The sequence below is a fragment of the Halichoerus grypus genome, chromosome 6 (genome assembly GCF_964656455.1).
Source record: "Halichoerus grypus chromosome 6, mHalGry1.hap1.1, whole genome shotgun sequence".
NCBI lineage: Eukaryota > Metazoa > Chordata > Mammalia > Carnivora > Phocidae > Halichoerus > Halichoerus grypus.
In genome coordinates, this window is record NC_135717.1 from 1,814,431 (window position 1) to 1,882,783 (window position 68,353).

A 68,353-nucleotide genomic window follows, 5' to 3' on the forward strand; every position below is an offset into this window, starting at 1 on the left:
TCTCCGCGCCAGCCTGTGACAGCCGGGGAGGCCCCCGAGCTCAGGGTCAACCCGGGTGACGGAGGCTGGGGGAGGGTCTTGAAGTTGGCCCAGTTTGAACCCAGAATGACTGAGGAAAACTGCACAAGCATCTGAGTGTCCCCAGGGGTTGTCTTTGGGCGCATCGGAGTTCAGGTGACTGTAGATTTGCACCTGCGACATCAAGGTCACTCTATGATCTTGGAGATTATATAAAGGGAGTGATAAAAACGTCCTCTGCTGCCCCGTGCTTTCTCGGAGGTAAGTCCTCTTTAATGATTGGGTGCATGCTCTTCCCAGTTTTCCCCTGAAATAGCCCCAATTCAGAAGTGTCTCAGCTTAGGTCCCCACAATGGCAGAGACTATCACAAGCCTAGGGCGCAGGTGGCTTCTTCGGGAGGTGACACTAGGGGGCAGGAGGGAGGAAAAGCCACCAAGCGCGGGCACCACCAGCGAGCTGCTGCCGGCAGCGGGAGGTGGAGTCGGCCAGGACCCTGGGCTTACAAGCAAGCCTGTGGAATCGACCCCTGAGCACCAGGGGACGGGATCCGGGGGGCACTGGCCCTGCATTAGGCTGTGTTCACAAGTGGCCCGAGCATTCTCGCCCCACCCTCTGCAGTAGAGGGGCCCCCAGGGCAGAGAATGGAAACTCTGGTGCAAAACTCAGAACAAAGTGCATTTCGGCACTGCCCACAGGCTGCAGCTGAAGGCCAAGGCGAGGCCTGGGGGCCAAAGGCATCCGGGACAGAGAAATCCTTTGCACACACACTCCCTCATGCACTCACGTGCACACACACACACACACACACACACACACACCCATACCCATGCACCGGTCTCCCGCCTCCCTCCCTGCTGTTGCTCCCACCGTCCTCTCTGCTTGGAAGCCCTCCCCAACCCCCCGCCAGCTTCTGGTCCTCACCCAGGAGGCCTCCTCTCCTTGCCTGCTGGGCCAGGGACTCAGAGCCTCCTCTGTCACGGCACACACGCGCCATGTGACAACTGTCTCTGCAAGTGTCCCCACCACTGCAGCTTCGGCACCTCAGACTGCGCCCTGTCTTCCATCTGTGTCCTCCCTGGCCCGGAGCAGGGGCCTGGGCATGGCTGCGGAATGAAGGGGAGAGTGAGTGAGCGCGTGTGGGCAGGCCCTGCGCTCAGAGCTGGAGGTGCAGGGCCGGGGCCCGGCCTGGGACATGTGTGTGTGCTGGGAGGCCGGGCCCTCTGCAGCCTGGCGTGCTGGGAGGCGTGCAGAGGGGTACGCATGCAGAGCGGCCATCCGGGGCTTCGCGGTGCCCGTGCTGGGACCCAGCTGAGGCACGGGAACACAGGCACTGGAACACACGACTGTCAAATGGGGGGGGCGGTACAAACTTTCCCAGCCCCTAGCCTCGCTGCAGGCCTCTGGGGCTGTCGTCGGCCTGTGGCCCGGGGACGTGGAGCACCGCCGTGGCTACTCATGACTAGGTGGCTGAGCTGGGCTTTGAACCCAGGGTGTGTGGCCTCTTCCCTTGTCACCCCTGGAAGCCAGGCCGGATATGCCGGGCAATAGGGAGCCACAGCATGTTCACGAGCAAGGAAGAAACCTGAGCGTGTCTCACTGTCGCACGGAGCCTGGCTCTTCGCATGCACCTGCTGGGCGGTGGTGGGCTGAATGCTGATGGACGAGGAACGGGAATGTTAGAGAGTCCTTTAACGTTTGCAAACCGGGCAGACCCCGTGGGTGCTGTGGATGCGATACACACTCACCTGCGTGTGCTGGGTGGGAAAGCCGTGGACGGAAACCCTAGAAACGGGTCACAGTGAGGGGCTTGGGGCATGTGGGCAGCAGACCCCTTTTCACTGCATCCATTTTCTACCCATTTGGATTTTTACCGTGTTCCTGTATGACTCAATGTGAAAAAAAGAAAAGGAATTATTTTAAAAATAGCCATGGTTCCGTTACATGCTGGTGTGGGCAGCTCTCTGAAATACACCAACTGAAAAAAAAATAGAGGCTCAGAACAGTATGTATGATATGCTTTTATGTCTATATGATGACAATTATATAACGTAGGCAAATGTGGTGCTTGTGAATTATTTCTCGAAGAATTCGCCAGACACGAAGAGAGAAACCGGTGCTGCATCTGCAAGGCCCAAGCCACTGATGAGAGGGCGGGTGGGGCTGGGAGGAAGGGCTAGGACTCAGCCCTCGGAAAGGATTCTTTGTTCTACGGACAGATTCTCCCCAAGTTTCTGGGGCTGCTGCATCCCCGGTTGAGCCCTGGTCAGCACTGCGTGCGTGCTGCATGAGGGGCAGGCCAGCCCCGGTCCGGTCCACGGGGCCCCTCCCAGGAAGGGAGGGAGCCTTGTGCCACCCTTGACTTTGTTAAAGCTCTTCCTGGAAGGTTTGCTCTGAGGCTCAGAGGGTCAGCTTTCTCCTCTGCCTGTGACCCGAGGTCCAGGTGGTGCAAAGGTACCAGGCAGGTCAGGGAGGGAAACGGAATCCAGGGGGGCCCAAGGCGGGGGGCCGAATGGAGCCCCAGCCGACACTAAGTGCTGGGGACGCAGCCGCCACTGGGCAGACACATACCGGCCCTTGCGGAGCCCACGTTCTAGAGAAGGTGGGGGCAGAGAATGAACAGGAAGCCCTCTGATGAAAACAAGCTACAGGGACGGAGCGCTGGGCGGGCTACTTTAGAGAGGCTGGCCAAGCAAGGCCTGCTGGAGGAAGTACAGCCCAGGTGGGAAGCAGAGCAAGGGCAAAGGCCCTGGGGCAGACGGGTGGTGTTGGCTCTGATAATGCAGTAAACATCAGAAGCTCTGAGCGAGACTCAGGAGGTGCTATGGCCTCAATGTTTGTGTCCCCCCAAAATTCCTATTTTGAAATCCTGACCCTCAACGATGATGGTATTAGGAGGTGGGGCCTCCGGGAGGCGCTTGGGTCATGAGGGAGGGGCCCTCATGAATGGGACCAGTGCCCTCCCCAGCCCCTCCGCCATGTGAGGACACAACAAGAAGGTGCTGGCCACGGACCGGGAGGAGGACCTTCCCCAGAATGTGGCCATGCGGCCCCTTGATCATGGACTTCCAGCCTGCAGGACCGTGAGCAATAAATGTGTGTTGTTTCTAAGCGTCCCAGTCAGTGGGATCTTGTTATAGTAGCCCGAATGGACTGAGATAGGAGAGCAGCAAAGGAGGGCTCCGGGCAGAGGTGTGGGTATTCCAGCAACTTTAATACGAGAACCAGCGTGTCCTATGGAGGACTGGAGCTTTGACAGAGGACATGTGAAGACTTCTGAATTGCCCCCGCCTGCCTGCAGGGCGGATGCTGTCCCATAACCTCACCTGGGGTCCTGGCATCCTCTACAGGATAGAGGCTGAACCTGCAACGGAGGGGACTCTGCTGGAAACATCCTGTGTTTGGTGCCGTGTCTTTCCGAGGCTTTGCTGCAAGAGGAGAGGAACGTGGGGGAGCAGATTCCAGAATCCGGCCTGGAGAGAGATGGGCAAGGAAGAAGCCCCTGCTGGGGAATGGTGGTGGGTTTTCCTGCAGAGGACGACGCAAAGTCTGGGCAGCCCAGAGGAGTGAGCTTGCAGGTGTGCAAGCAGGGACAAGCCCCCAAGCACACTGGTGACCGAAGCCATCAGGTGGCAGGATGTTTAACCCCTCTTGCGCTTCCTCCTGAGAACGGGTCACGCATTCCCCAAGCTGGCTTGTCCTTTCTGAGTCTGTATGGATTAGCCTGTGTGTGGATCATGAGGGCTTGGGTACGACTCAGCTAGTGGCTTCTCCTCCCTCCAGCGTCCCCAGGCTTCCTGTCCATCCCCCAGGGCAGCCCTTAGCAGGTGGGCCTGGGGGGGCTGTGTCTCACTCCATGAGCCAGAGCCAGGGGCCCCTCACCTTGGCCCTCCAGGGGCCCCCTTTCCTTCCCTCTGGGTGTTCCTGCTGCCCCTCGACTGAAAGGGAGGCTCGGTGGCATCTGTCCCCTACTGGCTGTTCCAGCAACCAGGAGGGTGAAGCGGAAGGCGGTGGAGAGGGTTTGCCAGGACTGGGTTTGGGGTGAGGTGCATCGGGCTCGGCCAGACCTCTGGGGTGCTGGCAGTCACTTCTGATGCTCCCATCTCCAGCCAGCACCCCTTTTCCCTGAGTTCAAGAAGTGAGCATCCTTCTGTCTCCCTGACAGCTATGTGTTTCTTGCCCAGCACGCACAACACCAAGTTCACAAGGCTTGTGCCCCTGGACTGTTCTCCAGCGTTTGCTCCCTCTCTTGGGGGCACACCCTTGACTCCTCTGTCCCCTCCCCCCATCAGCCAGTCCTAAGCCTGCCCTCTCCATTCCATCCCTGGTCCTCTCCCCACACCACCACCATGCAGTGGGACCCCGCAGGGCCTCCGGGCTGGTCTCCCCGCACAGATGCTGTCAGGGGCCAGCTCTCTGCACGCACCGTCTCTCAGGCATAACCACTGCAGGAGGTGAGGGTTATCATTTCCAGCATTATCCAGGTAAGGACGTGGGGGCTCTCAGAGAAGCTAGAAGACCCGCCGAGGTGGCACAGGTGCTGGGAGATGGCCCCGCCACCCGGTAAGACATGGGAAAGCAACACTGCGGTGAACCCGGGGTGGGGCAGTCTGCTCTCCGGGATTTTTCCTCTCGCCTGCAAAGATATCCTTGCACCTCCGCTTTGTTTTTTCATTTCTCACTGATGCTCGCACCGATCCGGCGCCCAGCGAGCACCCAGAATCTCCATGCTGCTTCTATCACAGGCAGATGACACTTCCTGGCCCAAGCCACAGCCACTTCTCTCTTTTTCCTGTGGCGATGCTGGTTATGAAACCAGAAATAGTTGTCGGCGGCATGGGACATCGCGGTAACTCAGACCAAAACACGGAGACTGAGCCAGGCTGTGTCAGCCTGGGCAGGCTGCAACCTTTGCACTGGGGCCCAGGGCCCCGGAAGGCGGGCCACAGCCAACCAAGTTGCTGTGGAGACACAGACAGACAGACAGCTGGGGTCCGCCAGCTTGAAGGCGCCCAGGGCCTAGAGGAGGGGGAGCTGAACATCACCTCCAGGGCGGAGCTGGCCTGCTCACAGGCCCCTCCTAGCAGATGCCCCCCACTCCCACCCCAGGGCCGGGCCCAGGTGGCCGCTGGAGGGCAGGGCAGCTCTGGCTCTGGAGCCCCGACTTGGCTTCTGGTCCTCACTCTGCCACTTGCACCGCTGTGTGTCTTTGGCTAGTCGCTTCACCTCTCTGAGCCCCTGCTACCTTATCCACAGCAGGTAAGTAAGAATGGAGGTGCAGAGCTAAGGTTAAGAGCTGGGTTTGGGGTTGGTTTGCTTTTTTCAATCGAGGTGAAACTGACATAAGACAAAAAGCAACCATTTTAAAGTGAACTCTCACGGTGCTCAGCAACCCCGACCTCCATCTGTTTCCGGCGCACTTCATCATCTCCAAACGGGACCTGGCCGCATTCTGCTCTTGCTCCCTCCTCCCCTCCCCCTCCAGGGAAGGGCTGGTTCCGTCTCAGCACCAGGTCCTGTCAGCTGAGACCCTCACCCCGTTTCCGGAGCCTGAATCCTGGCTCTCACCAAATGGCCTGGGAGCTTTGTTCAAATTCCCAGCGAGGCTTTGCCAGTAAGAGATGGTGGCTCCTGGGCATCTGAATCTCTGTTCAATCCAAGCAAACCTTTCACCAACCCTCCCAGATGCGGGGCAACTCCTGGGGAAATTCCTCAAAATCCGCAACATGCTTTATCCTCGCAAAAGGTCTGAGAAGGCTGACCGTAATTAAACATTTTAACTTTTATTTCCTGGGCCCACTCTTATTTGACCGGGGGACACTATTATCTTATTGCAGGGGCGCCCATAACCCCCTCTGTAGGCGGCTGTTTCCAGGCATAGTTGGGGAATTGCTGGCCTAGAGGAAATATTAATCGAGCACCTCTGAATGCAGGGCCCCTGGTTAAATGATTTCATCTTCATCATGCACCACTTCTTCATAATTAGGAAAACCTTGGCTGGGAGAAAATTACATTTAAGAAGATTTTTTAAATGAAGATATTTAACTTGCACGTCACAACATTTATCCTTTTGTATGGGAAGTTTACGGAAGTTTCGACAAACTTAGCCATGTAACCACCAGCACCGCAATCAAGATTAGAACGGTGTCATCAGCCCTAAAGCCTCCCCCTGCCCCAGTGTAGTCACCCCTCCCCCAACCCCAAGCCCCAGAAAAGCCCCAGAAAGCACTGTCGCTATAGTTTTGCCTAGTCCAGAATGTCATCTTAAGTGGAATCACGGGGTATGAGCTGTTCTGAGGTCGGCCACCTGATCGTTTGCTGGTCGAAGGAGTTTTGGGTTGTTTCCAGTTTTAGGCAATTATGAATAAGCCACTAAAAACACTCATGTGCAGCTTTTCGTGCAAATAGAAATCTTCATCTTTCTTAGGTAAACACCTAGGAGTGGGTTTGCTGGCTTGCGCGGTAGACTTATGTTTTCACTTTTTACAAAACTGCCAAACTCTTTTCCAAGGGGCCGGGCCATTTTGCCTTCCTCCCAGCCATGTAGCCCCAGTTGCTCGGCATCTTCATCAGTGCTGGGGATTGTCACATCTTAAAATTTTATTTTAACCATTCTCATAAATATTTAAAAGGGAATAACTTTTTTTTTTTTAGATTTTTATTTATTTGAGAGAGAGAATGAGATAGAGAGAACATGAGAGGGGGGAGGGTCAGAGGGAGAAGCAGACTCCCTGCGGAGCAGGGAGCCCGTTGTGGGACTCGATCCCGGGACTCCAGCATCATGACCTGAGCTGAAGGCAGTTGCCCAACCAACTGAGCCACCCAGGCGCCCAGGGAATAACATTTTAAAACGGTTTATTATTATATAGTTTTTGATAAATACTTATGGGCTAAATTGTGTCCTCACCAAAGAAGGACATGTTGGAGTACTAACTGCTAGAACCTCAAACGTGACCTTATTTGAAGATAGGACCTTGAAGAAGGAAATCAAGTTAAAATGAGGTCATTAGGGTGGGCCCTCATCCAGTGTGACTGTGCCCTTACAAAAGAGGAAGTGTGGACACAGAGACAGAGGGAAGTAATGTGAAGAGACACAGAGAGGATGGCCAAGAAGCCCAAGAGAGAGGCCTGGGACAGACTGCCCCTCGCAGCCTCAGAAGGAAGCAGCCCCTCCGACTTCCAGCCTCCAGAACTGAGAGAGATTCGATGTCTGGGGATTAAGCCTCCTGGCCTGTGGTGCTTTGTTTTGACAGCCTGAGCAAATTAAGACATATACAAAACAAAACAGGTGAAATAAATATCTTAAATTTTGAATCCTGCTAGTAAAATGACCTATCCATCACCCACCATTAACTTAAGAACTAGAATGTAACCACTACCTTCTCATCTCCCTGTGTGCACCTGCCCCATGTGCACCTGCCCCTGTGCCATCCCGCCCTGTGTGCACCTGCCCCGTGCCATCCCGCCCTGTATGCCCCTGCCCCATGCCATCCTGGGAGCCCTGTGCCATCCCGCCCTGTATGCCCCTGCCCCATGCCATCCTGGGAGCCCTGTGCCATCCCGCCCTGTGTGCACCTGCCCCATGCCATCCTGGGAGCCCTGTGCCATCCCGCCCTGTGTGCACCTGCCCCATGCCATCCCACCCTGTATGCCCCTGCCCCGTGCCATCCTGGGAGCCCTGTGCCATCCCGCCCTGTGTGCACCTGCCCCCTGCCAGCGCTGCCTGCCTGCTGGAGAGGACCTCTTCCCAGGGAGTGGAATGAAGGGGACTTAGGGAAACTGGAGGCTGTGGAGAGAGACCTGCTGCTTTGATGTGTTAGCTGAGGAGGTGATAGCTGGAGGGGCTGAAGGGTACTGTTTTCTTGTTTTTAAGCTGGGAGAGGCCTGACGGCGGTTAACAGCAACACGACGATCCAATGGAAAGGAGCAGCTGGTGGACTTTGTTAGCTCTCTCCCCCGCTAGAAGAGAGGCTCCGGGGGGGCAGGGCCTTGCTGTGTCTCAGGACCCAGCAGGTGGGGACTCCGTGCTGACTGGCCGCTGGGCAAGGAGTGAGGACAGAGCCTCCCCTCGGAAGGCAGGCCGCGGTCCCCAGCGAGGAACCGCAGGAACCCTCACGGACTGGAAAAGTCTGTGGATGGCTGGCGGAGATGGCTGCACAAATGTGAACGTGCGTGCAACACGGTTATGTGGCGAATTTCGTCATATGCGTATTTTACCCCCATTGAAGAAAACCCAAGGGTCATCTCGCGGAGCGCTTGGCGACCTGCCTGCAAGGTGAAGGCACCACCCTCCGGACGGACCTGGGACAACCTCGGAGCGGTTTGGTCACCCGCCCCAGGCCCCGGCCGAGGAGCGTCGCGATCCTCTGCTAGCGGTCGGGGGGTCGCGAACGAGCGGCGCAAACAGCAGGCGCTCCGTAAGCGCAGGTTAGCGGGACCGCGCCGGGCTCCAAGCCGCGTCCCGCGCACGCCTCGCGGCAGAGCCGCTGGAGGCGGAGCCAACGCCGCGGCCCGCAGAACTGGATTGGCAGCTGGGGAAGGGGGCGGGCTGCCGGTGCCGGGGGGCGGGGCCGATCGCGGGTCGTAAATACGGCGCCACATGGCACTGGTTGGGGAGGGCGGGGTGCGGAGGGCGCAGGCGCGTTGAGGGCGGGCGCCCCTCGGCCTCCGTGGCCCCTCCGTGGGCCGCGATTTCTCGCGAGACGTGAAGCGGGAGGCGGGGCTCCGGGCTCCGGGGGCGGGGCCGGCGGAGGAGGGGCGGCCTCGGGAGGGTCGGCGGACGGCGAGGCGGCGGCGGCGGCGGCGGCGACGAGGTGAGGTGAGGTGAGCGGAGGCGCGCGAAGCGCGGGCGGTGAGGCGGCGTGCGGGACGGGGCGGCGGGCGGGTCCGGTTCCCGCCCTCAGCCCGCCGGCAGGTCCGCGGCGGCCCCGGGCCGAGCTCCCGTGCCGGCCGCTGTGTGACCTTGGCCCGGCTCGCACCCTCTCTGAGCGCCGGAGGGCGGCGGCGGCGGTGGGGCGCCCCGCAGGCGCACTCCCGGTCCCCTTGTGGGCGCCGCGGGAGCGTGCACGCCAGCTCGTTGGTGCTCGGAGCCGGGCCCCACGCCGCAGTGCTCCGAGGGCCGTGCGCTGGGACCCGGGCCCGGCGGGCGCCCCCCCCACCCCACCGCCGCGCTCCTGGGGGGCTGCGGGCACCTCCCGCCGGCCTGCGCTGCGCGGCCCCGCCCCGGGGGACCCCAGGGCGGCCGCTGCGGGGCCGCGAGGCCTGAGGGGTACCCCTCCAGGGAGCCTCTGCTCAGAAGAGCAGGGTGCTTCTCCCGCGCACGGAAGCGCGTGCGCTGGCCACTGACACGGGGACCTCATCTCCGCCGGGCTCCTGGCGCGGGCATCCTGGCGGGCCGTCGGCGCAAGCCAAGCTTCCGCCGGCGCGGAGCACAGCAAGCCACAGTGTGTCCGCGACTTATTAAATTATTTACCCTGTGCTCGCACTCGGACCGGCCCGGGAGGCCCGGGATGAACGGGGCATGCGGACGCCCCTCTCAGGGTGCTGCCCCCCAAAGTGTAGGTGCGGGCGGCGGGGAGCCGGCTCAGCGCCTGCGCAGGACACAGGCAGCCCTGTCTCCGGGAGCACCTGGCGTGGGGCGTGTGGGTCGGGGCTGCGGTCTTGGGGGAGAAGGAGAGCGCACGGGGATGTCAGGACATGGTTTTAAATGGCAGTGGAGTTGAATACACTGTGTGGGATGAAGGTGTCACCAGGGCGGGTTTGGTACACTTGCGCGTTGCGGTCTGCGCCCCGCGTAGCGTTAGCCCGCACCTGGCACCTGGCTACGGGAAGGCGGCGCTCCTGCGGGTGGAACGCCTCTGCGTGGAATTGCTCGGTGGTTCGTTGTCTTGCTAAGTAGTTTGCAGGACTTCGGGTTGGTGTTTGCAGGCCCGCGGTACTGCTCGCTGTTCTGCGTGCGGGCTTCCTCAGCTCAGCGAGCACTGAGCCTCTCACTTGCAAGATGTCAAGTTGGGCTAGCTGCCGGTGATGAGGTTAGGCTGACTAATACAGCACGACTGGTGCATCTAGGCAATTATTTACAAAGTGTGAAGACGGGGGAAGAGTGAAGTTTATTTCCTGCTGTTGGAGTTTCCCATGGCGGAGATGTCGGATGAATTTGGGGGACTTGAAGGAGGAGCGAAGGTTGGAGAGAACGTTCCAGGTGGAGGCAGCAGGGCGTATGGAGACATGGAAGGGAATGGGGTGTTTGGGGGGGCAGCAAGTCCCTGGATTCATTGCGAGAGGGGGTTTGGGAATTGGGGTGGAAGCTAAGGTTTCTTATCAAAGGGCGCTGAATGCTGTTCTAGAGTTTGGGCTGCTCTCCTGATCTTCAGTGAGGGGTGGTCAAGGTTTTGGGTGGGATGTGATAGGTCCATGTTTAAGAAAAGTAGCACTAGGGACAACAGGGAAAGCGGGTTCAGGGTGTGGGGAGCTGGAGACTGAATTGGGTGCCGTTGTAGGGGGAATGGCTTCAGGACGGAAGCCGGGAGAGTGGTGGGGGTCATCAGATTAGAGCAAGTAAGAGAACCCACAGCATGTGGCGCTCTGTGGGGTGTGGTGAAGGGGAAAGAAAAAACGCTAGAGTAATCAAGGTTTCTGACTCGGCTGCTTGAAGGACAGAGCTGGCGCCTGTGATGAAAAGTGCTAGAGTGGATGTGGGTTTTAGGCTTGCAGAATTCATGGTGTTTGTGGGCCATCCTGGATGAGACACCCTCTCATAGAGTGTCTGGGGCAGAAGCCTGGGGAATACTAGCCAGGAAGGGATAGGTGCTGGAAGAGAAGTGCGTCTGATGGGCCTGCAGTTTATGGCCATGACTGCGTATTAGCACAGCTGGGGGTGATTGTCTTCTAGAAAGGTCTCCAGGCTCAAGTGTGGCTGTGGAGGAGAGACCAGTTAATGATACTGCTGAAGCAGATGCAGCCAGTTTTTCATTTAAAAAAACCACAACTTAACATCTTACTTTCGATTTTTTAATTGTCTCTTTCTCTTCAGAAGCTAGCCGTTGGTTTCACACCTACTTAGTGTGTGTGTGGCTGCGGCCAGGGCTGCTGGTTCTTCAGCCACTTGCCAGTAGATGGGCCTCATGATAGCTGACACAGCAGCTCTGTCCTTCCTGCAGTTAATCAAGGTGGCGGTTTCTGTAACTGTTTAGAGGACTTGACAAATATTTCAGAGAGGAGCGGGAAATACCAGGCATAGTTGGGTAGGGGGAGAGGGGCGACTGCTACGCCTAACACAGGGAGATGCGGTGAGTGGGGTTGGTGGCTCCCAGAACACCACCGGCCGGCACTCAGGCAGGGGAGTGGAAGAGTCTGGGGAGTGTGAGTAGCTCAAAAGAAAGGACCTAAAAATAGTGACACCAGGAGGTCCCCAGTAAGGAGGCTCAGGTGGATCCCTCACTAATAAAGCTCATAATTCACAACCTCCCCCCACGGTTCAAAGCTTCCAAGTTCTTTCGGTGCCCTGCCTCTTAAATAGGAACAGATAACCAAGGACATGTGAAGACATCTCTAATTCGGAAGGTGAAGACCCTAGCGCACACTTGTGGGCCGTGGAGGGTGTGCAGGAGGAGGACTGAACAAGCCGACCGTCGCTGACATGCACACGCAGAGAAGACGAACCACTGCATGCGAGAGACAAGAGCGGGCTGCTCTATAAAAAAAAAAAAAAAAAAGTGGAATACTTGAAGAACCAAAAAGAGAACTCTTTGGATATAAAAAAACATAATGGCAGAAATAAAAAGCCCAGTTGGTGGGTGAAAGATACAGTTGAGGAGCTGGGGAAGATGAACCTAAAAGCAAAGATGGGAGGTGAGAGAAAAAAGAAAAGGGAAAGATCAGATCAGGAGGCTGACAGCTGAATATTCCGTTTCAGTAAGAAAGAAAATAGGACGAGGCCGTCCACAAAATAATGCAAGAGAATTTCCTAGAATCAAAACTTTGTGTGGAAGGGGCCTCCCAGGCGGCCAGCTCTGTGGGTGAGAAGGCAGGTGTCCTTCGCTCTCCCTGTCTGCTCAGCTCCCAGTGTGGGTCCTCGCAGTGTGGGGAGCAGGTGTGCACAATGAGGGATGCCGAGTTTCCACAGTAACGAGTGAGAGTTTGGGAAACAAGGGATTTATTTGGAAATGCCTGTGAGGCCATTGGTTTCAGAATTTGGGTAGTGAGAGTGCGGTTGGAGAGAGACGTGCACACCCACTCCATGGCACGTTGTTGTGAAATCTCAGAACTCTGGGACAAGGAAGATTATGCTAGCTTCTAGAAAAAGAATAAAAGCAGGCCACCAGCAGGTCATCACAGAACAGAGCAGAACGCCTTGGGGACCTGTCCATAGCACCACTGGAAGGTGGAAAGCAAGAGAGCATGGCTTTCAGAATTCCGAAGGAAACTATCTTCCACCTCGAACTCTATACTCAGGCAAAGGAGGGTAGAATAAAGATATTTTCAGACATGCTCCAAAAGTTCACATCCCATGTACTTTAAGGAAACGACTGACAGACATGCTCTACCGAAATGAGGTGGTGAGTCTGGAAGGACAGAGCCGGAGGAGATGGGGTTTTCCTGAGAGGAGGTAGGGAGGCCAGTGTGCTCACCTGTCTGGGGCAGATCCCCCTGGGGAGAGTTCTCGGGGAAGGTGAACTTGACAGGGCACCTGATGCGCTGGGACATCTGGAGAGGAGATGTAGACAGCTGGCCAGCCTGGGGCTGGATTAGTGATGAGTCCATGGAACACAAAGCAAATGAGAGCACAAGACTGTTATTAGCTCCAGGGAAAATAGACCATTGTGCAGGAAAAGAGAAATAATTACGGTGTACCGCAAGGCTCGGCTGTGAACAGCCTTTGCACGATGATGATAATTGATGTAAACATTGAATATTGCTCTAATTGAAACGATGATGCGCCTGTCGGGAGACGGTGTGGGGTTGAGCGGGGCATGGGTATGTGAGGGCCCGGGGGAGGGAGGAGACACTGTGCTTCCACCTGCCCCGAGGGGAGGCCCCTCCCTGAAGCCAATCCAGTGGTGGCTCAGGAGCCTGCTCCTCAGAGCTGGCGGGGAGCACCCAAGATTCGGCCAGCAGGGTGGAGGTGGATGACGGGGAACGGACAGGGGCTGCTGTGGTTTGTGGTAAACTCCCTAGCACGATTTCATCCTTTAACAGATACACGTGTGTGCCTAACGTTGGTAAAGATAGACAGTCACGCTGCGCTCCCGGCTCTACTGGATGAGGAGGCCCGAATCTCGCCCATGCTGGGTGCTGGGCTTGCTCACTTCATGGGCCCTTTTCCTCATCCCAGAGAGTTGACTTGTTCTTCATTTCCTCTTCATTGTTGTCATTGTTCTCTGTATCCTGTCTCCTGGCTTTCTTGTGGGTGCTGCTTTCTTGAGCTATTTTATTTTTCTTTTAACTTATTATAAAGGGATTTTAAAGCATATTGAAAAGTAGAAAGAGCACTATTGTGAACTCTTCATTCCCTGTCACCGCATTTCAGAAATTATAAAATCAGAGTCAGTTGTGTTTATCTGTTTTCTGTTAGCCTAACAGCTCTTTACTGAGTACCTTCTAAGCCTTGAGGCCACCTGCCTCCTCAAGTTTATATTTTAGTGCAGACAGTGAGCAAGTAAGCCCAAGCACGTGCAATATTGGGGGTGATGACACATGCCGCAGAGACACAGCAGGTCTGGATGATGGGGAGTGCAGGGTGGGGTGTGACCAGGGCCGGCCTCGCCGATGAGGTGAGCTCTGAGCAGAGATCAGGAGCAAGTGCAGGGTTGAGCCACCGGATTCCCCAGGTGTGCACGTCTAGGCAGAGGAGAGTGGATGTGGGCCAGGCAGTGGGAGTCGAGGAATAGCAAGGAGGCCACTGCGGCTGGAGTGGGGCCACTGAGGGGGCAGTGGAAGAGATGAGAGTGAGGGGTCCCATCAGGTAGGACTGTAAGGACTGGAAATGGGAAGCTGTCAGACTCCAGTGATTGGAGGGTTTTGAGCAGAGGAGTGGCATGGTCTGACTTGTCACGGAATAACCACGGCTGCTGTGTTGAACGTGGGTTGTATGGGCTCGAGCGCAGAGAACAGGTTGGAGACATCTGCAGTCATGCAGGTGAGAGCTGAGGCCAGCTGGACCAGGGTGCAGGGGCCAGGTGGGCACTAGAGGGACTGGAGGAGGCTAGAGTCTGGTTATATTTCGGAGGTAAAGTTCCAGGCAGGTTCTTAAACTAATTGTGGTGAAATTTATCATCATTTTTTCCCTTGAAATAATTTATTTGAATTATCTTAACTCTGAGAAATGAGTGCTCACTTGGACTCCAGAGTCAAATACCATGCAGGAAATACTTGAGTCTTGTGAGGAAGGTAGAAGGTGCAAGAGATACGATCCCTGTCTTCTAAGAACTTGAGGTTTGGGAATACGGGACTGGCATGTGCGCCCTAAGAGCCTGTCTACATGGAGGTATCACTGGGGCTTAGGGACCAGGGGCCAAGAGACCAGTGTGAGCAGATAGCCCTCCGTGCCCTGAGTCCAGCTCCGGGGGAAGTTACTTTACTTCAAAGGCCAACTTTGGGTTCAATTTTCATTCAGGTCTCCTGCCTTCCGCCTCCCTGAAACCTTCTGTTTCATCAATGTGACCATTTATTACTTCTTTTTATGTGGATACCCTGTCAGATGTAGTTCTCAGGCTTAACGGAATACAAACAGATGAACCCCAGTGCTGGTGGCGTCAGGTGAAAATATGTTTTATCGTGGGGGTTTTAATCCAGCTCCAAAGAGCAGACACAGTGCAGAGAGTAAATGTTGAGACCACTCGCAAGACTTTCCAAATTTCTGTTGACTACAGTGATGGGAACTGCAGTGCTTTCTTTGCTTTATATAATGTGTTTGCAAAGCTGAAAAAGAAGTGGGTAGTTTCTGGTCTTTTTGCCCGTCTCATAAATAAATAAAACTGGAAACATTCTTGGACTTCTTAATGAAGTCTGTCACTTAATTTAATGCTCAGAAGTTGGTTATTTGCACAAGAAGAAGCAAATTCTCTCAGAAATAATAAAAATTTGAGTGTCTACCAAAACCCAACCAGTTGTGTATGGAGTATCTATTGTGGAGGCTGCTGGGGGTAGTGGTTGGGAAGGTGGGGTCTTAAACCAGCTGCCTGGGCTCAAATGCCGGCTCTCAATAGGTGCTAGCTCTGTGGACTTGGGCAAGTTGCCTGAATGTTTTACCCCAATTTTATCACAATTAGTATGAAGATTAAATAAATTAATATACGTAAGACCTCACGATATCACTTTTGAAAACATAGTAGCCATTGTTGTAATTATGATAAAATCAGTTGAAAGAGTAGAGACTTCTTGGCTGATAATCGACTATTGGTAGAAACTATGAGTAATAAAAAAAAATAACATTATATTAATAGAATACAAATATTTGAGGGCCCGATAAAGATGGGAAAATAAATAAGGCCAGTGGCCTAGTCCAAAGAGAGTGGCTTAATATTTTACAGAATAGTTCATATGTTATCATGTTCATATTCTCAGTAGCTCTGGTTAGCAGAAGGACCTCGGTCGGTGTTTTGTGGGCAAGGAGCTGAGACTCAGACTTGAGGTGATGTCTCAGGCCACTCAGCAGAGACTGGACTGGGCCCCAGAACACCTTCCCTCTTCCTCCTGACCTGTAAATGTCTGTAGGACTTCCGGGGCTGGTGTTTTCATCCTGTATTGTGGAAACTGGTGAAGGCTAGTTCATGGTGTTCATGTTGGAAAGGTTTAGCTTCTGGAGATGGACTTAATAAGGCTGCTGACATTTTTTTTCTTGAAATAAAATATATTGAGGCATAATTTACACACAGTAAAATGCATACATTTTAAGTGTACAGTTTGACAAATGTGGGCAAATATGCCCCCCTGTGTAACTACCACTGCCGTCAATACAGTAGGACATCTCCATTGCCCAGTTTCCTCCTGTCCCTTGACACGCTATGATTTTTGTCCCTGTTTTTGCCTTTTGAAAACTTCCTGTAAGTGAAATCACGTGGAATGTACTCTTCTGTGTCTGGGTTCTTTTGTTCAGCGTAATATCCGAGAGATTCATCCGTGTCGTTGCATGTAGTGTTTCATGAATCAGTGGCTCATTCTCCTTTATTTCTGGGTAGTTTTCCACTGAACGAGTCCACCACACTTTGTGTATTCATTCACTTGTTGAAGGACCTCTGGGTTGTTTTCAGTTTGTAGCTGTTTTGGACAAAGCTGCAATGAGCATTCTTGTACACATCTTCGTGCGGACATTTACTGCATTCATGGATCAGGTCTGTGGTGCAGTTTATCTAAAGGCAGCACCACACCCAAGGTCATCTAGGGTCTCTCCTGTGATCTTCTAGGAGTTTTATAGTTTTGCAGTGTACCTTTAGGTCCGTGCTCCACTTGGAGTTAATTTTTGTGAAGGCTGTAAGGTCTGTGTCATCCTTTACGTGTTTATTTATCTTTGCCTGTGGATGTCCAGTTGTCCAGCACTCGTAACTGAGGCAGGCTGTCTTTGCTCCATTGGGTTGCTTTTGCTGCGGATCAGCTGACTCTATTTATGGGGGTCTGTTTCTGGGCTCTCTGTTCTTTTCCATGGATCTTTTTCTCTGTTCTCTTCCAATACCACATACTCTTGATTACTGTGGCTTTATGGTAAGTCTTGAGGTCGGGTAGTCAGTCCTCCAACTTTGTTGTTCTTTAGTATTGTGTTGTCTATTCTGGGTCTTTTCCCTCACATATAAACTTTAGAAACTGTTGATAATAACAAAATAACTTCCTGGGATTTTGGTTGGGATTGCATTGAATCTATAGATTAAGTTGGGAAGAACTGATACCTTGGCAAACGTTGAGTCTTTCTGTTCACACACAGGGAATATCTCTCCATACATATTATATGTATTTTGTCAGATTTATACCTAAATATTTTATTTTGGGGAGTTCTAATATAAATGGAATTGTGTATTTAATTTCCAATTCCACCTGTTCATTGCTGATATACAGGAAACTAGTTGACTTTTGTGTATTTGTATTCTGCAAACCTGCTGTATCGCTTGAGCCCTTAAGATTTTGTAAGTGAAAAATCATCAGTAACCTAAGATTTGTATATCATATTTTGATGATCAGTTTGGTTGGTCTTTAAATACAGTCCCTAGGCATTATTGTAGTGTATCTACTTTTATGGTTCTTGTAGAACCTTCTAGGAACTGAAAAATCTGCTTGATGTTTTTTAATACTAACTTTTCTGACTTTTATTTTTTATTTATTTATTTTTAAAGATTTTATTTATTTATTTGACAGAGAGAGAGCACAAGCAGGCAGAGTGGCAGGCAGAGGCAGAGGGAGAAACAGGCTCTCCGCTGAGCAGGGAGCCGGATGTGGGGCTCGATCCCAAGACCCCAGGATCATGACCCGAGCCGAAAGCAGCCGCTTAACGGACTGAGCCACCCAGGCGCCCCAAACTTTTCTGACTTTTAAAAAGTCTTACCATAAAAAAAGAATCTGGTCTGTATGCAAAAAGAGTTGATACCAGTTTTATTCATAATGGTCAAAAAGGGAACTAGCCCCAAAGTCCATCAGTTGGTAAATGGATAAACAAACAGTGGTATATCCATACAATGGAATATTACTCGGCCCTAAAAAAGGAACTTCCACGAACATGAGCAACAACCCGGACAGATCTAAGAAGCATCTTGCAAAGTGAAGAGCCTGCATCCTACATGGTTTCATGTAGGTACATTGTAAGAAAGGCAGAACCAAGCAGAGAAAACAGATTAGTAGTTGCCCAGAGCTAGGCGCTGGGGAAGGAGGAGGGAACTTTTGAGAGTGAGGGAAATGTTCTGGATCTTAACTGTAGTGTATCTTAATAGTGTACATTTGCCAACTTCTCAGACTCTACGGTTAAAAAGACTGAGTTTTACTGTACGTAAATTAGACTTCAATAAACCTGATTAAAAAAGAAAAGGAGAAGCAGAGGTGCCAACATGATTTAATCAGGAAAGAAGGGTCTTTTAAACACATGGTGCTGGAACAGCTGGGTATCTATATGGGGAAAAAATTAATCTCAACCCCTCCCTCTGGAATACTCATACTGGATAGTGACTGAAATTCTCTGCATTTGACATTCCTTTTCACCGCGGCGAATAACTTTATATCCATTTAACACTTTTTTTTAAAGATTTATTTATTGATTTTTAGAGAGAGAGTACACACGAGTTGGGGGAGGGGCAGAGGGAGAGAGAGAGAATCTCTAGCAGACTCCATGCTGAGCACGGAGCCTGACTGGGGCTCGATCCCATGACCCTGAGATCATGACTTGAGCCGAAACCAAGAGTCAGATGCTGAACCGACTGAGCCACCCAGGCGCCCTCTGTTTCTCAACACTTTGTTCAGTTCTCACTGGTTTGACCACTTCTGTCTGTAATGTGTAGTAAACACACATTACCCACCCCCCAGTACAAGTGACAAAGCAAATATATGTATTAGGGTTCTCCAGAGAACAGAATCCATAGGGTGTGTGTAAAGAGATTTATTTTAAGGAATTGGCTCATGTGATTATGGAGGCCGAGAAGTTCAGACCCCGGGGGGGCAGATGGTATGTTCCAGTCCAAGTCCAAGCCTGAGACTTCTGTCCTAGCTCAAAGACAGGCAGAGAGGAAATTCTCTTCAAGTTATTGTTCTGTTCAGGCCTTCAGTAGATTGAGTGAGGCCCACCCACGCTGGGGAGTGCCGTCTGCCTGACTCAGTCTGTGGAATCAAATGTCGGTCTCATCCAGAAACAGCCTCACAGACACACCCTGAATACTGCGCGACCAGTGAAGGGGACGCAGGATCAACCGGCATGTACCTCCTGACCTTTTTGTCCTGTGGTCGTCAGTTCTGCTACGGAAATGTGGAAAGTGCCCTGACGCAGGTCCTCCCGTGGGTCTGGCCATGTGGCCTGCTCTTCCCAATAAGGATGACACACTCCAGAACGTGAGGGAGCTCAGCCCCCCGCGGTCTGCCGCAGACCACCCTATCGTCCCCCTGATTTTTGCCCACTGCGGGTGTGAAGGCCCCTTCAGACCAGCAGCCTCCCGTGGGCAGCCGGTGTGGGGCTCCTGCCACCATGTAGGTGTGACGAGGAATGTTTAGCAACCCCACCCCGAGCTAAGAAACAACTCTTTCTGCACAGCCACCTTGTTTTGGGGTTAAACCTAACCTGAAGCCTGATTGTTCACAAGGGCATTGACGGAGCCCTTGCAGAAAACCAGCCCCCAAGGGCGAAGCTTTTGGGTGAGACTTTGCTGTCCATCCTCTTGCTGGTGGCAGAAGCCTGAGACTGACTCGCAGCAAGCCCCCTGTGGATCGTTTCCTCAGCGGAGCCTCTTCGTGCCCTGCTGCTTCAGAAGCTGGAAGGCTTCTTGTTGACCGCTTTTTGAAGTTGTGGGAGATTCATGTTTGGAAATAATGCCCTTATTTTTTGAATGACTACTACTTTGGGGTCAGTGTTGTTCCCTGACTTGCTTCTGCGTCCGAAGGGCTCCCCCCACTGTGCCGCCGCTGTCCCCAGAAGGCAGCCGGGTGTTCCCCCAGAGCCCTCCCTGGCTCCCGCTGCCTCCGCGCCTGGGCCAGAAATGCGCAGGTCCCACTCCATTTTAAAAAGTGAAGCTTGGTGGTGGTGCTGTGTGGTGGTCTTTCTGTCTCTGCTCTCTCTCTCTCTCCAACCCTGAGGAACTGTGGAGTCTGCTTGAAGCAGCACGGTCCCTTCCTTTCTCGGCACTGCTCACACGGGCCCTCCAACACACTCACCCCGCCTTGTCTCCACAATTGCTGTGGGTGTGGCTTGTTTGAGGTTAGAGAGGGCAGCACCTGGGACTGCCCTAGTTCCCGGACGTTAAACACGACCCGTGCCCTCAGCCTCATCGGCAAGCGCTGCCTCAGCTTGGTGTTGGGGTGCTCAGCGCCTCAGTTTGGAAAGGCCTAGAAGGGCTTGCCCCCGAAGCCAGTCTGGTTCTGGGGCAGGACTCCAGGGCGAGACAAGGCTCCCAGGACCGGTCTCACCGGTGAAGAGCCAGACGTGTGGGGTTTGGGGTGTCCCAAAGGGAAGCCTTGTCTTGTTTACCTGCACCCATCCCCCTGCATGATTCTAAAACTTGAACATTTGTGTTAAATTGCAGATAAAGCCAGCCCATTGAGCTTTTGTGCAGGGTGGGAGGTTAAGCTGTGGCTCTAGGCTTACAGCCTTTGTTACTTACGGCTCTCTCCCCCACTAAAGGAACCCTTGTCTTTGTACATTTTATTTACTTTTATTCATGTGTTTATTTTTTACACACTGTCCTGCATTTTGCTTTATTTATTAACGATACCTCTAGTCAGTTCCTCCAAGTCCCCTGTTGTAGCTCTAATTCATTCTTTTCCAATTTTTCTATTGTGGTAAAATACATGTAACATAAATTTTATCATCGTAGTAACCATTTTTAAGCGTATAGTTCACGTAGCATGGAGCACATTCACATGGGCAACCATCACCACCCTCCGTCTCTAGAATTCATTTCATCTTTCCAAATGGATCCTCTGTCCCCATTGAACACTGACCCCCCATCCCCTCCCAGGCCCTGGTAACCTCCAGCCTGTCTCTGGGAACGTGACTCCTCTAGGGACCTCGGATGAGCAGAATCATACGGCATCTGTCCTTTGTGACTCAGCAGCAGGTCCTTTAGGTTCATCCACGTCGTCACAGCTGCCAGAATTTCCTTCCTTTTGGAGGCTGTGCGATATTCCATTGTACGTGTGTGTGCGCCACACTTTGTTACCCATTCATCCTTCCGTGCACACTGGGGTGCACACGGGAGTGCACACGAGGGCGCTTCCACCTGTTGCCTGGTGCGAATCATTCTGCCGTGAACATGGCTGTACAAATACCGCTTTGAGACCCTGCTTTCAGTTCTTTTGGATATAGACCCAGAAGTAGAATTGTTGGATCGTATGGTCATTTTATATGGTAATTCGATTTTTAATATTTTGAGGAGCCTCCATACTGTTTTCCGCAGTGGCTGCACCAGTTTGCATTCCCATTAATAGGGCCAGAGGGTTCCAGTTTCTCTACATCCTGGCCAGTGCTTATGTTCTGGTTTGGTTTTTGTTTTGTTGAAGATTTTATTTGTTTTTTAAGTAAGCTCTACACCCAGTGTGGGGCTCGAACTCATAACCCCGAGATCAGGAGTTGCACACTCCACTGACTGAGCCAGCCAGGCGCCCTGTATTGTTTTGTTTTGTTTTTGATTGGAGCCATCCGAATGGGTGTGAGGTGGTATTTCACCGTGATCTTGATTTGCATTTCCCTGATGATGAGTGATGTGGAACATCTTTTCACGGGCTCATGGGCCATTTGCATGTCTTCAGGGAAATGTCTCTTCAAGTTGTTTGCCTTTTCTTGAATTGGGTTGTTTGATGTTCTTTTCTTTTGAGTATCGTGAGTTCTCCATTTATTCTGGATATTAAGCCCTCATTAGATACATGATTTGCAAACATTTTCTCCCTTTCTGTGGGACTCTTCCCTGTGGATAGTGCCCTTTGATGCACAAAAGTTTCTAATTTGCATGAAGTCCGATTGGTTGATTTTTTTTTCTTTTGTTGTTAATGCCTTGATTTTTTATTGCTGTGTATCTTTTGTAAAAGGAAAAATGTTTTTTTCTCATAGTAAAAACCAATCAGTGCTCAGTGTAAACAAAAACAAATGTAAATACAGAAAGCCAGGAAGCAGTAAGTCAGAACCACCCAGACGGCTGCTGCCCAGGGATGTTTGCTGACGCTGTCTTGGGGCTGGGTGGTGGTGGGGGAGCCCACATGCTTACCTGCTGGCCAGCCCCTAAGCCGGAACTCTCCCTGCAACGAGCCACAGGCCCACTGAGTGGTCTAGTCTGCATGATGCAAGTTATGAGTCTCCTTATAAATAAGTTAGTTGACTCGCTGTTTACAACATAAGCCATAGATTCACTGTGAGGATGAGAAGAGTCCCCTGGGGGGCCACCCGCGTGACCTGCTGCTGGCCCAGGGCCAGGCGGTGAAAAATTCAGGACCTGAACAGGGCTCCTCACTCCTCACTTCACCGTGCCCAGTCATACTCAAGGAGGTATTTATGGACTAAGAATAAAACTTTAGGCATTGAGTGTATTAAAGACTAAAAGATGATAGCGTTTGGTGCTAATATGCCAAATAAGGAAAAAATTAGAGCAACTTCAAACGTCTTCTGGTTAAGAGAAGACGGGCTTTCTTTGAACTTAGAGAACCACGTTTGGGACAGGTAATGAAGAAACGTCAGATGCGTCTGCTTCACCTCTGCTGGGTTACAGACTCACCGACGGGAGCGTCGAGGACTAGCTGCAGGCTGACTGCTGCTCGCTCGGCTGTGACCTCTGCCCCCAGGACTAGTGCCTCCGCATCTGTGGGGTCAGAGAGGCCAGGAAGCGCGCCGTGTGGGACAGAGACGCACCTGTCGGCACCGGAACTTGTAAGGAAGCACGATGCTTCTAAGCCCCTTCTGTTCACCAGATTGAACTTAGACCAAGAAGAAACTTGCACGTGTGACTTCAGTCCCTGGGGGGAGATGGGAAACTATGGTGGGGGGATGCGCGTGCGCTGGGTCTTACCGGGGCTGCCGTATATAAACGCTTCCTACAACGGAGTACCATCCAGATCCAGAAAAGAAGGAGCTGTTGATCTGTGTGACCACGTGGACGAGTCTCAGAGCTCACCCGGTGTGACTCCATTTATAGAACACTCTAGAAAATGCCAACTAACTTATAGGGACAGAAAACAGATGAGTGGCTGGAGGGGAGGGTGAGCTCTGGGGGCCGATGGAGGTGTCACTCTCTACCGTGGTGATGGGGTCGCGGGTGCACACACGCAGCCAAACGCGTCAGACTGTACCCGTGAAGCGTGGAGTCGGGGCAGTCGCTCGTGGGCCAGCCTCGCCCAGCGGTTCAGAGGAACGAGGACGTCCAACGGCAGAGCCGCGGGAGCGTGAGCTGGGCTGGACTTCGGGAGTGAGGCTTGAATCCAGATGTTGACGTGACACCTCTGGGCCTCGGGTTCCTCAGCTGTAAGGGGGTCGTGCTGCCCGCCCTGAGGCCGTGTGCAGAGAGCCTGAGGGAGCGCCAGTGGGTGGCGTGCTCCTCCAGGCGCCTCGCACTCGGTGGTAAGAGCCCTTTAAGGGCAGCTCCTATTAAAAAGGTATCACATGTACGTATCATATGATCCATGTCTTTTCCTTGCAATTAAACTGAGGTCGTGTGAAACGATTAGTAAAGAGAGTCTGTTTTCACAAACTGCTGTAGACCCTGGCATTTGTCAGGTGCATGTACTACTTCTTGGCTCAAAAATAAGCAGACGTATTTGTATATCATGTGTTGTATTTTTGGATTATTCATTATAACCAGATAAGTCCCTTACCCTGTTCTTGGCATTCTCAATACACAAATGACGGCACGGCCCTGATGCGTGGTGCCTCTGCCCGCGGACGGGACTCGGGGACTCTGCCCCACCTCCGCGGCGCTTGTGAGTCTTGCTCTTAAAACTGGAAGCCGAGCTCTCGGTCACGTGACATCTTCAGTCACCTTTTCCCTTTGCTGCTTTCTCAGCCTTCGGCAAGACTTTTTTCTTTTTTATATGGTTTCATCTTCTCTAGAAACTGTGCAGCCTTTTACATCCTCCAGAGGGGATGGTCTCGAAAACGTCAGTGGCCCGCCCTCAAAGGGAGCTCGCTGACCTCTGGCAGCAGCTGTGTGAGAGACGAGCACCCCTAATTCTGATGGTTCTCACGGCGTGGCGACTGCCTCCCTCCCGTGTGATACGTACGTGAGGCAGTGTGCTGCCCTGGGCTGCGGCAGCGTGGGGTCGGCCAGGTTTCTCCGTGCCCAGGCTGGGCTGCCTTTTCTGTAGGGGTGCACTGAGAGCGCTGGGGGCTCAGGAAGGACTGATGAAGGTGGCAGTGACCAGAATGTCTTTTTTTCTCTGTCACTTGCCTGTTTCAGCACCTTTCATATAAAACCCACACCGCCCTTTGCATGCCGACCTTTGTACCGTGAACATGTATTACCTTCTCCATTAAAAAAACAAAATGAACTGAGCATAAACAAAACCCACATGGGTGGAGATTGCTTCCATATTTCGGCCTCATGAAGTTTTAGGTTCATGTAGTGAAAATGCATCAGGTCCCAGGTATATAGTCGAACACATACAGGAATACAGACTTGGAGAGGTTTGGACAGGGAGAAGTCAGGGAGCATGTGCAGTGGGGGACTGTCTCTGGAGTACCCCTAAGACGTGCTCCGTCTGTGTCTGCTCAGACGTCCTCTGATACTGACAGAGCTCCCAGTATGTCTTAAAAATGGACATTCTGGGTTTGGGCCGCTTTATGGTAGTGCATCCATTCTCTCAGATCCGTGTCTGAGTTTTGTCTTCTGAAGCCACACAGGATAAGCCTGCTCCCCTCCCACGGGACAGCCCTCCAGCTAGTGGAGGCCCTGTTGCAAATCTCTCCGACAGAGCGGCCCCCATTCCTGCACCTGCTCCCCTTCCGCAGGTGCTGTGGGGGAAGAGAACCTGAGAGCCGTCAGAAGCCGGAGGAGAGGCAAGGACCCCACTTACTCTTAACAGGTGGATTAAGACACATGCCCATTGAACGCTTCTACCGAGAGGAGATGAAGGCCAGAATAGAGGGGTACAGATCTTGAACTTTTCCAGAAACCTCAAACTGTAAGGTCACACTCACTGAACACAGGTATGATAATTTGTCTTTTACCCTCCACCCTCTGAAAGGGGCTGTAAGACGGTCCAGGTGTAAAACATAGACCTCAGAAGAGAGCGGTGAAGGTGAATGATCTCACTGGAGGGGACTAGCATCTTCCGAGCCCCATGAGCGTGGCCAGCGGTATTCCTTAGAGCTGCTGTGCCAAGACCGCGCTGGGCTCGGGGGCCACGTGTGGTGGGTCTGTACCTGCAGGCATGCGTGTTCATGCAAATTAGTGCCACGTTTACTTTTCTGTCCACCTCATCTTTTTTGCCTTGTGTCCAGCTCCAGGGTCTCTGTCCTGTATCGCTGATTCTTTTTTCCTGGGAGGACAGCTTGACGTTCATCCCAATCTCAGTGTCCAGCTCTGATTTTCAACCCATCTTTCCAGCTTATTTGTTCATGTTTCTGAATCTAGTTTCTACTCTCAGTTGCTGGCAGGGTGGGCCAGCTCTGCTGGTGGCTTGGGGGACTGCCCTCTGGGGGAGAGGTAAGCAGAGTCACACACTGGGGGATCTGGCAAGGGACCAGGGGGTACGCTGACCCTAGCAGGTGGCCCTCAGTGGCTAACCTATGTTCATTAATATTGACAAATGTTTTCCATCCTGGAAATGTTCCATCCCAGTGATGATGGCCCGGTGCGGAGGGGCAGGCTCAGCTCCCCTCACCCCCCGGGATCTCCTGTTGTAAGGGGAGGGGAGTCCAAGTGTGACTACCCTGCTTTGCACCATCTTCTTCTGCCTGTTGGTGCCCAATAGGGGAGGTCGACTCACTGCCCGGCCCTGCTGAACTGTGAGGGTGGGGGTGGTTTTTCCACTGATGTCTGGCCTAAGTAGAGCAGGTGTTTCCAAAAAGATGTTTCTGTTGTTAGGTCACTGTAAGGTTAGGAACGGTTCTCAAGACCCTTCTCAGTCCTCACACCAATAGTAAATGGGGAGTGGGGTCCCAAGACCACCCTCAGGTTGGATAATTCACTGGAAGGACCCGAGGAGCTCACGGAAAGGTGTTGTACTCTCCGTTACTAACGGTTCATCGCAGCAAAGGATTCAGATCACAAGCCAAGGGAAGAGGCGCGGGGGGAGGAGTTGTCCCCTCTCAGCGGAGGTCTGGACAGGGCCGATGCCAGCTTCCATTGGTTTGTGACGGCGTGCGTGGAGTACTCCCCGCAAGCCTTCATGTCCACAGTCTCTCCTGGGCCTTTGTCATCGAACAGGTAGACCCCCCACATGGCTGACCTCAGCCTCCAGCCCCTCTGGAGGTCCGGCTGACACTCGGACCCAAAGCCCCTCGAGCCCCCAATCACACTGTTAGCCTCAGGCCCCCAGGAAACAAAGACACTCCTGTCAGGCAGAGCCCCCCCCCCCCCCCCCCGCCAGGAGCTGCGGGCAGGAGGGGCCTCTCTGGGCAGGGTTCAGTCCTTTACTGCACCACTCTTGCCCGTCCTTTGCCTGGGCTCCAGAGGCTGTTCTTGGAGCTTTTTTCCTGTGCCTGATGGCTCTTCAGGGTTGGAGGCAGTGCTCTCTGGGAGGTGGGACAGGCTCGTCCCCTGTTGTTCCTCTAGTAGCCAGGTCCCTGGGCTGTCCTTTCTGAGCCTTCCTGTGCCTGTTGGTTGTGTCACATCTCTAGTTGTTGCGTTGTGAGCGGGCAGATCTGTAATGGAGCGGAACCACGGGAGGCCCTGGGCGTGACTGCACGTCCTCTCATCCCCGGGCTAGCGTCCCCCCGGGGTTATCTGCCACCTCACCAGCGTTCTCTGTCCCAGCACTCGATCGGACACATCTTCCCTGTGGTGTCCCTAGCACTTCGCCAAGTACCTGGGACAGAGTTGGTGCTCAGCATATCTGTCAAACAGGACGGGCTCCTCTGGCATTTCTGGTATTGACCTTGACTGTGGTCAAGGACAGCCTTCAGTGGAAGTTGTAAGGGAGCCACAAATCCGTTGTCCGGCCTGCATCTCCCCATGCACAAGGGTGGCCGCCTGCCCCTGAGCCGGTGGGCCTGCCGGAGGGCCTGCTGGTCGACCTCGCCGGGGCGCAGTCCCAGCACCTGCTGGACATTCACAGCTGCCAGTCTGCACCTGCCCCCCCTTCGCCCTCCCACCACCCTTTTGTTTTTTGAAGATCAGGCAGCCTTTCCCCATCTCAGCCGTGGCTCTGCCACTGTCTGGCTCCTCTGTGGGGACACCAACAGTGCTCTTAGGGCCTGGAAAGCTCTCGCATGGGCCCCCTTTCAGCTGCCCGGTGGACCCTCGCTGTCCCCCCTCTGACCTCGAGTGCGCGCCACCCTTCCACGTAGAGGGGGGCAGAGACGGTGCACAGGGCCCAGCACACGTCAGCCGCACACAGTGGCCCGTCTCTGATGTGGTTATTTGCATTAAATGTGCACAGCGAAAGGTTTATCTCAGGGGCCGGGACGTCTTCAGTATTTTTATAAGTTGTAGCATGCATTCACCTTTAAGCTCATGTTTTGGTTTTGCTGACCACCTCGCCTTCCTCCTCGGCATTTCCTACCCATGAGGCTCTGAGTCCCTGCCCGAGCCTGGTCTGTCAGCGCCCCCTTCTCAGTTCAGTGATAAAGGATCTCCAGCGACCTCGCCAGCCACACCCGTCCTTCTGGGCCCCTCGAAGCAGCGTTAGAAGCAGCATTAGTCCTATCACACGGAGGGGCTGAAGCTCAGCAGGCAGCCTCACAAAGCCTAAGTCGTGGAGGATGGAGGTATGAGGGGCGGGCAGGGACATGGACCATGATGGGAGGTCTGAGATATCAGCAGGCGCCGTCCGTCGGAGTCAGACTGCAAGAGGAACCCCTAGCTGGACTGTAGTCTTTAACGTAGCTCTGTGTTACCTTTCCAGGGTCCTGAGAGCAGTGTCCTGTCTCCATGAAGCTGACGTGACCACATCCAGGTGAAAGGGCCCCCCGCCCCATCCGCGGACAGAATGACCAAAACCCGGCTCTTCCGCCTGTGGCTGGTCTTGGGGTCCGTCTTCATGGTCCTCCTGATCATCGTGTACTGGGACAACGTGGGCACCGCCCACTTCTACCTGCACACTTCCTTCCCCAGGCCACACCCCCTGGAGCCGCTGCCCACCCCCGCACACGGGGCAGAGAAGGGGTTCACGTCAGACGTGGACGCGTTTCTGCAGAAGCTGCTCAGTGGCGGCCTGAAGCAGAACGCCCTTTCTGGTAAAAGGACGGAGCAGCCCTCTGTGCCGGCCTCCAGCAGGCCCGTGCTGAGCAACGCGGAGGAGAGCGTGAGGGGTTACGACTGGTCGACCCGCGACGCCCAGCAGGGCCCGGACCCAGGTGGGCGGCAGGCCGAGAGGAGGAGCGTGCTCAAGGGGCTCTGTGCCAACGCCAGCTTCGTGTTCCCCACCAAGGAGCGCTCCTTCGACGACATTCCTAACTACGAGCTCAACCACCTCATCGTGGACGACCGCCACGGGGTCATCTACTGCTACGTGCCCAAGGTGGCCTGCACCAACTGGAAGCGCGTGATGATCGTGCTGAGCGAGAGCCTCCTGGACCGCGGCGCCCCCTACCGCGACCCCCTGGACATCCCCCGGGAGTATGTCCACAACTCCAGCACCCACCTGACTTTCAACAAATTTTGGCGTCGCTACGGCAAGTTCTCCCGCCACCTGATGAAGATCAAGCTGAAGAAGTACACCAAGTTCCTGTTTGTGCGGGACCCCTTCGTGCGCCTCATCTCGGCCTTCCGCAGCAAGTTCCAGCTGGAGAACGAGGAGTTCTACCGCAAGTTCGCCGTGCCCATGCTCAAGATGTACGCCAACCGCACCGGCCTGCCCGCGTCCGTCAGCGAGGCCTTCAGCGCGGGCCTCAAGGTGTCCTTTGCCAACTTCATCCAGTACCTGCTGGACCCGCGCACCGAGAAGCTGACGCCCTTCAATGAGCACTGGAGGCAGGTGCACCGTCTCTGCCACCCCTGCCAGATCGACTACGACTTCGTGGGGAAGCTGGAGACCCTGGACCAGGACGCCGCCCAGCTCCTGCGGCTCCTCAAGGTGGACAAGCTCCTTCACTTCCCCCCGAGTTACCGGAACAGAACTGCCAGTAGCTGGGAGGAGGACTGGTTTGCCACGATCCCCCTGGCCTGGAGGCAGCAGCTTTACAAACTCTACGAGGCCGACTTTGTCCTCTTTGGCTACCCCAAGCCCGAGAACCTTCTTAGAGACTGACGGCGTCGGGGGGCAGTCCCGGTCTCCAGAACAAGCGGGGCTGGACGAAGGGTCCGCCATAGCACGACCTTCCTCCCGGGGATGGGGCGATGGGTTGACGCGTATATTTTTTTATGGCTTTGTGTCCCTCCCGGTCTGACCCGTGGCACAGTTCCACAACGCTCCCGTTGACGAGGCAGCTGGAAACACCCGGAATCGACCGTACCCACACTCCGGTTTTTAAAATCACCTTCGATTTTGCAATCTGGACTTATTATTGACTCCACTGCCTATATTCCTTGAGTACTGTGTTAATATTGTTTTTTAAGATTAATATATTTCAGATATTTAATATGAAAAGTGGAGGAGAGGATGGAGTAAATGTTACGTCTGCTTCTGCCGCCTGCTTCCGTGGTTATTCTGGTAGAGCGACAGGGGCTCGGTCAGGGGCTCTGAGGGACTTGACCTCAGAAACTCGGGTGAAGGCAGGGAATTTTCATGCTCGTCTTCAGCAAAAAGGAGGAACCTACGCTTGAAATCAGGCCTCACCTGTATTTTTAAAAGGGTAGCAGATCCTTTGCAAGCGAAAGCTCTCTGACCGTGTGATATTTCTGAGAAGGGAAATCGGTTAGAGAGGGTCTTCTACTTGAGACCCTACCTCAGGGCACAGTCACAGGAGCAGGACATTAGCCGCAGCTGTTCCCACAAGGTTATCAGTCATGGACATAAGGATGCGCTGTCCCAGGGATGGTGTGAGCACGAGTCTGTCCCGAGAATCTGTTCCCTGCCGTCAGCAAGGTGAGGCTTGGGTGGGATTGTCGTCATAGGCTTGGCTGGTCAGCTTCAGCTCCTGTGACCGTCCCCCTTGAGGCTGTGACTGACCCTGGGACCCTCACGTTTGGTGGTCCCGACTCCGTAGTGGTGTCCGTCTGGGCTAGTCCGGGAAGGTTCTTCCTAAACATCTGGTTCAGACTGATGTGCAGTTTTGGCTGTGACCCTGTAGTTGGTGGGAAGCGTGCAGTCATTCCGCGGTGTGTGGGCCTCAGGTGTGACCTTGTCTCCTTAATCTGTAGCATTTGGTCCTCGAAGCCCTGTTCCCGAGCAGCTAGCCGCACACCGAAAAGTCCTCCCGCCAGCTTTCCTTCGAGTGTGGTGTCCTTGCTCTTCTGGCTTCCAGATGGCACGGAGGTTTGAGCCCGGGGCCTCTGAGTGCCCGCCTCACAGACTCGGGCTCCACGGGGCCAGAAACCACCCGCTTTCCCTTCTGTAAGTTCCCCTTTCTATAAAACAGTTGGCAGCAAAGATGTTTCAACTCAAGGAGTCCGGTTTTAGAGTCACTGAAGCACCATCACCGTGTTGGGGACTCCTGGGACACCTGCTCACCCCGTAGTTGGCCGTGGCACCACGAGCACGGGGCTTCAGGTCACCAGGCAGATGGGGTGGCTCTGCCTTCGGGGCACCTTGTGACCCTGCGGTGTGCGACGACAGCAGGGACCCCCAGCCCAAAGGCCTTCAAGGACAAGGCAGCAGGAGGTGAGGTGAGGTGAAGGCGGGCGTCCTGAGGAAGGCAGTGCTTGAGCGCAGCCTGAAGGATGGGGTGCGGCTTGGACGTCCGCGGTACGCGTTATGTCAGCACGGATGCGGGGCGTGTCCGGAGATGGGGGGGACTAACCGCTGGTGTTCCTCGCCAAGCGCCTCCTCCACGTGTCGTTCCACGTCCCCCCGGTCCTGTGCTCTGGTGAGGACCCTCGCGGCAGAGGTCAGTGAAGCCAGGATTTGGAGCTGGCGAGCTTCACCACCACCCCGGCATGCGGATGCGCTGTGAGTGTGGAGTCTGGCGGCCTTGGCTGTCAGGCCCAGGACCTGAGGTTTCACTGAGGCAGCAGCGAGCCGTGGTGGAGGTTTGGGGATGGAGGAACTTGGGTTCTTTGGGGCCAGTGTGCTCCTCCTCGGGGTGAGGAGTGGAGGGGCCAGGAGGCCCGTCAGCAGGCGACAGCAGCCACCCCGCTCTGAAGGGGCCTGTGCAGGGATAGAGGGGTGACGGTATTCCGGAGAGGTTCCCCCGAGCTGCCACTGTCCTTCTGGTGTGTGACGAAAGAGAAGTGGGGAGAAGTCAGCAGAGCACAACACTGACCTGGTAACATCCCCCCACCAATAGTTTTATCGTGGTCAAGTACGCATAACATAAAATTTATCATCTTAGCCACTTCAGTGTCTGTTTCAGGGGCATTGAGGGCGTTCACACTGGTGTGCTCCAGAACTTCTCATCTCCCCAGAGTGAAACCCTGCGCCCATTCCTCCTCCCCCACCCCCCGGCGCCCACCCTCCTACTCGCTGTGTCTGTGACTCTGACGACTCCAGGGACCTCATAGAGGTGGGATCCTACAGCGTCTGTCCCTTGGCCCCTCAGCATCATGTCCTCGAGGTCCGTCCCTCTGATAGCAGGTGTCAGCGCGTCCTTCCTTGTAAGGCCAAGGGGTGTTCCTTGGTGTGGATGGGCCACGTTGTGTGTGTTCGTCCATCAGTGAACACTTGAGCTGCTTCTCCCTCTTGGCTGTTGTGAGCAGCGTTGCCGTGAACGTGGGTGTGCAAATACCAGTTTGAGTTCACTGCTTTCAGTTCCTTTGGGTAAGTACTCGGAAGTGGATTGCTGAGTCATATCTGACCTGGTCACTTTTTATAAACTGAATCAGTGTGGGGAGACATGTAAACGACGTGTCACGGTGCTAGAGGTGAGTTGGGAGGATGTCCTGGGAAAACAAGACAGTACTTGGGATCGTTTCAAATCTTTTTCACGTGTATTAAGTACACTGTGGGTTTCAGTCCTGTGCTGTAATTTTGAGTAACTGGTTTTCATCAAAATGGGCCGTAACGTTGAAATAACGGTTCTGAAACACCTCTTCAGCATGGCGCTTGGCATCTGCCTCTTGTGATAGTTTCTCAGTGAAATGTGTTTATTTCGAGAATGTTCAGACAAATGTCAAAATTCACTGGGTGCTGGGCTCATTAAGGGCAGGGTCCACCTCTGCATTTCTTTATTCTCAGTTTCGCACATAATTATAGCGTAGGTCAGGTTCCGTGGGTGTCGGGGGCGTGTTTGCAGGGACTGTGGGAGCAGGTTCCTGCGGCATCCACCCACCTGTCCAGATTCCTGTGCCACCAGCTGGTTCCGACCTGGGGGCCACCTGGGGGACGACTCAGGATGTGATGGCAGAGAAGGTCCTCGTCGGCCATCGGCCTCCTCCTTCCACAGAGGGGGGGCCCCCACCTCGTCCCTTTCTGGGGTGCCTCTTATTCTTTGCCATTTCCCTGACCACAGGATTGCGTCCTGTAAAGAAATTAGGCTCCGTATGTGTTTCGTGTGAAGACACTATAAAAATTTTTTAAATGGATGTTGCAATTAGCTAATTTAACCGAATGATTCTGTAAAACTGGTTCTTTAACTCTACTGACCTCTCACCTGCAGCCGTTACCGACACATTGGCCCACTGTCCTAGTTACGCCGTGGGCTGTGGAGGATCCTCCGCATGTTGTCACCGAGCCCCCAGCACGGCCACCAGGGCACTGTGCCTGTTCACAGTTGGGGAGAGGGATGTGGGACTCGCCCAACACCCGAGGCGCCTGAGTGAGTGTGTGCACGCGTGTACGTGTGAGAGAGACACCGTCAGTCCTCGTTCCTCTAAAAATGATGCACGTGTCCATGCATCGACGCAGAGTTCCCACTGCGGCTCCTAATGCACACTTACGGGGCCTTGCATTGCTTTCCCGCTCTGTTTCGAAGGATTTTCCACTACTAGAAAAATTTTAAGTCTTCTCAGCAAGGGTCGGGTTCTCGTTTCCTCTTCCCGGTGCAGTTAGTGTGTCCCTGGGCACCTGCCCCCGCGCTTCGGTACAGGTGGGGCTTCCACCTGGCTCTGCCGCCGGTGGGAGCAGTTAGAGGAATGCAGAGGAGCAGTGCGTGCCTCAGGGCGCCCCCCCCCCAGTGCAGGGCTGTCCCCAGCGGGTCAGCCGGTGGCATGCGGCGGGGAGCAGCAGGGGAGGCGTTCCCACCCCTGGGTGCGACAGGAGCCTGAGAGCGGGGGAGGCAGAAGCTGTGAGCAGCATGGCTGTCCCCTGCCTGTCCCGTGAAGCTCCGTTTCAGAGCACACGCGGAGCCCCCCCGTGTGGCCGGGACGCTGTCTTGTGCTTCTGTTTGCCCCCGAGTCTCTGCCCTCAGGCGTGGGCAGGGACAGCCCCGGCTGCAGACGGAGTCCGGCCTCCATGCGCCTGCACCTGGGGCAGGGCTCGGCCTGCCTTCACGGTCACTGGGGAGGGAGGGAGGGAGGGAGCGAAGGGGTGGCGCCCCTGAGCCTGGTTCCAAACCAGTGGGAGGGCTGCCATCGTCCTCTCTGGGTGTTTGTAAGGCGACTGCGGCTCCTGGAGGTGCTGTGACCGGCCCTGAGTGGGCTTAGAGCTCACTGCTTCTGACCTCCAGCACCTTCCAAGCACCGCAGGGTCTGTGGGGTCCAGAAGGGCAGCTTGCACTGTTCCTGGAGAAGTTAGCTGTCCCCCGTTTCAGAAAGGAACGGTGTGTCTTCATTTCCTTCCTGTGCTCTCCTCTCCCCTGAAAGGTGCTGGGGCTCCCCTGCCCTCCTCCCGGAGAGGGTGAGGAGTGCTGTGTCCGTGCTCACCTCCCACAGCCATCTGCTGAGGCGGCCGGTGGGCATCAGGAACGGCCCAGCTGCCCTCCCCCTCCCCTGCCCTCATCCCAAGAGGGCTAGAGTCTGGAGTGGAGGACACAGGCGGGCTGGTCTGGCCCTGGAGGTTGGATGGCTCGTGGACACCCCCCGCCCCGCTCATGTGGGTCCGGGTGACGTGTGTTTGGTGATGTGCAGGTCCCCTTTCCCAGCGGGCCCTTCAGAGCTGTCCCGGGCACCACCTCGTCTGCGCTGCGAGGGGAGCTTAGCTCTGGACCAGCAGTGCGGGCCCGGTTTTGTAACACATAGCACCAGACGGGTTCCCGGTGGCCACACACACGTCCCCAGAGCCTTCTTCAGTTTCTCTGGGGGGAAGCTCGGTTTCTGGTGGGACTTTTCTCCTCCGTGTGTGCTCTCCTGGTAGACAGCTCCGGAGGGGGGGGGTGGTCTGTTCTCCTTGGTGGTCCTGCCCTGCCGGGAACAGGTTCCCAGATATCACACAGACCCCAGGGGGTCCGCTCACCCAAGCAAATTCTCCAGCGGTAAGTATTGCCCATTTATTTATAAACTACACATCCTTTTCTGCCCACCCCATAAAACTGGGGTAGCATAGATGATCAATCTGAAACTGTTCAGATGAATGACCCCTTGTGCCTCTTGTTTTTGCCGACACACATTCTTCCTGGTCAAAGAGCCCATCTCTCTCCTTCCCTCTTAGCTGGGAGAGTTGGGCGGGCCGTCCCGCCCCACACCTGAGCTCTGGTGGGGTGTCCACGTGCTCGGTAGAGGCAGGCCTCCACCCCCATGTGGACCCATCAGGCCCAGGGCCCGCGGCTGGAAGTCTTCAGAGAGGGGCTTGGCCGGTGGTGGGACTCACGGGCTAGAGGAGCCGCACGGAGAGTCAGACCACACGGTGAGGGCTGGAGGCTGTGCGCACTGAAGCTCGGTCCACCTGCACCTCACCACACCGGTAGGTGTGGGGCCAACTCGCTTCCATTTCCCAAAGCTCCTTTGAGCTGGATCTCTGGCATTTAACGTATAGGACCCTGGCTCCAACACTGGGTAATCACTGTGTTGGCGTTAGCGCTGTGCCGTTAACAAAGAGAAGCCCTGTGACCGCTGAGCGTGTGGGTTACGATTCGTGTAGGTGTGAGCGATTCGCATGGTGGAACTTTATGTCTTCTTACTCCACCAAGACCCCGGGCCAAGAGGTCCCCTATTGGGATACCGGTTCAAACCAGCGGAGAGGTTAATGAGGGACGTGGGCTCTGTCTTCCCTCGAATCCTTTCTTCGTGCATCTGCAGAGGGAAGCTAATGGGGAACAGCACGGGTTTGAACTCATCTCTGTGCGTGTCCGCCGGTGCCCCTGACGCGTGCCGAGTGTCGGTCATCAGGCCTGCGGCAGAGGATTCCACCCGGCTGTGCTGGGCGCCATCCGGATGGCATTTGCTCGTGATGGTACTCTCACGCCTGTGTGTCACAGATCTGTGGGGTGACTTTGGGGGTGACGAATGAACCCAACCCGTCTGCCTGCCTGCTGCACTTGGTGGATTTTAGGTTGGAGCTTGAAGCCCTGCTTGGAGGCTGGCAGGCAGGTGGGGCCGTGAGCGTGTGTGTTTGCCCAGGTAGGGCCAAAACCTACGGCGCCCCTGGGGAGGGGACGTTTGACCCGAGCTCAGAGTGAGCCTGGGCGCCCGAAACTGTCTTGGCACTTAGGGGATTGGGCACCCTTAGGCTGGGTGTGGGTTGGAGGGGGCACAGTGCTGAGCTTTGCAGAAAAGGAAGCTTTGTTGGGGGCAGGAGGGGGTGCCAGCCCAGTTAGCAGGGGTGCCCACAGCAAAGGGGTCTGCAGGCTGGTCTGTGAGTCACCTTCTTATACTCCGAGCTTCCTTCTGTTTCCGTGTGGGACACATCATCACATGAGTAAAAAGGTTTCTGTACCCTCAAGACTCAAGAGAAGAACAACACTCCCCCAGGAGATCTGATAGAAGAAGCCATTTGATAAGGGTCTGGAAAGCGAGCTCCCTTCTGCATCTGGTTCTGGAAATTCTTGGGCTGGGGAGCCGAACGAGACTTCTGGTGCCTCCCGTTTCTGCATCCATGCACCATCACCACCTGACGAGCGGTAGTAAGTCTGTCGAAACGCACTCTGAAATTCTCGCATGAGCTCCGGGGACGTGTTGTCTGGGCACCTTCCCGAACGGCTGCCCTTTCCAGCGTCGGGGCAGTGTTCTGCTTATAATGTTTCAAAGAGCTTCAAAGCATGGGGGCCCGTGCTCGGCGAGTGCTCTGACCTGTCGGCAGAGATGACCGGGCCGCGCTCAGCTCAGGAATTCCCACAGGAGTGTCCCCAGAGGGCTTAACCCCCGTGTCGTTAAAGGGTCACCGGTACCTGCCCCTCCCTCTGTGTCTGGCTTCTTTCACTGAGCACCGGGTCCTCGAGCTCCTCCGTGTCGGAGCACGGGCCGGAGCTGCCTTCCTTTTTAATATTCCAGGGTGCGGATCTGTCCCGCTTTGTTTACCTGTCCATTCACCGGTGGACACGAGAGGCTGCACCTCTTGGCCGTGTGAGTAAGTCTGCTGTGGGCGCGGGGGTGCAAATGTCTCTTCAGGACCTGCTTGCGGACCTTTTGGGACCCGGGAGTGGGACTGCTGGGTCACGTGGTAATTCCAGATTTAATTATTTGCACAGTTGAACTTCAGTGCTTTGGATTGCCGGAAATGCTTACAGACGACGACACGTGAACGTAGCACACGGTCGGTGTTCCCAGGTGTGCTCCCGTAACCCTGCGTGCAGTTCCGGTAGTGAAGGCGGAGCTGTCCCCCCCGGCCCCTGGCACGCACTGTGCTGTGGCGGTCCCCGTGACCCCTGGTCCGGGTGGGCAGGGACAGTGAGGGAGGCACGGGCCTCCAACCGCAGACCAGGGGCCACGCAGAGACCTTCCCCCCTCACCTGTCGCGTCACACGCGGTGCGTTCCTGCGGAGGAATCGGCACCCTTGCTCCCCGGCTGCGCACAAGCCCCTTCTGACCCGCGGCTTGGGAGACCCGTCCTGGGTGACGCCGGCAGGCCGGCAGCACCAGCACCTCGGCCGTCTCCCGGTAAACGGGGAAGTCACTGCCCTCGAGAAAGCTCCACCAGCTGAAAACCATAAGCAGAGCCGTGGAACTCCGGACCCTCGACCCACCCCCGCCGCCGCCTCCAAGCCCAGGGCTCCCCCGCGCCCCGTGCGTTTCCAGGCGTTTCCCTGTGACCCTCGCGCCTCCTCTGCACCAGGAGCCAGGGCTGGTGGCGACAGGGACCTGCCCCCACGTGCGCGCACAGTGGTGCTTCACGGGGCCTGTCGGAGCACTGAGGGCGGGAAAGATGAGAAGTCAAGAGACCCCAGACCCGAGCGTGGGGCGCAGTGTTCCAAAGAACTGTCTCTGCACCGTCCCCGCTTGCCCACCCGCGTCCTGTGGCCACCCTGTGCCCACTCGGACACAGGAAGGGGTTACGAGGCGCAGAAGAGCTGCGGCCTGGTCGCGGCAGATCCTGATGCGGGCTTTTGGGTGTGTTTCCCCACCCCCACTACTGGAGGATAGCAGTGTCGGGGGAGGGAGGAGTCAGGAGAGGGTGCTGGCCGAGGCCTGGGAGAGAGCAGCGGGATCCAAGGCGCCTCCAGGTGTGGACGCCGCTGTCTACCGCGTGGCATGTGTGTGGAACAGGTACTTCTGCGCACCCGGTTCAAACACCTGAGCTCCTTCCCCGGGGCTTTCCCAGCGGGAACCGCCATTGACAAAGCCCGGGGGCTCGAAAACAACCCGGATGAAACGTTTTTGCCCTTTCAGTTGGTTTTCTTCCAGAGTATCTTGCTTCCGGGAGGTTTCCAGAATACTTTGACTTCAGAACTTTGGGGCACAGATTCCCAAAATGGATTTGAAAGTGTCAGGTTTCCAAATATGTTGGCTTTGACAGTGGTCCGGGCTTCTAAAAGGTTTGGTTGAAAAATGTTTTGGTTCTAAAATGTTCCAAAACTGTGTCCCCGAGCACAGAGCACCCGCAGTGCTCCGGGAAGGGGCTGGGGTGGAGCGCTGGGTGAGGAGAGGAAGTGCGTCAGTCCCGGTGGGTGGACCAGGGCGGGCAGGGCCCTCCCTGCCTTGGGGGTCTGTGTGCTCGGTCCTCCATCAGGAGGTGGGGACTCGGCTCACGTCTGGCTCGGGCGAGTGTGTGTGTCCTCAGAAACCAGTTCCTGCCCTTTCCCCCCTTCCGGCCCCACGGGACATTCTGCTGATGGGTCCTCGGCTCTTTCTGAGGGACCTCATTCATCCCGATCTCAGTCTGCACGCCTGGCTCCTGGGTTCTTGTCCACGGGCGTCGGACTCCAGGGAGAAGGCTGACGGGAGACTGACTATTCCTTTCAAGAAAGGAGACTTGTATGGGGAAAGGCGTATGAGTGGGAACTCGGGGCTTTGTGCAGAGTTCTTGTAAAGTCAGGGGCTGAGCCAGGACTATTGCCGTTGTCCAGATAGGAAAATCGAGGCCCAGAGAGGCTGCGTAACCTGCTCAGATCCCGTCATTACTCCAGGATTCACATGTTCTGACCCCAAACCCCTGCTTTTCCCAAACCTTTCAAAGGCCCCCTTAGGAGCCCTGCCTGCCATCAGGGCATTTGAACCAGGGCCCTCCCACGGCCCATCCGAGTCTGCATGTGTCAGCCCCAGGGTCTGCGGTGCCAGGCCCAGCCTTTAGAGGAGCCAGCCTAGGCCCAGACCGTGTCTGAAAGGGACAGGCATGGCCTCGGGTGCCTTGGCGCTCAACACTGTTGACGGTGGAACATGGGGAGTTGGTGGGAAGGGCGCATAGCTGAGAGCCAGCCTCATGTCCTGGGGTGGAGTGATGTGGGCGACCCAAAGTCTTGGCAGAGAGGCCCAGAGCAGAGAGGAGGAGAGAGGAAAAATCCAGCACTTAGGAAAAACATCGCCAGCTCAGGGCGTGGCTGGGATGCGAGCACCGTCACACCCGGGGAGCGGCCCCACCCTGGGCGCAGTGCCCGTCCAGGGAGCCAAGAAGATCGTGCCTGAAATGTGTCAATTGATTTTGGGGCCACTTCCCGTCCAGCGGAGCTCATACCGCGTGGGCGCAGCCAGGGAGGGCTGGACATGCCTGTGTTCAGTGCTGCTGGGTCCTTGTCTGCCAGGGCGTCTGAGGCCCCTGCTGTAACTGGCCACGAGCTCCGCCCAGAAGCCTGTTCCGTGCCCCTCGAGGGAGGGGGCTCATGGACATAACCCAGAGGCATCTGTCCTCTACAGAGAGATCTGCGGAGCATCAGCCCAGTGGGGTCGCGAATGCCCAGCTGCATCCTCCCGCATTCTTATATCTTCCCGGGCAGCGGGAGCCCCATGCCCACAGCCCATGAGAAACCAGACAGCCCTGGCTCTCCTTCCCCGCCCTCCCCTCCCCTCCCCGAGCTGGGACTGCTTGCTGCCTGGCGGCTGAGACACACACGTGGTGGTGACCTGGCCTGGCCTGGAGATGGGCCCCGGTCCCGGACCATGAGTTCTAGGCTGAGCGCGGACAAGAAGGTCCCCACAGAACCCCCTGGCCCTGGCCTGACATGCTGGGGGTTTGGGGCTTGGTGCTGGGGCCCACCTCCCCAGGGACAGTGGCTCCTAGGGCCCCGCCGAGGGCCTGTCTGCCTTTGCGGTCTGCCAGCTTCCTGGCACGCTGTCCAGACGAGCTGGAAGGACCTGAACGTCACCTGGGATAGCAGTGGGGCGGTCGGCGGGCGTCAAGGTGGGTGCCACATCTTCCCGTGGAACTGGATGTGGGCTCCTGTGGGCAGGGCTGTGCTCTCTGGGTCACTTGCCTCGGGCTGGTGTCAGCCCCACCTGGCCAGCTTCCCTCTTCTCTCTTGCCTGCCTGGCTCCTGAAGGCAGCCCGGGACCCCCACTCTGGATGGGTCGAAACCAAGGTGCAGATGGGGACAGACTTGCCAAGGTCGCAGCGAGGGCTGGAGCCAACCACCGGCCAGCCTCCCTCTACCTACTCCTGCCCTCAAGGTGCAGTGGTGCCCTGTGGTGCCCGCACCGCCCTGTGGTGACCGCCATGGCTTCTCCTGAGCGTGTGCTGTCCTCTGGTGGGAGCACATGGGGGCTGCAGGGGACCAGGGGCAGAGGAAGGAGGCCAGCAGGAGGCCTCCTGCCCAGAGGGCCTAGCCCTTCACCCCACTGCACAGCTCCCACTATGCCAGGCCCACCTGTGCACAAGGCTGTCCGTGGCCCACCATCTGTGTGGCGGAGGCCGGGCTCACGCTGCACCAGCGCCCTGGGTGAGGCTAGCAGCCTCTTCGCGGCCTCCCCTTGCCACTTCTAACCCACCCTGTTCTGACAACACCTTCAGGCCGTAAAGGCCACGGGCTTTCTCTAAAGTCCCCTCCCTCTTGCATCTCCCCACCCACCTTCTCTCTTCCTGCGTGAACCCTGTCTGCTCCCACATGGGAACCGCAGAAGGTCCACGTGGGAGCACAGAGGTGGTTTTGCAGGACTTTCCTGAGAGGTGGCTGTTTCGGTGTACCCACTGCCCCCTCCACAGTCATCTGTCGAGAGAATAAACACATTTAACATCTCTACCGGTGAAGGCAATATTTGTGTTGGAGGAGGTCTTGGTGTCACCACGGGGTCCACGGCGGCCTCGCCTTGCACACCCACCATGGCAGGGGGCTCACTACCTCACTGCCCCTCCTTGGTCGGATAATTGGCCGTTTACAATCTCCGACGAATGTTGAGCCAGATCTGCCTCCTCCGAAGTTGGGAGCTGCACAGAACAAAGCGGTGGCCTCATCCACGTGAGATGCGTTTAGATCTTGGAAGACCATGCTGTGTCTTGTGTCCCTCAGTTTTCCCCCAAGAAAGACTCGCATGAAGCTGGCAAGAGTGGAAGTCAGAGCCTGGCCGCCAACCTGTCACTGCTTCAGGGGAATCAGCAACCCCGCCCCCACTTCCTGAAGAACTTTCTAGATGGGCAAACAAGAGGTGGCCTTTCTCTCGGGGGTCTGAGCCATCTGAATCTCTCAGCCAGTGGAGATGCTGAAGTCTGCTCTGCTCAGCACACTGGTCATGTTTTGTGGAAATGTGTTCTGTCTTCTCCAAACACCTCGTGTATTATGTAAGAATTGGCCACTAGAAGCTGTTTTCCTAGCCTTTCCTGAGCCCTGTGCACTGGGAGGGTGTGAAGACAGCAGCTGGGTGTGCAGCCTGGCCACAAAACTCAGGAGTGTGTGTGTGCGTGCATGGATGTGCACATGAGTGTGTGCACACGTGTGCATGCATGCGTGTGTGCATGCATGCCTGTGTGCATGTGTGCGTGTGGGGGTGCGTGATGCATGTGTGTGTGCGCGTGCATGGTGTCTGCATGTGTGCACATGTGTGCGGGCGCGTGGGTGTGCGTGCATGTGTGAGCATGTGTGCACACGTGTGCGTGCATGATGCGTGTGTGCATGCGTGCCTGTGTGCATGTGTGTTTATGCTCCAGCCAGGCAGAGGGAGGAGCAGTTGGGGGACCACCTAGAAGTGCAGGAAAATGCAACCCCAGGTGCAGCTGTGCCTTCCATGGCTGCGGCCAGGGGAGCAGAGGGAGAGAGCAAGCAGATCCTGCCCTCAGGCACGGGATGGAGGCTTGGGGCAGACTGTGTGCCAAGGAGAGTGTGCAGCGGCGTGAAGAGGCACCCACAGAACGGGAGAAAATGCTTGCAGATCGTGGATCTTCAGGGAGGAGTATACGGAATGTACAGAGACCTGAAGCCCAAGAGAAGAACAACCCCTTTCAGAAATGGGCAGAGGACTGGAATGGACACCTGTCCAGAGAAGGCAGGAGCGGTCAGTAGGCACGAGGAAAGCTGCTCGACGTCGGCGGCTGGTCGGGGAACTGCAAACCAGACCACAGTGGGCCATACCCTGTCCCCCAGCAGGACGGCTGTGGTCAGACTGGCAGGCGCTGGTGAGAGTGTGCAGTCAGGCCCCTGGACCCTGGGGCGCGTGGGCAGGCATGTCCGAGGGTGCTGAGCCCAGCAGCTTGGCGTCCAGGGCTTGGGGAGGTGGGCATCCTCTGAGGCGCAGCCCCTTGGTTGGGGAGGATGTTCATCTCTGGCTTTCCCCGTGCCCGGCCCCCTCTGAATCAAATGGGGGGCTCAGCTAGCGGGAGCAGGTCGGGGTGCCTGAAGGAGGGCCTTATCCACGCAGGCCTGTCTCTGGAAGCTTGAGGTGTGTGGGGCAGAGGGGGTCTCAGGGCTGCCCACCACCGGTCACGTTCTCCAGGACGGGGATGTTGTCACCAGGCTGGCCGTGCTCACATGTGGCGGGGACGTTGCCGTGTGTGATGAAGGACAGGTGTCACGGACGGGGCTGGAGCGGGGCCGGCGGGCACGGACCTCCTGCTCACGGAGGCCACGTGGCCTTGAGGGGTGCCCAGCCCCCCCGCTTCCCCTGACCTCAGCCCCTGCCCCTGCCCCACAGGTTCAAAGCAGGCCCGTCTTCATCAACTGGTGACGTGGATCCAAGTTTGTTAAAAAAAACATTTTGTTTTTCGTGAAAAGGAGCACAGTAATGGAACAGAATGCAAAATTACTATGAGTTTTTCAGAAGCTGGTAATGACGGGATTGGCCGCCCTTTGTCAAGGGTTACTGATCGAATCCTCCAGAGCCCTTTGAGCCATGTGGTGACTTAAAATTTGGGTGGGGGGAGAACTGCCTTAAAAAGCAAGAAGCAAGAGGTGGAATTAAATTTGATAATGTACTTGACCCAGTATATCCAAAATATTGTCATTCCAACTTGTGAGTCATCTCAGAACTATTTGTGGGATAGTTTATGTTTTGGGGGATTAGTGGTTTTTGTTCCCGGATGCATTTTACACTTGTAGCGTGTCCCCGGTAGGACCAGCATGTTCCACATGCTCGGTGGCCGCCATGATGGGCTGCAGGAGTCTGAGGAGTGGAGTCCGTAGCTATTCCCATTTTATACACGAGGAGACTTGAGGCTCAAGGTCACACATGGAGGCCACCATGGAGCACCTGCTCCAGGATCTTCTCCCTTGCCAGGCCGGGGCCTTCCCGGGGACATTGTCCTGGTCCCTTTGATTTCCCTGGGAGTGACCCCCAGTGCTTCCACAGGGCCGATGCCCCCTCTCCCGTTGGCCACTGGGGATCGTGCAGCCTTGTGCACAAGGGAACATGAAGAGCAGGGGCCTCTGAATAGGGGGCCAGCAGCCCAGGCGGCCTGGAGCTGGGCCGGCCTGGTCCCCGGCACCTCCCACCAGGGGGCAGCCTCGGGTCAGAAATGCGGATTGTCGGGGGCTCTGCTGGGGTCTCCAGGGGCGCTCCCACAAGCCAGCCCGCACCGGCCTCGCTGGTCAAGTGCTGGGCAGTCGCACTTCCTGGTGAATCTTTCTGGGATGCTGGGCCCAGGGCCTTGAGATGGCTGTGGCGGAGCAGACCAAGCCCTCTGGGGGAGAGCCTCTGCTGGGGGCGAGTGGGAGGGGCCCAGCCCGACCCAGAAGCTGGGTTGTGGCCGAGTGAGGACGGCCCACACGGAGGGCAGGGGGCTGGTCACCCCGGCCTCACGGTGGATGACCCCAGGCCCCTTACGCAGAGCGGGAAGCAAGCAGGAGCTAGCGTCGCCCAGGCCAACCCATCCAGTGACGGGGCAGGGCGGCGCTCACGCCCCAGGTTCACCTGCTCCGCCACTTGTCATCCCTGAGGAAGGGCACTCTGCGCCCTGGGCTCCTCGTGGGGGTCCAGGAGAGGTGTGGCTCAGCCTCCCCCAGGCCCTGAGGCCCTGCAGACGTGCCCCCTGGACCACCAGTCCCGAGCCTGTCTTTGGGCCTTGTCTATCCTGGAGGTGGCCTGGGTCATCCTGACACACGGACCCAGATGTTTGCCGTGTCCGCGAAGCTGCCCGAGTGTGGCAGGGCCCAGCCCCTGCCCTCCAGCACACTTGTCCACCTGAGGGGCCCCCAGGGGCGGGCGCTGGTGTACCTTCCCACGAGTTGCTGCCTCTGCCTGGGCCTCTGACCCTCAAATCCCATTTTCACGCCCCAAGGAGCCTGCTGCTGGAAGCCCCCTTTGGGGGATCCCTTGGATAAAGCAGAGGGTCCTTTTGTTGGGGGACAAAGGCCTGTGCCAGCTTCCTGGGACAGGGTCCTGCTGCATTTCAGAGCCGTGGTCTTGGTGTGGACCCATCATCTCCACTCAAGCAATGTCTTGTCTCTAGAATGTTCTGTCCCTGACTTTCCTGGGGCCTCTGCCCACCAGCTCCCAGCCTGCTTTGCTTTCTCCCAGCCATGGGTCCTCTCCAGGCCCCTCCTCCAGGCAGCCTTCCTGAACCACCTCTAAACTCCTGCTGCACTTGAACTTGGAGCAGTGGCTCTCCCCGCCCCGCCTGAATTGATATTCTGATCGCCTCTTCCCTGGGACGTTTGTCGGATTGTCCTTACTTTCCAAGTCAGGGATCACCTATATACAATTCAGTGCAGAAATCCCAAGGGCACAGCCCAATAAGTTTTCACATACGTGTCTCCTGTGTAACCACCACCCAGACCAGGATGCAGAACGTTCCCAGCTCCTGGGTGATGGGGGTCTCCCCCCGGGGTCCCCTGCCTCCTTTCCCTCCCCTCTGTGCAGGTCATTCCGCTTGCCTCTCCCTGTGGCTCTGAGCACATTTTCCTCAGATTTGCAGAGACTCCCCGCTGCCGACACAGCCCCGACATCCTCAGCCTGATTGCGAAGGCCTGCCCAGATGCTGCCCGCACCGGGCGTCCCCTGCAGACGCCGTCCGCGCCGGGCACCACGCCCTGCCTCGCTTGCCCGCCTCCACGCCGTTGTCTGTGCCGTCTGCCCACCCCCTTACTTCAAGTTCAGCTCATCATTCGGGAGCAGCTCTCGGAACCAGGGGCCGGCCCTGCCCTCGTGCGACCTGCCTCAGCTGACCGTGTGGACCTTCCCCGTCCTCCTGAGACATCCTTGCTTGTGTCCTTGGGCCTCGAGCGGAGCAAATGCTCCACGAGCACCTGTTGGAAGAACAGATGTGGGAATTTTGCCTGGATCAGTCAAGGTGACGAGCAACCAAAACTGACTTTAGCAAAATTTAATTAAAAAAAATTTTTTTTTTGATGTCTGGGGTCCAGATGGTGATTGAAGACATGCACCTGCTTTCATGCCCTTTGCAGCTTCCCATAAATGACAGTAATAAGAGATTTTTACAGGCATAAATCTGCAGGTATAAGGAGGACAGGAGAGGATGTGATAGCAACAAATGTTAGAAACCAGAGCAGAGACGACAAATGGTGGTGACACGCTGTCTCGGAGAAGTAAACCCTCAACAGCCGTGGGAAAGCCGAGACCAGCCTGACTTGTCTCCCGGATCCTCAGAGGGGCTGACAGGAGGTGTTACTGGGACGTGCAGGGAGGGGGTGAGATAGTCCCCAGACGCCCCTCCCCGACCCCATGCGGCCTCTCCCCAGCCCAGCCCTGAGAGAGAGGGAACAGTGCTGGGTGCTCCTGGGGACCCCAGGCCCCACAGATGGCAGGCGTCCTGGACTGATGGCAGACGGGGACAGACTTCCACGCCACTCAGAAAACAAGCGTCTTTGGGAACGGAGCAGTCCTAGAGGAGAGACCCAGCAAAGACCCTGACAACAGAGCTCCCTGGCCGGCCGGTCCCTCAGAGCATCCCCCAGACGGTGGCTTCTTCCTCGCTCTCTCCCGGTCACTCACTCTGGGGGGAAGCCAGCACGTCAGGACACTCAAGTAGCCCTAAGAAGTGTCACTGGTCAAGGACCCAAGACCCTCACCAATAGCCAGTGGGAAGCGGGGCCTCCTACCCCAGTTGGGCCTTCAGATGTCAGCAGCCCCAACCAACATTTGCCCCCTTATGGGGGCAACCTTGTGAGAAACCCCAAGCCAGAGCCACCACATGACGTCACTCTAGAATTCCCGACCCACAGAAACAGATAATCAGTGATCGCTTCTGTGGCTGTTGTTCTAACCTCTTATTTTGAAATAATCACGGGAAGCTGCAAAGACAGCAGAGAGGTCCTGTGTTTTCCCCCAACGGCTACATCTCATGTGATCATAGTATCAGAGCAAAACCAGGAGGTTGACGTTGTATAACAGGTGTGTGTACTTCTGTGTCCCTGATCACGTGTGTGAATGTGGAGCCACCACCACAACCAAGACCCAGGACACTCCACCCCCATGCGGACCCCCTCGTGCCGCCCCTCAGTCGTACAGCTGACCCCAGACCACCACCCCTCACCCTGGCGACCACGAGTCTGGCTTCGGTCTCTGTGGTTTTGTCATTTCGAGAATGTTACCTAAATGAGATCATAGTGTCTGTCGCCTTTTGAGGTTAGCGTTTCTCACTTAGTGGCGCCATGATGCCAGGAAAAGGTTCACCCTTTCTATCCCCATGCCACGGGATGCCCCACTGCAGATGCTGCTCGTGGTCCGCGAGCTCTTGTAGCGGGCGCAGAAGCGTGCTCTGCTCTGCGTTTGCCCGGTGGCTGGTGCTGTTTGCCACATCCTCTTCAGTGAAACATCTCTGCATGTTTTTGCCCATTTGGCGGGTTTTGTGAGTTCTTACATACTCTAGATATGAGTCCTTTGTCAGATAATGTGGTTTGCAAATGTATGCTTCCGGTCTGTAGCTTGTCTTTCGTCCTTCAGGAGGGTCCTCTGCAAGGCAGCAGGATTCGATTTTGATGAGGATCGGCTTAATTGATTTTTATCTTGTATAGATTGTCATTTTGGTGTCAGTTCTAAGCTCTAGATCCTGAAGATTTTCGCCTGTATTATCTTCTGAAAGTTTTATGTTTAATGCACGGTCCATTTTGAGTTAGTTTTCTAAATCAGGTGGGTTGTGTGGATTGCAGTTTGCCTTTTGCCTGTGGATATTCAATTGCTCCAGTACTGTTTACTGAAAAGGCAATCTTCCCTCCACTGAATTGCTCTCGCATTTTTGTCAAAAGTCAGCCACTCATGCAAGGGTTTTCGTGGGTTCTCTAGCCCGGCCCATTGGTCACTGTGTCTGCCTTCTGCCGATCCCACCCAGTGTTGGTCACTGCCACTCTCTAGTAAGGCTTGAATTTGGGTAGACGGGCTCTTCTCACTTTTCTTGTTGAAATTTGTGTTACCTCTTCAAGTCCTTTGCCTTTCCCCGTCAATTTTAGCGTAATTATGTCTATATTTACAAAAAAGAATATTTCCAGAATTTTTATAGAATTGCATTAAATCTGTATATCAGTTTGGGGAGAAGTGACATCTTCCCAACGTTGAGCCTTCTCATCCATGAGCATAGTATGTCTTTCCATTTACTTTATTTCTTTCTTCAGAGTTTGCAGTTTTTAGCATAGACATCTGTACACGTTTTATTAGATTCACATCTGTGCATTTTGGTTTTTTTTTTTTTTGAGTGATTGTAAATGGTACTGTTATTTTTCATTGTTGTTTGTTTCTTTTAAAGGAAGAGAGAGAAAGTGCATGTGTGTGAGCAGGGGTGGGAGGGAGGGGCAGAGGGAGAGAGAGAATCTCAAGCAGACTCCATGCTCAGCATGACCCTGAGATTATGACCTGAGCCTAAATCAAGAGTTGGACGCTTAACCAACTGAGCCACCCAGGCACCCCTGGTATTGTACTTTTAACACAACAAAATGATATAGCAAACACAGATACAATAGTACCACAAAAATAATCAATGTTTACTTCTTTAAAAATGGCTTTGTTGAGATGCAATTAGCACAACATAAAATGTACCTGTTGTACATGACTCCTACTAAATTTACAGGTTTGTGCAACCACAATCCAGTTTTAGAAACTTTCCATCACACCAGAAGCTTCCCCCAGCCCATCTACAGCCCATCTACCGCCCATCTACAGCCATCTTCCCCCAGCCCTCCTGCTTCCACCCAAGCCCCTGGCATCCATGTCCATAGATCTGCCTTTTCTGAACGTTCACATACATGGAATCCTACAGTATGGAGTCCCCCGCATCCATCTGCACTCAGCATCATGTTCTTGAGGCTCATCCATGTTGCAGGGATCTGTACCTCATTCTTTTCCTGGTGAACAGCATTCTGTGGTGTGGATGGACCACATTTGGTGCATCCCTTCCCGAGTCGATGGATATTTAGATGGTTTCCAGCTTGGGGCCGTTATGGAAATACCGCTACGACCATCCATATACTCAGCGTGTGGACATGTTTTCATCTCTCTTGGGTAGATTCCTGAGGATGGAAGTCCTGGGTCATATGATAAGTTCATGTTTAACTTTTTAAAGAAGCTGCCAGGCTGCTTTCACAAAGTGACCGTACTGTGTTATACCGGCAATGCATGAGGGGTTCCAGCTGCCCTCCATCATGTGCTTAATTATTGTCTTTCCTGATTATAGCCCTTCCAGTAGGTGTGTCCTGGGATCTCATTGTGGTTTTAATTTACATTTCCTTAATGACTAATGATGTTGAGCATCTTGCTTATATGCTTGTTATCAATTCATATATCTTCTCTGACGAACTATTCAGGTCTTCTGCCCATTTTTCCATTAGGTTTTCTTACTGACTTGTGTTTTCTATATATACATGTGTATATGGACATGAGTCTTTTATCAGATATACACTTTACACATATTTTCCCCCCAGTTTATGGCTCATCTGTTCATTTTCTTAATGGTGTCACTTGAAGAGGATATTTTTTTATTTATGATGAAGTACAGCTTATCAATTTTTCTTTTATAGATTGTGCTTTTCTGATGGTATATATCTAACTCAAGATCACAAAGATGTCCTCTGTTTTCTTACAGAAGTTTTATAGTTTTCGCTGTTACATGGAGCATTTTGAGAGATTTCTTGTGCTTGGTGTAAGGTTTATCCTCTGTGTTTATAATACCTGATTGTTCTAGTGCCATTTGTTGAAAAGACTATCCTTTCTCCATTGAATTGTCTTGGTACTTTGGTTGAAAATCAACTGCCCATAAATACAAGGGCTCATTTCTGGGCTCTCAGTTCCGTTCCACTGATCTATATGCCTCGCCTTGTGCCAGGACAATAACTGTCTTGATTCCTGTGGTTTTATTCAAGTTTGGAAGTTGTGTAGTGCCGGTCCTCCAGCTTTGCTCTTCTCTTTCAAAATTATTTTGGCAATTGTTTTAGGTCCTTTGAATTCCCATATAAACTTTGGGATCAGCTTCTCAATTCCTACCCAAAAAACCCTACTAGGATTTTGATAAAGATTGTATTGAATCTATAGGTCACTTTGGGGAGAATTGAATATAGAATGTCTTTCCATCTACTAAAATACTACTTGTGTCAGTGATGTTTTGTTCTTTTCAGTATACAAGCCTTGCCCTTCTTTTGTCATGTTTATTCTTTTTTTTTTTTTTTTTTTTTTTTTTAAAGATTTTATTTATTTATTTGAGACAGAGAGAATGAGAGAGAGAGAGCACATGAGAGGGGGGGAGGGTCAGAGGGAGAAGCAGGCTCCCTGCCGAGCAGGGAGCCCGATGCGGGACTCGATCCAGGGACTCCAGGATCATGACCTGAGCCGAAGGCAGTTGCTTAACCAACTGAGCCACCCAGGCGCCCTGTCATGTTTATTCTTAAGCATTGTGTTATTGTGGATGGAATTATTAAGTTTATTTTCAGGATGTTCATTGCTTGTATATAGAACTATAATTGATTTCTGTATATTAATCTTATATCCTGCTACCTTGCTAACCTGGTTTATTAGTTCTGGTGGCTCTTTGTGGGGATTCCTTAGGATTTTCTACATTAAGGATTATGCCATCTGTGAATAAAGATAGTTTTACTTCTTCCTTTGCAATCTGGATTTCTTTGGTTTCTTTCTTTTTTTTTTTTTTTAGTTCATTTTATTTATTCCTTATTCCACTGGCTAGAGTCTTCAGCATAATGTTGAATAACAAGAATAAGAGATATCCTTTGTTCCTCATTCCTAAAGGGGGAAAAATCCAGTCTTTCATCATAAAATACAACAAATAGCTATAGCTTCTTATAGATGCCTATATCAGTTTGAGGAAATCCCCTTCTATTTCTAGTGTGTTGTGAGTTTTTATTATCAACCCGTGTTAATCTTGGTCAGATGCTTTTCCTGCATCTATTGACATGATCATGTGTTTTTTGTCCTTTATTCTATTAATGCAGTGTATCACATTATTGGTTCTGAACATTAAACCAACTTTGCATTCCTGGAATAAATTCCATCTGGTCATGGTGTAGGACCCTTTTTGCATGTTGCTGGATTCTGTTTGTAATATTTTATTGAGGATTCTTGCACCTGTGCTCCTGAGGACATAGGTCTGCAGTTTTCTTGTGATATCATTGTCTGACTTTAGAATTAGGATAACGTTGCCCTCATGCTTTATCTTGTGATGGATTTGATATTATTTCTTCTTTAAGTATATGGTAGAATTTACCAGTAAGGCCATGTGGGCTAGACTTGCATTTGTGGGAAGATATTAACGTAGCCACCCCAACTCTCTCATGGCTGTTCTTTACCTATCCATTTACCTTCATCTGTTTGTGTCTTTGAATCTAAGGTTTAGGCAGCGTGGAACTGGATCTTGATTTTTCTTAAGTATTTAGAAAATATAGGTCTGAAAACCTCTGCCTTTTGATTGGGATGTTTGGACCCCAATTTACATTTAATGTAATTATTGACATAATATCTATCAACCTAATTCTGTGATCCTCCAACACCAACTGAGTGTCCTACAGTTCAGTTCAGTTCTAACACTAACTACCTGGAGTCAGTGCAGACCCCACAGGTGAGGGGCCCCCACTTCAGACATCAGCTGCAAGTCCAGGGTCCCCAGGCTGCCCGCACACCTGTCTGACTTGGATGCACATTCATCGGCTCCCATGACCTCCCTCAGGGTCAGTAATTCACTAGAATGACTCTTAGAGCTCAAGAAAGCACCATGCTTAGGATTACAGTCATAATACAAAGAATACAACTCGGGAACAGCCAAATGGAGGAGATGCACAGGGCAAGGTGGGCGGTGGGGAAGAGGGGTGCCCAGGGTTCCACAGCCCCTCCAGATGCACCACCCTCCCAGCACATCTGTGTCACCACCTGGAAGTACCAGACCCCCTTGTTTAGGGGTTTGGATGGGGTTTCACTACTTAGGCTTGACTGATTAAATCATTGGCCATTAATGATTAAACTCAGTCTTGAGCCCTCTCCCTTCCCTGGAGGGTGAAAGTTCCAACCCTCTAATCTTGGTTGGTACCTCTGGGGCCCACCCCTCCTGAAGCTGTCCAGGGCACTGCCCAATCCGGAGTCCCCTCATTAGCATAAACCCAGGTGTGGGCCACAGGGGCTGATTATGAATAACAGAAGGCATCAATCAGGAAATTCCAAGTGTTTAGGAGCTCTGTTCCAGCAACAAAGACCAAATATATGCACTTGACTATTCCACAGTTAGGTTTACATCTTTAATTTTGCTGTTTACTTTCTATATGTCTCCCATCTATTTCCTTCCTCTGTTCCTCCTTCACTACCTTCTTTCATGTTATGTAAATGTTTTTTAGTGTGCCATTTAAATTTCTCTTGATCTTTTTAAACTGTATTTGTTAGTTTTTTCTCGTAGTGATTGCTCTGAGGATTGCATGTGCCTCTTATCACAATCTCCTTCTGATTAATCCTGACTTAATTCCAGGAAAACATGGAAACTTTACTGCTTGTAACTTGGTCTCTCCCCACTGCCCTGTGCTGTTATTATCAATACACTACATCAGCGAGATGTGTGCATGTAGTCTGGTGTGTTAATATGTGCAGTCATCCCCAGAGCTTTCCATTTCTCTCCGTGGACTCGAGTGACCACCATGTGTTGTTTCTTTACAGCTGGAGGACTTCTTTTAGCTTTTATTGTAAGACAGGTCTGCTAGCAACACATTCCCTTAGACTTTTCACACCTGGAAATGGTTTTACTTCATCTTCATTTTTGATGGATAGTTTTGCTGGATATAGGATTCTGGGTTGGCTTTTTTTCCCTTTAGCACTTCCACCCATGTCTTTCCACTGTCTTCACCGGCTTCTCTTGTTTCTGATAAGAAGTGAGCTGCTAATGCTGTCATTCCTGAATATGTGAGGGTGGTTTTCCTCTTGCTGTCGCATACTTTTCTCCCTGGCTTGATTATGGCCTTGTGGGGGCCTTGAGCCTGTGGGTGCAAGCAATAGCTCCAACCTTGCAAATTCCACTCAAGACGCAAGTCTGGGAAGCAAATGCGTCAAGCAGCCCGTCCTTGCTGATCTGGGCAGTGAGAAGAAGGGTCCAGCCAGAGGACCCTCCAGGTACTTCCAGGGTACCTCCCAGAGATGGGAGGGCAGATTCCAGGATCGTCCACACCCCAGGACCACACTGCGCAGGGCAGGGCAGGTCTCCAAAGGGAGGTTGGCTTGTACTTGGAAAGGGGCAAGTGAAACAGTGTCCCCTCCCACTGGGTGGGGAGGAGTTAAGGAAGGTGACAGTGTATAGGGAAAGAATCAGGAGAAGGGCGTTTGGGCAGAGTGGTCAGTGGGGGCAAAGGTTTGGAGGCTACACAGTGTGCGAGCAGTATGTGCTCTTGTCTGCTTGGGGACAGGAGCACGGAGGTCAGGAGGGACTGGTGAAGCCACCCCGTTGGCTCACATGGGCTCATGATCCACATCATAGTGATGCTGTCATTTCGCCAACGCTGCCCAGCAGAGGTTGGGCCTCTCACCCATTGTCTGGTTGAAGCAAGCCCTGACTCAGAGCCTTATCCAGGGCTGGCCCTGACTCCTAACTCACGTCTTTTCCAGGCCTCGGTTTCCCCATCTACCAAAGCCAGGGTACCCTCACCTTCCCAGGCTGCTGAGAGGCCAGAGCGTGGGAAAGCGCTCAGCTACACGTCCATGGCCAAAGACACGCCAAGGCCATTGTACCAGCCCGGTCTCCTGGGCGCTTGCCACACTCTGGTGCCCCAACAATGCCCGCCTCTGAGTGGAACTGCGGGTGGGCCGTAACCATGGCGAGGGGCCTGCGAGGCGGCAGCGCCAACTGCCTATCCAGGGTCAGCCCGGCCTGCGGCCCTGGTTACGGCTTTGTCCCACGGGCTGGAACCGGGCCCGTGCTAGCGGGCTGAGAATGGCTGGCTGGCAGGGAGGGCAGTGCTTACCGAAAAGGAATGGAGCTCTTGGCTGGAGAGGGGTTGAGGTTGAGAGGAGGATGGGGAGCTGTTTCCAGGGTCCTGAAACCACAGCCGGGTGTGGGTCGGAGCGCAGCCTGGGTCGCCGCACTCCTGGCAGCGCCTTCCCCGCAGGGCCCCGAGGGGCCTCTCCGCCCCCACCACACCCCCACCCTCTGCGCAGGGCCCCACAAGGTGCAGGAGGCTGCCTCTCCAAGTTCCGGGATGTTCCAGGCAGCTGGCCAGAGTACACGGGGTCCCCTCTGGGATTCCCCGCGCTCTCTCACAGCCTGGATGTGGCTCGGCCACCGGCTCTGCCTCCTTCCCGTGAAGTGGGGGGCGTGAGTGTGGGGCTTCTGCCAGGCCCAGAGTGGCCAGCTCCTCTCCAGCCATGGGGGTCAGAGTCTCCCCAAAATTTGTGTTTACAAACCCATGTTTGCAAAGTTAAGACCTCATTTTTTTTTTTTTTTGAGTAAGGAGAAAAACAATACAAATGGGACTGCATATATATATTCTTCCAACTGCAGCCACCCAAATATCTAGAGGACTCTGGAATCAGATCGCCTGGGTTCAAATCCCAGCTCTGCCACAGACATGCTGTGTGACCTCAGGCAGATGCCTCCCCTCTCTGTGTCTGAGTCCCCTCATCTATGAAGACAACCCCATAGGGCTCTTGTGAAGATAAGCGAGGTCATCACTGAGTGTTTAGGAAGGACACCTGCTCTCCTGAGCCCTCAAGGGCCTGGCCCCGCTCCGAGCCTGCACTGTTCTAGCTCTCCTGAGTTCCTGACTGACCTCATCTCTGCCAGGTCTGCCTTTAGCCCCTGAAATCCTCACGAAGAACCCAGCCAGGGAGGGCAAGAGAGCAGAGAGGGAACTGGGTGTGGGAGTGGCCCAGACTCCGGAGGACCTAACTGTCAGAGGTGTTACCACCCACCCCCAAGCTGGGGTCAAGACCCCACCCCACTGGAGGGGCCTCCAGAGGAGGTGGGAGGTTAGGAAGAGCCTCAGGGGGAGGGGGAGAGGCAGGGTGGTGTTTCTTCCCCAACCAGTCATCCTCTCTCTTACTTGGAGCCCCCCACCCCCCTTTCCCTGTTGGTCTGGGCTGCCCTTGCCTCCTATCTGCTCTCCCCACCCATGGGAACCTAAAATATGGCTGGGGGGCTAAAGCAAATGAGGCCAGCCAGACCCTATCCTACCCTCCTCTGCAGACCAGAGGCACTGCTCCTCAGTCAAAAGCCAGGACCATGCATGATACAGAGAGGGGGTTCGGTCCTGTCCGTAGGACCCCACCCTCCATGACCTCCCTGGCCTGACAAGCCTGGTCTCCAGGATCTGCCAGGCCACCAGCCAGAGCCCCAGGGTCAGGTACCCACAGCAGTGCCACCTCGACCTCCTGCAGGAGAACCATCAGGTCCAGAAGACCCAGGGCTGGGGCTCCATGCCAACTTGAGGAGCCCCCAAGTCAGCTGGGGGTCAGTGTGCTGGGCTCCCGTGGTGACATCCATGGTGCACCAGAGCTGGTCCCGGGGTGCCCTGCAGAGAAGGGGTGCAAGCAGGGGGTGTCATGCTTCCCTTTTTGCCCCATCCCCACCTCCCAGCAGTCCTGGGGCCATGGAGAGGGCAGAGAGGGAAAGCCTTTGGGTCTCATCCAAGAGGAGTGCTCCCAAGGGAGAAGGACCCCACTGCCCAGGTGCAGAGAGGACACGATCGTCTGGCAAGTACTCCTACGATGAGAGCCCTCACGGGCCCTCCCCCATCTTGGCCACCCTACTTGTCCCACTTTGACCTCTGCCCCTGGGTGGGTAGAAACCACAACCCCTGCCCAAACCCCTCCTTCCAGAGGGTCCCTCCTGCCCAGGGCTCCTCCCCTATCCCAGCCGCACCCCACAGGTGCCCACGGCCCCCCCGCCCCCCAGGGTCCCATCCCCTTGGGCAGGGCTGCTTATCTCCTGCCCGGGGGGGGGTCTCTGCAGCCACCACTGGGGGTGGGGGGCTCAGGTCCTCCTGGCCCACCCTCTGGAGTGGAGGGCTACTCTGCTTGGTGCTGAAAAGACAGCTCCGGTCAGCGGCCAGAGGGGTCGAGGGAGGGAGCTTGGGAGGACAGCTCTACTTGCAGCCCTGCGGCAGTGATGCGGGGTGACCAGTGACGAGGGGGCAGCCGAGGCCAGCATCCAGGTCGCACCGCCACGCCTCGCTGTTGTCCACACCTTGCCCCCTGGCCCCTCTCCGTGTGCCAAGTGTCCCCTGCCCGGCGGTGCCAGGCCCCACAGCCCCCAGGCTCCTGGAGACGCTGCTACCCCATTTCATAGGAGAGGAAAGTAGGCCTCAAAGAAGAGCTACAAAGGGGTAGCGAACGTTAGGGATGTGTGAGCTGGGGTGTCCAGGTGCGGGTCTGAGGTCGGCCACTTGGGTTGAAATGTGTGAAAACCCAGGACGGGGTGGGAGGAAGCCATGGAGCAAAGCGCTAGGCCCTGAATGCAGGGAGCGGAGGATTCACAGGCCTTCACTGAACAGCATTTCCACTTTCCGTACATCTGAAACTTTTCGTGACAAAATGTGGGGGGAGAAATGCACACACCCCTCCCGGTCGCCGCTCCGAGTAGCCCGTGCGGCCAGGTTTCCCGAGCCCTTCCGGAGATGGTCGACGGTGCACAGTCCGGCGTGTACCTAGCTCTTCTTCTCGTCCCACCGTGGGGCAGGCCCTGCTGCCCGTGGGCTGCTGTCCCCACTGCTGCCGGCGTGGGACCTCCGGCGTGGACACCTGTGGGGCCCCCGGGACAGGCAGCCCCCACACCCTGTCACAGGATCGTCCCTGGGGGCCCCAGGTGGTGATGGGCTTTGCCACTCGAGGCCACTGAGGCCGGCAAGAGGTGCACTGGGGCTGTCACTGTAGCCCGAGGCACCTGGCCCTGATGGCCCCCAGCCCTCCAGGGTCGTGCTCGGCGTCAGCCTCCCTCCACACCCCTGCACTCGTCGTGGCTGTTCCGAAACCTGCAGGAAGAGACGGGTGAGCCGAGGCCCAGGACACCCGCCGTGGGTGTGGAGACATCCAGGGGGCCTGGCAGGGAGCAGCTCTGGCCTGACCCCGCCCTGCCCTGGCAGGGAGGGAGCAGAGGGGCTCATGCAGACCATGTTCTCCTGCTGTTGGGGCTGCTGTGTGCTCCCAGAGCTGTCCCAGTCCCATCTACAGAATTGGAAACTGAGGCTCAGAGAGGTGGTGACTTGCTCGAGCCCACACAGCGTTCACTCCATCCTTCAGCCTAGTGCCATGCCCTGGGTTCTGCCGTCAATTAGGCGGGGGGAGGGGGGGCTGGCCATCCCTGATGCTCCCCGTCTCCACCTTGGGCCCAGGTTCTCATTCTGGGGAAACAAAGAGTGGGTCTTTGCCACCTGGATTTGGGGTTATGGGGAAACCCATGTCTGGAGCACCCTCTGCTGGGTGGTCTGTTTCTCATGGGGCCCTGGAGGCTTTAGGAAGGGGCTAGAATATTGGGGGAGGGCAGAAAGGCACTCCCCACCCTCAGGTGCCCAGGTGAGACAAAGCAGGGTGAAAGTTGGCTTTAGACCAGAGGTCTCGAACTGACTGCCCCTGGGGCAGCTTGCTTAGAGATTGCTGCTGGGTTCAGGGCTCACCATGGAGGCCGGTATTCAAAAACAGATATCAGATGCGTTAACTTCAGATCTTTTAAAATCGGAAGACCTGCCCACCCTGCACGCTTCCCTGTGCACAGGAAGAAGGAGCCGAGTGTGATGGGCTGCGTACCTTCGGGTTAGCCACAGACCACACCGGCCCCTTTCGCCCTGTGCCCACCTGCTTCATTTCGTCACGTGGCCCCGTGGGCACTTGTGCTCTCTTCTTGACCATCCAGAGGACCTGGTACCTTCAGCCAGCCGGTGGCATCAGAAGCTGTACACATAACCCTGCGAGGGCCACCGCCTCCTGGGCAGGACAGCTGTGCTTCCCCAGACAGGCCCGGCCCAGTGGACCACCCCCCGTGCGTGTGTGCACGCACGCGCATGCACACACGCACACACACACACACACACACACAACTGAGGGGGGAACCCCGCCCTCTGAGGGGTTGGCTCTGCTTGCCCGGAGCAGGGGGCTGTCCCGGTGGGCCTCTTCCGACTCCTCTGGCTGGAGCACCCCACCCTGCTGAGGTCTTAGGGTCTCTGAAGGGTATCACGGAATGCGTGGCCTTCCAAGGAGCCTCCGTTATGGCACAGAGGAGGGATGGACACGAAGAGCAGAGTTAAGCCTCCTCTAGAATTTGCTTCAATCACTACTGTGGTAGGGAATGAACTGCTTGTCCCTAGAAGGGTTTAAGCGGGGTCTGTTTCCGTTTACTCGTTTATTTAACAGATATTTGTTGGTGCGTAGGATGTGCCAGGCCTTGTTGCAGGTGTGAGGACTCCCGTGGTGACCTCCCTGGGCGGCCGGCCGTGCCCCGGAGCTGACCGTCGGTGGGGACGGACAGCTGGTGCACCTCTGATGGATGCTAAATCCATGAACCACAAGGTGCTAGTTGGGACGAGTAGTGGGAAGGAGCGAGCCAGGCTGCGTGCTGGGGAAGAACGGCAGGGAGGTGCTGGTGCCAAGGTCCCGGGGCAGAGCTGGCTCCGTGCGCTCCAGGATGCGAAAGCAGGTGGACAGGCAACGGGACGGATGAAGCCAAAGGTGCGAGGCCTCTGGGCCATGGCGGGGAGGAGATTGGGCTCGTTCTCATCTCTCGAGTTCAGGGACCAGCTTATTACAGTTGGAGCCCTTATGATTCTGTGGCCCCTGTTGGGGGGTGACGTCTCTAGCTTGTTCAAAGCTCTGAGTGATTCTCTTTAAGTCAGCCATTCAGTAGTTCACTTACTCATCAGCAAACATCTCCAGAGCCAGCTGTGCTGGGGCTGGGGAGAGACCTGGCCCCCCACCTCCAGAAGAGGCAGTGTGATGGGGGTGGGGAGGAGAGGCCAGCAGAGGGTGTAAAGCACAGCTGGAGGTCAGGGAGGGCTTCCTGGAGGAGGCGTCAGCTGAGGGCCCAGCCATGGGGCTGCAGTGCTGCGCTGGGACACAGTTCCAGGCACCCGCACTGAGTGCTGAGGGCAGGGGCAGTAGCGGAAGGGGTCATCACAAGGTGTGCCACCCTGCGGCAGGACCCTCTGAGCTCACAGCTCCCTGCCCCCCCTCACAGAAGGGGAGACTGGGGCCCAGGAATGAATGCATGGGTCCAGCGCCCCTGTGGTCTGAATTGCCCCTCGGCAGCTTGTAACCCGGAGCAGGCGAAGGGCTGATTCGAAGCTGACTCAGCTCAGGGCCAGCAATCGAGGGATGGGTATGCGTGTGCTCGTGCATGCGTGTGTGGGGTCCGTCAGGCCTGGAATTTTTGGCTCCACCCCTCATTTGCTGAGCAAGCCTCCTCAAGTTACTTAACCTCTCTGAGCCTGTTTCACATCTGCAGGATGAGTGTTGCTCTCCCTCCCTGGCCGAGTTCTTGGGAGACGGTGCAGGCCTGGCCCTTCTGTAGCGCCCAGCAACACTCAGAGGCAGTGTGTCCGGCTCTGAGCCGCAGGCCATCCCCAGGCTTGGTGACCCATCCCCACCCCCGGGAAAAGAAAGGCTGGCATCTAATTTTGCTTTTTTGCCCTCCCACCTTTCATGGCTATTGGGGAGACAGCACTTCATGACGGGGGCCTTTGGTCTGTAGGGAAACTGAGGCCCACAGAGGGTGAGCTGCCAGCTCAGGTCACAGAGCATCAGGGGCCTGGCACCTCGAGCAGGGACGCCCCCATCGCTGGGCTCAGAGTCCCCAAGAACAGAAGCAGCCTGGCCAGATCACAGATGCGGGTCGGGGTGCCCCCTGCCCCACACGGCGTGGGCGACCCCCTTCCCAATACCCCAGGCCTTCCTAGGGTACAGGCCGGCCTGCCGGCCCCCAGCCTCCCCGTCGTCTCGTCTGTCCTGGACACAAAAGGCCAGGCCTCCCACAGGCGGGGGCAGGGCGGGAAGGGGCTCCTGGGCCAGCTGGGCTGTGGACACCGGCAGGGAAGTGCGCGGAGACAGGAAGGAAGCGCACTGCTGGAGTCTGGGGCCACCATTGTCTCACCTGGGGGTGGGGGTGCTGAGGTGGCCCCACGCTGCGGCTGACTCCTGCACCCTAGCCTCAGTTTCCCTGTCTGTAAAACCTCAGCCAGACGCGTGTGTGTCCGGCATTGCACAGTAGGTGACACGTGCAGCCGCCATCCAGTGCTTTGCCCGGATCCACGCACGGCCTGAGGGCTCCACTTGTCCCCAGAGGCCCCGGAACTGGCCCAAGGTCATACCTCAGGGCAGCAGGGCTGGAACCCAGACCCGGGCTGCAGGCTCCAGAGCCCAGGGCCTTACCTGCTCAGCCCTCCTGTCTGCTACACCCACCTGCCTCTTCCTTAAGGAATCCCTCATTCAGGCTAAATCCTGGGGAGCCTCATCCCGAGCAGCGACATCCCCACTTTCATCAAGATCGATGGATAAACAGACGATAAATGGATAGAAGGGTAGACAGACAGCTGACTGACTGGTAGATACAACAGCTGGGGTTGAAGCCAGTGCTGGGAGGCTGCGAGCTGCACTCCCCGCCCCCAGACGAGATTTTCAGGGCTCCCTCCCTTCCTCTGCACCCACCCTGCCCCCACTTCACACACACACACACACACACACACCACACACACACACACACCACACACACCAGCAGGACTGGGAGCACGTCTCACTTCCAGGTGGGACAAGGAGAAACAGGAAAGACTCCGTCCTTCCACCCAGCAGGAAGCAGGGCGAGGAGGCTTCGGGACCTCCCAGCAGACTGGGACTGGGCAGGATGCTCTCCCAAGGGCTGAGCCAGAGGGGGTGTGCCCAGGGGTCTTGCAAGGGCAGCTGGCCAGGAGCCCCCCATCATCCGGATGTCATCTGACACCACTCCCCTTCCAGGGAACGAGGGGAAGAGGTGAGGGGTCAGACCATCCCCAGGGCACACAGGTCTCAGGGGACACCCCACCCCCATCTCTGGTGGGGGAGTCTAGGGCTGCATCCATCACCCCGACCTCACCCCCTCCGGTCCCCCCATAGCAGCCGAGCCCCTGCAGCCTGCTCAAACTTTATTAAAGGTAGATCTAGAATAGGAGGGGCCAGAACCACAGACCACTCCCCTCAGCTCCCTCTGCGTGGGCTCCACTGAACAAGGGATGGTTGATGGCCGAGGCTCCCTCCGGGGACTTCGGGCACAGCTCAGTGGCCCCCGTCCCTGCAAGCATCCAAGACACCCGCCTCAGCCCCAGCCCCAGCCCAGAACCAAGCCTGGCCATGGGGGTGGGATGTGGACAGTGGGCCCTGCTCCCTCGGGCTTGCAGAGGACGAAGCAGGGGCCCCCTCCCGGGCTGCTGGGGCCTGAGGGGTCCCCCGGTGCGGTAGGGGGGCAGAGCTGGAGAGCGGTGGGGCGGGGGGGGCAGGTACGTTACCACCAGCTCAGGTCCCTCCTGGCCAGCTCCACCTGGGCCAGGCGGTGGTCACTCAGCACTTGCACCCGGGTGATGGCCGCCAGTGGCCTGTGGCGGTGTGCGAACTGCAGCACCTTGTGCTCCTGGGCGTGGACATGGAAGTGCTCCTCATCTGAGCTGACCTCCATCTGGGGACGGGAGGCCGGTGACCCACGGCCTGCCACGGAGCCCGGGTCCCCTCACCACGCGGAGTGCCCCGTCACGCAGGCCCGCCCCAGGTGGGAGCCCCGAGCCCCAGCCGGACGGACGTCCCCTTCCTCACTGGGGGGTGCACCCGCCTGCACCCAGCAGTGAGACTCCCCGCGGTCTTTACCTGTAAACCTCCACAGCACGCAGGGGACGCAGCGTCCTTCCCACAAAGCAGCGGTAGCTAGCCTCACAGCCCGATAGCCTCACAGGTACCCCAGTCCTGGCCTCCCCCCGCCCCCCACGGGCCTCCCCTCCGCTGCCCCCTTCACCTCAAAGGGCTCCCCCAGCACCAGCCGGAAGGCACTGGACACTTCCTCCTGGCCCCAGCGGCCCCCCTGGAAAGCGTTGCCCACCACGGTGGCACTGGAGAACCGGGGCTTGATGTGGAAGGCAATGTCCCCCGCCTCGGACAGGAAGTTGATCTCAAACCTGGGGGGGTGTCATGGGGGCTGTGAGACAGCAGATGCCTGGGGAGTCACCCTGCCCAAGGCTGAGAGGGGACCCCTGGGGAGGGCGGTGACCCTTACTTGTCCTCTCCAGAGTCAGAGTGTCCCTGGACCAGCAGGCTCCAGCCGGGGGCCAGGCCCCCTGCACAGAAGGCTTCGAACTGCATGCAAAAGGGGGCAGAGTGTACCCCATTTGTCCAGGGGGCCCCAGCCAGTCTCACACCCAGCTCGGGCTCTTCCCCAGGACCCTGGCCCTCTGAGCAGCGTTCCCTTCACGGCAGGGCGGTAGGGGTCCCCCACCCCGTGCCCTCTCGTCCTGCAGGCCTGGGGAAGGAGCACCGGGGATGCGGGGAGCCCCCGCCTGGGCCTGCTTCCTTCTCACCCACCTGCAATGCCATCTCGCCAGCTTCTGTGGGCGCGGAGCATGAGCCGGGGCATATAGGCAGGTGGGCAGGCCGGGCCGGGTGCGGAGCCCCACCCCAGGGACAGCCAGCAGGCTGCTCCACCCCTCCCTGCCCCCCACCCCGCCTCTCCCCCCGACTATCAGCAGGTATGCCATTCAAGCACCAGAGACAGGGTGGCCGGCCCTGGGCCCCTCCCACCCCCACTTCACTTTTTAGGGTCCTAGGAAAGCACTTCTGCCTCCCACCCCAAGCTTGCTTCCTCTGGGCATCCAGGGACCCAAACCCTTATCGCTGCTCAAGTGGGGGAGGGGGGACGGCAGGCCTACCAACACTGCCTGGGCCTTCTGGGGGCCAAGCCTGTGTCCCCCCCAGCCCAGCCCAGCCCAGCCTCCCCGGCTGCCCTGCTCCAGCCAGCTCAGCTGGCCCCATGGGGCACTGTGCTGGGATTAGGCTGGGGCTGTGGTCAGCGCATTCCTGGGCTCTGGCTGATGGAGTGGGGGAGGGCCTTTCCCACACCCCAACGCCCCCCCTGGCCTGGTGCCTCAGCCCCTCTCAACTGAGCTGGGGAGGAGGCCAGGCTGGGGCCCCCACCGAGTGTGTAGGGGAGAAGGACAGGGTCTCCCCAGGCTTTCAGGGCAGCTGTGGGCCACCTGGCTGGACTGTCCAGGGAGCTGCCCAAAGGGGAGCCAGGCTGGGCCCGTGGAGCGCTGGGGCTGCTGCGTGCGGTGAGTGTGCGGGGAGTGTGGGCATGTGGTGAGCGCCGGATCCTGTGGCTGCACGAGCAAGTGTCTGTGCACACCTGAGCCCGTGCGTGTGAGCGGTGTCGTGTGCGAGAGCACGTGTGTGTGCCTCCGGCCCCCCCTGCTGTTTCCCTGCCCAGTGCATCTCAGGCCCAGGCCCCGGGGGTAACCCAGCTGCCTGGAACCCCATCATTCCCCTCGGCCTCCCCCGTGTGCGGGCCAGTCTTGGGGAGGGGGGCATGCTAAGGCCGGGAAGGGACACGGAGATGGCCGGACGGCTCACTGGCAGTGCGGGGCACTGCGCGGCACTGCGGTCCTCCCGGTTGGCACGGGCAAGGCTGGGGGGGCCTGCAGGGGGCAGCGCTGAGCAGCAGAGGTGCTGCCCCAGGCGCCTTCCTCGGTGGTGTCCTGGCTCCCACAACTGGCCTACCTTGCAGAGCCCTGTCCCAACCCAGCCTGGCCGTCCTGGGGTTCACAGGCTGAGGACCCCTCGTACCTGCCTCCCACAAGGACCACAGAGAAGGGAGGCCCTGCCACTGTTGTCCAGCAGGAGGTGAAGCCTGGCTGTGCCTCCCCACCTCCCTGTCCGGTCCCCTGTCCTTGGGGTGCAGGGACTGGGCAGTCAGGGGTCCAGAGAAGGCTTGAGCTAGTAGCCTCTGAGCCTCAGTCTTCCCAGCTGTGCACTGGGCTCAGCAGTCCTGCTGTGCGGTGCTGACCTCTACCCCCTGGGCCTGTCCCCTCGGCGGAGGAGGGTGGCCCAGGCACAGGAAGCTGGGCCACTGTCACCGTACTTTGGGGTCAGCAGGGGCACTGGTGGAGGGACCTTGGGAGTCAGCTGCCTAGAGCCCTCGCTAGGCATCAGGGGCCTGCGAGTGGGGCTTGTCCCCCAGACTCCCTGGACAGAAGGCCTGAGTACTCTGCCTGGACGAGGGCGCTGGTCTGGGGTGAGGAGGCCTGAGGGACCCCTGATTCGGGCAGGCCCGCCCCTCCCTGAGTCTCAGCCTCCCCACCTGGGCGATGGGGGTTTGCAGGTAGCCGAGGGGGCCTCGAGGGGGCAGGGGGTGTGAGCCTAGTCCGTCCGAGGCCAGCCTGGAGGCCTCCAAGAGTCCCACCTGCATGAAGCAGGCTCTGGGCCTCCACACACACCGCGGCACTTGCACCTGGCCTGAGCGGACACCTGGCCAGGCTGTGGTCTTGCCTGGCCCAGGCTTTGGAACCTCTCCCACGAGGGGCGGGAGCCAGAAGCAGCCCAAGCTCTCCGCGGCAGGGACCTGAAAGGCCCGAATGGGGCCGGGGAACGAAGAGAGGGACAGCGAGGCTCCATGTGGCTGGCCCAGCCCTGCAGGCACCCCCCAATGTCATGGAGTCCAGGTGGGACCTCAGCCAGGCGCCAGGGGTCGGGGCAGCCATGGGCAATGCCCCCCCCCCCCCCCGGCCGAGTTGCTGGCCCTGGGAGTAAACCTGCCCATCCAGGCGCCGCCCCGCCCCCCTCCTGGTTGTGTGGTTTTGCCCTGGGCAGCTGACTGTCACAGGCTGAGAGGGGGCAGCGGGGTCTCCGCCCAGTTAGGCTGAGGATCTTCACCAGCACTCAGCCCCTCATCCAGTGGGATGGGGCGTTATCAGGGTTGGCTTCCTGGAGGAAGTAGTACCTCAAGCAGGTCTTGAAGAATAAGGATTTAGAAGTGTGCTGGAGGGCAAGGTAACAGGCCCAGCCCTGGGGGCATGGACTCGGGAAGGATCTGACACACCTTCAGGACAGTTTTCGAGGATCCATGGCCTCATCTCTTGGGACGGCACCCACCTTCCATGGGCATCCTGGGGCCAGGCATACGTGCCCCAGCTGGCTCAGACTGGAGGAAGCCCCCAGAGCCCCCGGAGCCCCCGGGGAGGGTGGCGGTGCGAGAACACGGGTGCCCGTCCAGTGTTCTTCTCAGCCCCCCATCCGCTCTTATCCTGCCGCTCCCCCCCACCCCAGCATGAGCACCCAGCCCGGCCCAGCCGTGGAAGATCCCAGGTCGTTGGGGGTCTCGAGCCAGCCCTCCCACAACCCCCACGCCATCCCCGGCCCACATCTGGAGCCGCTCGCTGATGGCGAGATCAGCACAGAAAGTCTCAGCCCCGACCTGGCAAGGGGCAGCGCTGGAACCGGACGCACGGCCTCAGGCCGGCTCTCCCCCGGCTGGGCGCTTGGCGGCCTTTGGCACGTAGTGGCTGTGTCTTTTCCTCCCGCTGGGGCTGTGGCGTGAGTGTGCATTCTGGGTCAGCAGGGAGACGGAGCCCAGCATGCAGAGTGAGGGCAGTCAGGAGGCACCGTGCCACCATGGCCCAGATGGGGAAACCGAGGCCTCGGAGCCCCAGGGTGCCCCCTCGTAGGGCCTGCTAAAGGCTGGGAGGGGCTGATCCGCGGCTAACCAGGACCCAGGGCTCCGGGGCGAGGATAGCAGGGTCCCCCACTCCCTGGTGCCCCCTCGCCTGTCCGTCTGGAATCCCCTACCAGCTATGCCCAGCCATCACCTGCCCCGAGTCCCACTCCGTCTCTCATAAAGCCCTCCTGGCTCTCTCCCTCCTCTGAATCATTCTCTCAGGGCAGAGGTCACTGTACCCCGGGCTATTCACGGAGGCCCTGCTGTGTGCCAGGAGCTGCCCGGTACCCTCCAGGGTCAGGAGGAAGGAGGCAGGTCTGAGCCCGGCCCCTGGGGGGCCTTCTCTCACTCGGTGTGGACGGAGGTGCCCTGGCCCAGGGCAGGGCACCGTGGGGCCGGTCGGGGAGCTCGGTCGTCGTGGCTCTGGTGGCTGTTACTTCTACGGTGTGCTCGGTGCCCTGTCTGCCACGTGTGCCCCTCGCTGGTGGAGGGAAGCAACCCGCTGCTCACTCACTTGCTCGGCCCACGTTTGTTGTGCACCTGCGATGTGGCAGGTCCTGAGCAGGTTCACAGACAGACAGACAGACAGACACAGTCTGTGCCCTCGCGGAGCTCCCAGTGTTTGAGGGAGGGCGGCAGGCATTAAATGACAAATCCAGCCTCACGTTATCCAGCTATCAGGTTCTGAAGGGAAATCTGGGGAGTGACAGTTGTGTCCAGGGGGGCATGGCCTGATACCAGCAGGTCAGGGAGACCTCCTGGAGGAGGTGACTTGGAGCTGAGCCCAGAAGAGGAGGGGCTCACCAGGAGGAGGTGGGGGGAAGAGTGTGGCCAGCAAAGGAAACAGCATGTGCAAAGGCCCTGGGGAGGGCAGAGCAGAGCTGTGGGAGTGTGAAGGGCTGGGATGGGGCTGGGAAGGCACGTCGCCCCCCCGCCTTTGCTGCCTGGCTGGGGTCCAGCCCTTCCAGCCTCCCCTGCCAGGCGCCACCTTCCCCTCCCCTAATTTGGCCCAGCATTGTTCCTGGCCAAGCTGCCCACCCAGTGCCTGGCCATTGTCCGGGTGTCCTGCTTCCCGCCCTTGAGTCTCTTATCATGCAGAGAATCTGCTCGCTTGGGGGCATTTGGGGGCTGATGAGGCTTTACTGGAGCCGGCGCTAGGCCAGGGCTGCCAGTTCTGACCCCACCCCTCTTGCTGGCATGGGCTGGCCAGCAGCGGCCGAAGGACACTCAGCAGAGTGGCCTGGCCTCCCTCCTGCCGGGACCCTCAGGACTGCCCCTCCTGCTCCACACCTTTCCCTCCATGCCCTACAAATCAAAGCACACCCACCTGCTTTTGACAGGCCCCTTTCTGGGCCTCAGTGTCTCCATCTGGGGTCGTGGGATCGTTGGCATGGTCCAGATGCTCGACCAGGGGACAGAAGCAAGGCTGTCCTTGGCCCAAAGTGGGGGACACGAAGGTGGGGCTCTGGGCAGTCTGGGCCACTGGAGAGGCCACGCTGTGCAGGTGAGGCTGGGGTTTCTCCCTCCCCGATGGGCCTGAGCCTCGGGCGACAAATGGAGCTGCTGCCCAGACAGAGGCTCTCCTGGAGGGCAGGACCCATGTCTACCAAGAGCCCCCCGCCCAGACCAGGCCTTAGCCCCCGAGTTCTCACGCCCCCCTGGGAGGGGAGCACTATCCCCCCATTCTGTTTCATGTCCCATTTTGTAGATGTGACCACTGAGGCTCAAAGGGGAGGTGTACGTGCCCAGGTCCGTGAGGCTGGTCTCCGGGAGGGGGGCGCTGCTGCTTAACCACAGCCCTGCAGAGGTGGGGCCAGGACTCAGGGGCAGGACAGAGCCTCCCACGGTGAAGCTCTTTGGCTCTGCATGCAGTCCTCCAAGTGTGTGCACGGCTGTTCACGGCCCTGCTGGGTGAGCGTCTCCATTCCCATTTCACTGACGGGAAGACTGAGACCACAGTGCATGTGTCCCCGCTGGGTCGTTGCCGCCAACAACCCTCCAGCAGTCACCAGGGAGCCCAGTCCCAAGGATGTGCCTGAGAGGCCATAAAAGCCCTTGGTGGGCCACTCAGGAGGCCCCAGGGTGAGGGAGCGGGCTCCCCGATGGCCCTGGCCGGGGGAGGTTGGGACCTGGCTGGCGCTGGGGGACCCTCTTGGGTGACAACCACAGGGAGCGAATCAGGATGGCAGCCATCTCCGAGGAAGCTCAGCTAGGCTGGACGGGCCCCCCAAAGGGCTGTCTGGGTGCTGGGGCCCTGGGCCAGGGAGTCCCTGCACATGGCAGGGGCTGGGGGTTAACATCTGGCCTGGAGGGGGTGCCGTGATGGTTTCTCCAGACGGGCGCTGGACTCCGTGGCCTCCAGGGAGGCAGGCTGCGCCAGGTTTATACACATGCAGCAGCAACAGCTGGGATTCGAGGAAGGGAGCACCGGGAATCCGATTAGATCAGAAAGCCGCTGGGTGGGGATCCTGGGGCTAGGCTGCAGGTGGCCTGAAGATGGGGTGCTGGAGCCTCGGGGACCCCGGGGCCCTCCCCCGGCAGCAGGCCAGAGCCCGGGACACCAGGTGTGGGTTCAAGCCCCCACTGTGTAGAGAGTGCTGCCGTGTGACCTGGAGGTGCAGCCCCTCCCGGGTGTGGGGGAGGCGCACGGGGAGGGGCGCAGACCACACAGACTCCCATTCACCACATGGCCTTGTGGTGGGCAAGACAGACGTGTTGCAGCGGGAGAGATGGATAATAAATAGCTCAACAAGTGCATGGAACATTCTAGATGGTGAATGGGCTAGGAAGAAAGTAAAATAGGACAGTAGCACAGAGCTGGGCAGTGCGGTTTGGTAGGTACTAACCACACGTACCCACGGAGCCGCTGAAATGGGTTTATAAGACTCAGTGCAAAATAAAAAAATCTCATTAATAATTTTTATATTGATTACTTGTTAAATGAAATTATTTTTGGATACAGTGGGTTAAATAAAATATATTTCTAAAATTAATTCCACCTGTTTTAAAAAACTTTTTTTTTTAAGTAGGCTCCACACCCGGCCTGGAGCCCCACCCGGGGCTTGAACTCACGACTCTGAGATCAAGACCTGAGCTGAGACCAAGAGTTGGACGCTTAACCAACTGAGCCACCCAGGTGCTCCTTATAAACTTTTTTTAACATGGCCACTAGGAAATGTCAAATCCCATCTGTGGCTTGGATTCCACTTCTATGGAACAGTGAAGGACAGAGAGGGTAGGAGGGGAGGGGTGGGGGCACTGGGGCCAGAGCTGGGACGGGGCTCTCAGGGGAGGTGACACCTGCCCTGAGACCTCATGGTGAGAAGGACCCAGCCCAGGAAACCCGGGAAGAATGAGCCAGGCAGAAGGAACAGCAGGTGCAAAGGTCCTGAGGTGGGAGCAGCCAGCAGGCTGGCGTGGCTGGAGTGTGGGAGCATGGGGCAGGGGTAGTGTGAGGCGAGGTCGTGGAGGTGAGTGGAGGCCACATCTGTGAGACCGACAGGCTGAGGCCACGTGAAGAGCCTCCAGTGTCGCCCCCAGGGCAGGGCCAGCTGATGGGGAATGAGCTGGTCTGGGTCTGCCCCCTCTAGAGTAGCCCTCTCGGGCGGGCTCAGCCCCCGATCGCTGCCGCCCTCCCAGACACCAGGAGGTCGGTGCCCTGTGCTGTGTCCTCACAGCCCGGTGCGGGTCCCGCCGCCACACGACCCCTCCCGCTCGGGCTGACCCCCGTTGGCTTCCAGCACTCCCGCCAAGACTCTCGGGAAAGGCCCAGGGGAGCCGCCAGTTCCCAAAATAACCTCACACCAGTTCCAGGAC

The 68,353-nt window shown here is 56.4% G+C and overlaps 3 protein-coding genes across 10 annotated transcripts; 2 read left to right on the top strand and 1 right to left on the bottom strand.

Annotated features, from left to right (window-relative positions):
- Nucleotides 1-8,421: 8,421 nt before the first annotated feature.
- On the top strand, nucleotides 8,422-29,405 carry CHST12 (carbohydrate sulfotransferase 12). Of its 7 annotated transcripts, XM_078074242.1 has the most exons (4): nucleotides 8,811-8,829; nucleotides 24,624-24,821; nucleotides 27,348-27,545; nucleotides 27,683-29,405. In XM_078074242.1, exon 4 carries the CDS (start codon nucleotides 27,767-27,769, stop codon nucleotides 29,024-29,026), a length of 1,260 nt encoding a protein of 419 aa, XP_077930368.1. In that variant the 5' UTR covers nucleotides 8,811-8,829; nucleotides 24,624-24,821; nucleotides 27,348-27,545; nucleotides 27,683-27,766; the 3' UTR covers nucleotides 29,027-29,405. The 7 variants fall into 7 exon arrangements, with proteins under 7 accessions (XP_035962191.1, XP_035962184.1, XP_035962185.1 ...); XM_078074243.1 differs by lacking the exon at nucleotides 27,348-27,545; XM_036106298.1 differs by lacking the exons at nucleotides 8,811-8,829; nucleotides 24,624-24,821; nucleotides 27,348-27,545 and adding an exon at nucleotides 8,422-8,443.
- A 120-nt stretch (nucleotides 29,406-29,525) lies between these two features.
- Nucleotides 29,526-40,290, top strand: LOC118544470 (uncharacterized). 2 transcript variants are annotated; one of them, XM_078074245.1, is made up of 5 exons: nucleotides 29,526-29,803; nucleotides 30,079-30,826; nucleotides 35,631-35,810; nucleotides 36,178-36,249; nucleotides 36,386-40,290. In XM_078074245.1, the coding sequence occupies exons 2-5, from the start codon at nucleotides 30,814-30,816 to the stop codon at nucleotides 37,264-37,266; spliced, it is 1,146 nt and encodes a 381-aa protein (XP_077930371.1). In that variant the 5' UTR covers nucleotides 29,526-29,803; nucleotides 30,079-30,813; the 3' UTR covers nucleotides 37,267-40,290. The 2 variants fall into 2 exon arrangements, with proteins under 2 accessions (XP_077930371.1, XP_077930372.1); XM_078074246.1 differs by lacking the exons at nucleotides 29,526-29,803; nucleotides 30,079-30,826 and having other exon boundaries at nucleotides 33,341-35,810.
- Nucleotides 40,291-60,352: 20,062 nt separating this feature from the next.
- GRIFIN (galectin-related inter-fiber protein) lies at nucleotides 60,353-61,388 on the bottom strand. Its single transcript, XM_078074009.1, has 3 exons — nucleotides 61,112-61,388; nucleotides 60,854-61,013; nucleotides 60,353-60,523 (listed from the first exon to the last, which is right to left on the bottom strand). The coding sequence occupies exons 1-3, from the start codon at nucleotides 61,195-61,197 to the stop codon at nucleotides 60,353-60,355; spliced, it is 417 nt and encodes a 138-aa protein (XP_077930135.1). The 5' UTR covers nucleotides 61,198-61,388.
- Between the last annotated feature and the right edge of the window lie 6,965 nt (nucleotides 61,389-68,353).

What these genes read in the sequence shown, in the direction of transcription:
- GRIFIN (XM_078074009.1), bottom strand. Translation starts at nt 61,197, where the DNA reads ATGCAGTTCGAAGCCTTCTGTGCAGGGGGCCTGGCCCCCGGCTGGAGC. An exon ending in TCTGACTCTGGAGAGGACAA is followed by an intron (nt 61,014 to 61,111) that starts GTAAGGGTCACC and finishes ACACCCCCCCAG; the next exon opens with GTTTGAGATCAACTTCCTGT. An exon ending in TGCTGGGGGAGCCCTTTGAG is followed by an intron (nt 60,524 to 60,853) that starts GTGAAGGGGGCA and finishes TCCCGTCCCCAG; the next exon opens with ATGGAGGTCAGCTCAGATGA.
- CHST12 (XM_036106298.1), top strand. Translation starts at nt 27,767, where the DNA reads ATGACCAAAACCCGGCTCTTCCGCCTGTGGCTGGTCTTGGGGTCCGTC.
- LOC118544470 (XM_078074245.1), top strand. An exon ending in TCACCACCTGACGAGCGGTA is followed by an intron (nt 35,811 to 36,177) that starts GTAAGTCTGTCG and finishes TTAATATTCCAG; the next exon opens with GGTGCGGATCTGTCCCGCTT. An exon ending in AGGCTGCACCTCTTGGCCGT is followed by an intron (nt 36,250 to 36,385) that starts GTGAGTAAGTCT and finishes GTTGAACTTCAG; the next exon opens with TGCTTTGGATTGCCGGAAAT.